At 33.4% G+C, this 72,089-nt stretch overlaps 2 long non-coding RNA genes across 2 annotated transcripts; one reads left to right on the top strand and one right to left on the bottom strand.

Moving 5' to 3' along the window:
• The first annotated feature begins 11,680 nt into the window (after positions 1-11,680).
• Positions 11,681-17,021, top strand: LOC138702693 (uncharacterized). Its single transcript, XR_011332862.1, has 5 exons — positions 11,681-11,826; positions 11,949-12,389; positions 12,516-12,668; positions 12,787-12,923; positions 16,942-17,021. It is a non-coding gene; the product is annotated as an uncharacterized lncRNA (long non-coding RNA).
• A 22,109-nt stretch (positions 17,022-39,130) lies between these two features.
• LOC138702692 (uncharacterized) lies at positions 39,131-43,074 on the bottom strand. The gene is made up of 3 exons (XR_011332861.1): positions 43,021-43,074; positions 40,943-41,101; positions 39,131-39,262 (listed from the first exon to the last, which is right to left on the bottom strand). It is a non-coding gene; the product is annotated as an uncharacterized lncRNA (long non-coding RNA).
• Positions 43,075-72,089: the final 29,015 nt, after the last annotated feature.

Here is a 72,089-nt window from a genome sequence, read left to right as displayed (position 1 = left end):
CACATGAATTTATTGTCGACTATAGCGAAATCGGAGAATTTTTTATATCCGAGGCACATGAATTTATTGTCGACTATTGCGAAATCGGAGATTTTTTTATATCCGAGGCACATGAATTTATTGTCGATTATTGCAAAATCGGAGATTTTCATGTTTCATACTTGTAGCGTGGAACTTTCAGAACGCTCAGTATTTTGATGGATATTGTTTCTTTGCTTAAATTTGATTGAGCTAAAATACCATTATTTAATTTGGCCATCTCTGATCTTGTTAATGAAAAGGAAAAGTGCTGATTTTATTATTAAGCATCATTTAACTACGGAAAAGACAAATTAAAAAAAAAAACATTATGCGTTATTTGTATAATACTTTTCTCTATTGATATAAAAATGAAAGTAGTAATTATTAAATACATTCGCGTTGTGTGGGAGTACTGGTCGCCTGAAAAATGTATTCATGTGTACAGGAAACTGAGATTTTAATGAATTTTTTGGACAAAAAAAAAACAGAAGAAAGTTGTCTTCAATACAAACGTAAACCAGTAGGCCTACATAATTATATCGGCAAATGTTAGGGAAAATATTCAATTTAAAATATTTTCTAGATGATAAAGTAATTTATATTCATTTTATTCTATTTCTAACAGTAAAGTAAACATATTTTAAGGAAATGTAATTGTGAAACACGATAAAATGACAAAAAATAGTTTGAGATAATTTTACATCTTGTTGTGAGCATCACGGCCTTCAAATTATATAGAGGAGGAAATATTCCATTTGGATTGTCTTAGTCCCCTGTAAAAAGCTAATTTGTACACCATTTGTACTTTATTTTTGGTCCAAGAGAAATCCTTTTCCTTTCAATGATTTGTAGTACAAAATTTTGGGCCAGAGAAAATACTAGTCTTTTGACAATATTAACTTTATATATAGTTAATTTTGCATAAACTGTATAAAGCGAGTTTGTGGGAAATGTTCGAAGAAATCCCAGAATATTGATAGGACCTATATTTGCGAAGGGTAGATTACCATTCGCATTACGTTTTATTACTGCCAGTATTTCATACATAAGTTCTGTAACAGTTTTAAAATACGGAATCCGATGGTGTTTTCGAAGCTTTGAAGGGTTATTGGTGTTTAGTCAACTGTTCGAATACAAGATGGAACCTTATAAATGACGCCAATATTTATTTATTTATTTATTTATTTATTTATTTATTTATTTATTTATTCATTTATTCATTCCTTGATTGATTAATTTATTTGTTTATTTGTGTGTTTTGTTGTTTTGTTTTATTTATTTATTTATTTATTCGGCCTGGGTAGCGATATCCATATAGCGCTACTTTCTGCATTCGAGGTTGCGGGTTCGATCCCGACCCAGGTCAATGGCATTTCAGATGTAGTAATGCCAAAGACTCATGTCAGTAGATGTACTGGAATGTAAACGAACTTTTGCTGGACAATATTCTGACACACCGGCGACGCTGATAGGCGGTAAACTCTGCAGTTGCGAGCGTTGTTAAATAAACCATAATTTAAAAAAATATTATTTATTTATTTATTATTCAATTTGTCGGCCTGGGTAGCGTAATCGGTATAGCGCTGACTTTCTGCATTCGAGGTTGCGGGTTCGATCTCGACTCAGGTCAATGGCATTTCAGTGTGTATAAATGCCAAAGACACACGTCAGTAGATTTACCGACACACCGGCGACGCTGATAGGCTATAACCTCTGCAGTTGCGAGCGTCGTAAAATGAACCCTACTTTAAAAAATTTATCTATCTGTCTGTCTGTCTATCTATCTATCTATCTATCTATCTATCTATCTATCTATCTATCTATCTATCTATCTATCTATCTATCTATCTATCTATCTATCTATCTATCTATCTATCTATCTGTCTGTCTGTCTGTCTGTCTGTCTGTCTGTCTGTCTGTCTGTCTGTCTGTCTGTCTGTCTGTCTGTCTGTCTGTCTGTCTGTCTGTCTGTCTGTCTGTCTGTCTGTCTGTCTGTCTGTCTGTCTGTCTGTCTGTCTGTCTGTCTACCTATCTACCTATCTACCTATCTACCTACCTACCTACCTACCTACCTACCTACCTACCTACCTACCTACCTACCTACCTACCTACCTACCTACCTATCTATCTATCTATCTATCTATCTATCTATCTATCTATCTATCTATCTATCTATCTATCTATCTATCTATCTATCTATCTATCTATCTATCTATCTATCTATCTATCTATCTATCTATCTATCTATCTATCTATCTATCTATCTATCTATCTATCTATCTATCTATCTATCTATCTATCTATCTATCTATCTATCTATCTATCTATCTATCTATCTATCTATCTCTCTGCCTGCCTGCCTGCCTGCCTGCCTGCCTGCCTGCCTGCCTGCCTGCCTGCCTGCCTGCCTGCCTGCCTGCCTGCCTGCCTGCCTGCCTGCCTACCTACCTACCTACCTACCTACCTACCTACCTACCTACCTACCTACCTACCTACCTACCTACCTACCTACCTACCTACCTACCTACCTATCTATCTATCTATCTATCTATCTATCTATCTATCTATCTATCTATCTATCTATCTATCTATCTATCTATCTATCTATCTATCTATCTATCTATCTACCTACCTACCTACCTATCTATCTACCTAACTACCTACCCACCCACCCACCCACCCACCCATCCATCCATCTATCTATCCGTCCATCCGTGCGTCCGTTCATCCATCCATCCATTATTTATTTATCTATTTGTTGATTTATTGTATTTTATAGATATATTCTACGAAATTATATTAATTTTTTTAATGTTGTGTCGTAATGAATTAACTTACTCTTAATTTTTTTTAATATCCATTCCCGTATGATCTTTTTTTTTAATCTCCATAATATTTCTCGACGTCCATGCTCTACCTGATAATTGCCGATTGCAGGGAACTTGTTCCGCGTGTTATTTATAAGTAGGTAAACATTGGCTTTGTCCTATATAGACGCAGCAATGTATTGTTAATTATTATATCCGAAGTATCCGAATTTCGCTATCATACAGCAAATTTGGAACTCATTAAATATAATTTTGGACCTGACTAAGTTCGATATATTTTATATAATGCCCCTAATATTTGTATATTAGCAAAAACAAACAATGAAGAAAAAGTTGAATTCCAAATTCATTGATCGAGGGCTGTCATTATGCGTCGTATTTGGAGATAATGTATAAACACGCAGTGACAATGTTTTTAAATACTTTTTAGCTTTAATATCTGACACATTCTTATTTTGTTAAGTATTAAGTGACGTTGAGATCTTAGAGCTGCTTAAATTCCTGCACATTATATTATATAACGACATACTGGTGCTATTGTGCACTTTATTCTCTGTTCGTTACGTCAGAGTATGAGTCACTGTGTCCACTCTGAGCGCATTTGCCTCGTGTCTGGCCGCGTACTGCTGTTGAGGTTGAAACATTCCTATGCCAGACGGAACGGAATCGAATGCAGAAATTTTCATTCTGGATAAATTATCATCATCAACAACAACAACCTTACTGGTTGGATCCTTTCCGTTCATCAGGCTTCAACGTCTTGTCACTTAATTTAAAATTGTGTTGATCTCTTATACAAATTGTTCGACTAAAACATCTGTTCTCTCAATTTCTTGCATGTGCGGCCTTCGTCTGTAATTTAATATTATTCTAGGGGATCTGTTCTTTTCTGTTCCGTTCTTTGTGTGTCTTGAAGTCTTTTAATTTAGTATTCCTTGATTTTTATATTTATGTCTATATCTTGTATCTGGAGTCCTTCGTATATTTCGTCATAATATGTTTTATTGCTGAAAATATGAAAATAGACGCAAAGAAATATCATATATTTATTACAAACGCCGTCCTATACTGTCGTCTACAGTATATGACTTATTAAGGTAAAGATACCCAATTATTTTATATTCCACGTAAATATATGTGCATAAATTTGAACTGAGTTCAATTGAATTTCGAGATGTGGGTACTGCGACCTTTCAACATTTATTTCGCTAATGATCAAACGACACGCATTCCCAAACCCTCACAGGCTGACTGAACTAAGTTTCGTTGCGTATCCAGGTTTCGAGCAGGCAACCCCCTCGTCCACATGGTAGCCCGATCTCATTATAATCTCTTCCTATTATCTAACATTATTTGAAATATATTAACATTCTATGTATATTAGTTTAATTTTGCTACACAGTTTGTATTTCATTATTTAATTAATAGTTCATAGTATTTTACTGTTTAATTCACAAGTAACTCTTGTATACACGTAAATTTTATCTAATCATTTTGTCGTGACCTTTGTAATTTGTAAATTTTTAGTTCATTTTTAATATGTATGCATACTTTTTGCTGCTTTTTTGATTGGACGAGAAGGTCTTACGGACTTAACTCTGTCAGCTAAAACAGATTATTATTATTATTATTATTATTATTATTATTATTATTATTATTATTATTATTATTATTATTATTATCTCTGCGACGTCAACCCGTATTCCAGAAAGCAATGGAATGGTGACGAAATGGAGAAATGTTGATGGAATGACGTAGTAGATGCCTAATACGTGGAAAGGGAGAACCCTGAGAAAAACCCTAATTGCATCAACGAAGCCGATCTGCCTACGTGACATATTAATAGAACAGAAGTATTAATATTTTGCTGTTAACTTGTGTAATTTCAATAACATTTCTCTTCTTGCTTTTAAACTGGAATTTTAAGATAGATTAATGTTGTACATTTTATTCCAATTGCTTGGTTTTGCAAGGTTTGGAAGACAGACGTATAAAGAATTAAACAAATATACCGAACCTCAATTGGACCTACAATTATGCAGGTGCACAATTGAAACGCATTTCTCCTGCTATATAATATAAAAAATTGTGTTCTTTTCCGTCTATTACTGTACGTCGTAAAATTTTTAAATTATTCTAGAACATTCTTCAGACGTTATTCTATTTGCATTCTCATCGGCTGACGTACTTCCTACACACAACTACTGCCCTCTGCATGTGGTGATTGGAACATGATATCTGTTTAGTCGAACGGCGACGGGAGACGAGTGCGGTTTGGTTTTAAGTTTCAAGCGGTAAGTCAAGGTACGAGATTTCTTTTCTTTCAAATAATACATCGTTCTTCAGAATTGTTTGAAAACTAATTCAAACTGAAATAGGATATAAATTTAAAGTAAAGTTAGGAACTAAATTACAATTGGATATTTTTAATAAACAAGAGTCTTTAAATTACAACGTGAAAAGTAACTTTTGCTTTTCCATGCGTCCTAACAGTCTTCCATAACTATTATAGTTTAGTAAATGCTAAAGATTATTGCAAGAGTAAAATGTAACATAGTTTTAGACAAATTCGATTAAAAAGGTTAATTTCTTCCCCACAACGTTTATAATAACCCTCATTATATAGAACACAATCTTTGCATTTGGAGGCGCCATTTAACTGGTTATCAAATAAAGCTGAGTCGGTTTTTAACATTCATTTCCTATCTTAAAGTTCATTTATTGAACATTACTGCTCAAGATTTGCATGGAGAAACAAAACTGCCTTTCCGTTCTTCAATTATGGATTCTAAAATATGGAGATACAAGTTTAAAAAATTTAGTTCGTCATTTGGAAAGGAAAAAAAAAAAAAGTCTTTGAGGGGGTAAATATAATATTCTCATGGACATATTTTGGAAACGTGTTTGAAGATAGTCTAATTGACTTTACTATAATATAGAACTTTTTTATATGATCTATATAATTGCACATTCTAGGAAACTTGGCAAGGAGATTACATTGAAAGAATTAGAATTAGACCGAAAGTGGTTGAAGGATTCAAGTTGTCTCTATTTTTAATGATAAAATTTATCGTAATGTGGCTAACATTGCATCTTCTGTCCAGGAATATCTGTGGAAGAGAGGAGTTCGCCGGGAACGTAGGAGCCATGCCAGGACACGATTTCAGTGCTTTTCTTCATTGATATACAGGTGAGCATATTTTTTATAGTTACGAAAATTGTCTTGCAGTATTTGCTACACATGACGTGCTACCTGACTAAAACAATAAAAACTGAAACCATAACTATAAGTTTTAGAATTGAAGAGTGTTCCCAAAACGAGTTGTCTATTTTTATGGAAGGATTGAGCTATTTTTTATATCCACCGGTCCATGGACTGAGTGTGTTTTCAAATGACATGCACAATGACACAAACTTTTAGACGTTATTTTTTGAAGAAAATAAGCTAAAAATATATGTTGGTGGGGGGGGGGGTGTCTAAAAATCATATATAGGCCTATGTATGGTTATAAATAATACAATTGGCAAATGCATTGGCAGAGTTTTGGAATCGCACTTCAGTAAAGTAGGCTTCGAAAATATGTATATAACTGTAATAAATGTATTTAAAGAAATATTTCAATTTCTCATGTTGTATTAACCAATTAAAAAATTCGGGGGTCGTACAGGGGCACCGGCATTTCTCTAAGGTTATAGACCAGTTTAGGGAAACGCTTCATCACTGCACAGTGAACTGCCACCATTTTGAAATAATAAAAAATTTAGCCTATAAATAATAGTCGCAGCTCATCTGTTCTTCACATGAAGTGCTCAAATGTTCTTTTTCCTATACAGACACATGAAGTATTTTGTGATTTGCCATTCATAGGCAGGAACTATTTCAAAATTCTCGAAGTGAAAATTTCCGGTTCCTGAGTGACGTTTCTTGAATTTATGTAGAATTAGCTTTTAATATAAATTGAACACGCACACTAAGAAATGAGTGTACGTATTATTGAAACTTATGTTTTCAGCTGACGTGTTAACCCTTGGCAGTCATTATGTGGAAGCAGCATCATCATCATCATCATCTAACTCCACTGGTCGTCCATGATGCAGCTGTTCATGATGGACGTGAAGGTGTAGCGTATTTGGGGGACTAGACAACGTGTGGAAACTGCTGGCTCAGGCCCATTTCCAAAGATGTACAGGTAAGGGGCAGGGATTCTTGATGCATTTACAATATTTTGCTTTCTTAATATACAAAATATGAAAGAGCTTAGACCAAGTAACATTAGTATTACATGAAATTTGTTATTAGAATTGTATATTATTATTATTATTATTATTATTATTATTATTATTATTACTATTATTATTATTATTACTATTATTATTATTATTATTATTATTATTATTATTATTATTATTATTATTATAATACGTAGATGAAATTATTGGGGATCATCAGTGCGGTTTTAGGCGTAATAGATCGACTATTGATCAGATTTTTTGTATTCGACAGATAATGGAGAAAAAATGGGAGTATAAGGGTACAGCACATTAGTTATTCATGGATTTCAAAAAGGCATATGACTCGGTTAAGAGAGAATTATTATATGATATTCTTATAGAATTTGGTATTCCCAAGAAATTAGTTCGATTAATTAAAATGTGTCTCAGTGAAACATACATCAGAGTCCGTATAGGTCAGTTTCTATCTGATGCTTTCCCAATTCACTGCGGGCTAAAGCAGGGAGATGCACTATCACCTTTACTTTTTAACTTTGCTCTAGAATATGCCATTAGGAAAGTTCAGGATAATAGACAGGGTTTGGAATTGAACGGGTTACATCAGCTTCTTGTCTCTGCGGATGACGTGAATATGTTAGGAGAAAATCCACAAACGATTAGGGAAAACACGGGAATTTTACTGGAAGCAAGTAAAGCGATCGGTTTGAAAGTAAATCCCGAAAAGACAAAGTATATGATTGTCTTGTGACCAGAATATTGTACGAAATGGAAATAAAAAATAGGAGATTTAACCTTCGAAGGAGTGGAAAAATTCAAGTATCTCGGAGCAACAGTAACAAATATAAATGACACTCGGGAGGAAATTAAACGCAGAATAAATATGGAAAATGCGTGTTATTATTCGGTTGAGAAGCTTTTATCATCTAGTCTGCTGTCAAAAAATCTGAAAGTTAGAATTTATAAAACAGTTATATTACCGGTTGTTCTGTATGGTTGTGAAACTTGGACTCTCACTCTGAGAGAGGAACATAGGTTAAGAGTGTTTGAGAATAAGGTGCTTCGGAAAATATTTGGGGCTAAGCGGGATGAAGTTACAGGAGAATGAAGAAAGTTACACAACGCAGAACTGCACGCATTGTATTCTTCACCTGACATAATAAGGAACATTAAGTCCAGACGTTTGAGATGGGCAGGGCATGTAGCACGTATGGGCGAATCCAGAAATGCATATAGAGTGTTAGTTGGGAGACCGGAGGGAAAAAGACCTTTGGGGAGGCCGAGACGTAGATGGGAGGATAATATTAAAATGGATTTGAAAGAGGTGGGATATGATGATAGAGACTGGATTAATCTTGCACAGGATAGGGACCGATGGCGGGCTTATGTGAGGGCGGCAATAAACCTTCGGGTTCCTTAAAAGCCATTTGTAAGTAAGTATTATTATTATAGAAAGCATGATGAAAAAGATATTCAGATAGTCAATATAATATAACATAATACTGTTTTATTTGAAGTTCAGTCTAATTGACATATCACAAGTTTAAAATCAATTCATAATAAAACCCAGTCCCACAAAATAGTTTTAATGTAAATGTCAACACATAACCCAGTGCAGCACACACGTTATGAAGTAATGATTTCACCATAAAATCGAGTGATGAATCACTGAGACCAAGGCTGACAATAAAACATCCAACTAATGAAGCTATTATGAAGTTTAAAGAGGAATCAAATGGTTTTTATCATGTTTGCAATTTTATAATGTTATAATTTAAACATAAGACCAACAGTTCAGCCACAATTTTATTATGTATTAAATTTTATACCCGTATTTTTATATTTTAGATCGTTAATCAACATTAGTCAATCATAAAATAGTTTCATTATTATATAAAGGTTGTCATCAATCAGTTTGTACACATTCCACAACAAAGACTTAAAAAATGTACAAGATATTGTATGTAAAATGCCTGATGATGCCCGAAGGGCGAAAACGTTTGCTTTAATTTTCATAATACACAATGATTATTTACATATGTAAATGTCATTGATTTTAAACTGGTGATGTCAATTAGACTGAACTTCAAATAAAACAATATTATGTTATATTATATTATTATTATTATTATTATTATTATTGTTATTTTTATTATTATTATCGTTGTAAAAAATACAAGATACTGTATAAAGAAAACTATTCATGTTACACAAAAATCTATTCAGAGATTTTAACGGAAACCTATGTTTTCAGGTAATGTGACGTCACATGGCAGCCACTAAGTACCTGCAGCACCATCTAACCCCCCTTGGCGCCCATAATGCAGCTGCTGGTGGTGCTGTGCTTGGACGACTAGGCCTCGTGTGGATTCTTCTGTTTCAGGCCGCATTATCCAGGATGTACTGGTGAGAGACCGGATTATTCTTGTTGAATATGAATATGATTTGTCACCCAATCTATTCTGTCCTGCTGGTCCTTCACATTCCTGTATTCGGGCCTGCAGTTCCGTTCTTACAGTAGTTACATCATTCATAGGCCATATTAAGTGATCAACGCATGCCCTTCACTATCTTTATTCATGGACTGTGTCTTTACATGTCCATCCATTTCATTTATCACTCACTGTACTTCGCAATTTATTATCTTTCACTCACTATCGTACTACTGCGTGTTCATTTCAAAGTGTGTCATGACGTCACTGTAGTTGGGTCACCGATTTGAAGCGAGTTTCAGCTTATATGTCAGAGAAGTTGCCTATTATTTAAGGCGTTCTTCAATCTGAACTTGAGAACGTGTACGGTATAGCTTGAACGTCGTAGCAATAGATGGCGGTCTGTACGGTTTGTGTGCTACCATAACCTCTTTCGAACTGTGTTTTGCGCCGGCAAGTCGTACGCAGGGTATTTTGTATCATCGGTTGCGTACGGTAACATTCCACAACACAAATCAAATGCTCCGTGTCCATGTTGACCGTCGAAGTTATTGTCAACAAATACGTAAGTAGCCTAATCGTCTTAACCCTCTCCCCATATCTCGACAGTACGTATTTCCAAACAGTTCACATTCCTGCCACTACCGGCGTTACCGTACGTATCGGTACGTACTCTTCAGAATGAACGCCGTACTTGCTAGGCAACTTTTCTGCCTCACAGGTTATACACCTCTGCGGAAGTGTAGGAAGATTGAATTCTCTAGGCTCATCGGCTAGCCACATGACGGCATACAGCGAGCCATGACACACTTTGAACTGAACACCCAGTACTCTTATCTCATTGTATATCCCCTACTCCTAATAATTTAATTTACTATTTAATTCTGACCCTACTTCCTCTGCATTACCTATTCTTGTGCCATTGCTAACTATTCCTTGTATTGGTCTTATGATAAAAATTAATTTCATGTTTTTTTTTATTCAAAATTGACTTCTTTCTTCATTACTTATTAGTCCCTACTGACATATAACTTATCTTGGGTAATCCCTATTCCTATCTCACTTTGCTCCTTAATGATATATGTACCTGAATATTAAAAAAATATATATATATATATATATATATATATATTTCGTTTTCGTTTTTGCATTAAAACATTACACAGTGTTTTTGAATTCTATGACGTATAATTTTTATATAGCTTATTTATTTGTGCTATGTAAGTGGACATGTTCTAATATAAAATATATCAGCTGAGACATTCACTTTAAACTTTAAATAAACTAAATTTTCCAAAAGTTGTAATTTTCCACACTGATTTCACAACCATTTATGCAAAAAGTAGACTCCAATAACGCCCAGCTGTTTGAAAATAAAATGAATTAGGTCACAAGACTTGATGTAAATTATAATGTAAAATATATATAGGACATACCAAAAATCCTGTTACAATTAACAGCTCTACATGGGTGAGCGTAGTCCACTTTTTATAAAGAAATGTTTATTACATGCAGTAAAAAATTAAATATGTTCGAGAAACCATGACAATGATATGGTAACCAAATAACTGCATAATTGTTTTTCCATGCTCTAGTAAAACTGGCTTTAAAAAAATTATTAGTAACGTTTCATACTTTTGTCAGTTATTAAGTTCTAATAAACCTTGTTATTGTAGGTCTACATTGTAACTTTTGTCCACTTGTGAGTTACTTGACTTGTAAAAGTTCAGAAATTTAGATCCTGCGTTTTCTAATATATTTTGGTATCGTTTATGTACATATACATTACTATCTATTCCTTACTTTCTTACTACATATATAGATCATGATATTCTACAATTATTCAATCATTACACTCAGTCATTTCTCTGTACAGATTTCTCTTCTATTTTTCCCCCACTGACATACTATTTTCTTAAATTATGTATTGGCTTTCTTTCCTTATTACCTGTTTGTTTCTCACTAACCGATCGAATCATATTATCTATACTTCCCCTTATTTTCACCGCTTCTCCTTTTTTCCCCATTATCTTCTTTCCCGGAAATTATTCTTGTTTTATTTACATTATCTTACTTTCTCAATTTTGAAAATATAAAGAAAACTACTGATTCTACCAAAAAATCGATTTGGAGATTTTGACGGAAGCCTATGTTTTCAGCTAACGTGATGGCATCTGGAAACTACAATGTGCAAGCAGAACCATCTCACACCCTAGGTGCCCATGACGCAGCCGTTGACGAAAATATTGGTGCTGTGCTTCAACCACCAACCTCGTGTGGATGCTGTTGTAGGCCACAAACTATAGGATGCACTGGTAAGAGAGAGAGATTATCATAAATTTGTATTATTTTAATTATACAATTTACAAAATACGATGAAAACTATTGATGGTATAAAAATTCCACCTGAAGATTTTATGGAAATTTATATTTTTAGTTGATGTGGTGACACCTGGAGGCCACTATCTTCATACAGCACAATCCAACCCCCCTGAGCTTCCATGATGAAGCTGCTAGCAGCAAGAATATTGATGGTGCTGTGCTGTGCTAGCCTGGTGTGGATGCTGGTGCAGGCATCTATAGGATGCAGTGGTAAGAGGTAGAGATTATTCATAAATTTCATTTATTTCAATTATTAAATTTACAAATACAAAGAAAACTACTGATATAAAATTCCATTTGGAGAGTCTTAACGGAAATTTATATTTTTATTTTATGTGACGACACCTGGAAGCCACTAACTTCATACAGCACCATCTAACCTCCAGGGTGTCCATGATGCAACTGCTAGTGGCGAGAATTGTGGCGGAGCAGTGCTTGGACGACTAGGCCTCTTGTGGATTTTTCTGGGTCAGGACAAATTCTCCAGGATGTACTGGTGAGAGATATGAATTATTATATTTATATTTATATTATTTTATTTTCTTAATTTACAAAATAAAAACAAAATTACTGATTCATAAAAAATTGTTTCGGAGATTTTGACGGAAACCTATGTTTTCAGCTGGCGTGATGGCATATCTCAGTCATTATGTGTAAGCATCATTATCCAACCGCCTGTGCCCCCACGATGACGAGAATACTGATGATATGTGCTTGGACGACTACTCCTCGTGTGGATGCTGCTGTTGTTGGTCACAATCTCTAGCATGCACTGGTAAGAGAGGGGGACTCTTCATAAATTTGTGTTTAATTTGTTTAATTAGCAAATTACAGACAACTACTGATATTAAAAAGATCGATTTTGAGATTTTTACGAAAACGTATGTTTTTAGCTTGCAGTACCATCTAACTCCCTGGATGCCCATGATGCAGTTGTTGGTGAAGGACGCGTATGTGGTGCTGTGCTTGGGCAACAACTCCTCCACGAGTGGATGCTGCTGGTGCAGGGCACAATCTCAAGAATGCTCAGGTGAGATACAGCGATTCTTCCGACATTTGTAGCATTTTACTTCCTCAGTTTACAAAAAACATCGCAGTTGTTCCTGCAATAAATCTTATGTGACATATTTATCGATTTTAAAATTTTTTACTCTATTAAATAACTTAAACAATGATACAGCAAATAATAAAATCTGCTATATGTTTAAATTTCTTTGTTTCGAAAATGTAAGAATTCAGTCTCCTATGTACGGCTGCCATAGGGTGATTAAATGTGGGTTTCCTTCGTACTGAAACCTTTTATATTTTGCACATAGGAGTTATTGCAGGAACAACGACGATAAATAGAAAAGTATCTAATCCACAAAAATGGCTCTGTAGATTTTAGAAAGATATCTCCCTTCTCAAGATCCGCCATGTCTTGTCAGTGTACAACGTTATTTCGTACACTATTGGCCGGAATATTTTTCGTAATGAACAGTGACAAGTATTGAATTCGGGAATGGTGCCCAGGAATTATAAGTTTTACAGGTTAATTTCTTGAGTAGAGTCAAAAACGCATAGTGTTGCTTCAGTAGAATATTCCACACGATTTTATTTGTGCGAGTATTATAAACGATAAACCTGACATTAAATCGCAAGTGAACCTGAGCGGTTCGTACAGTTAAGAAGGCGGGGTACTCAGCCCCTTTGTTCTCATTTTCGAAAAGAAAGTCTTTTCTGAAAATCCAAATTTCACGGCTTATTTGTAAATACATCGGGCTGTACCGTACTTACGTTTGGAGGCACATGGTTGTATTTTACACAACAGTTAGGTCTTTGCTACTTCTGTCTTACACATATTGGGTGGTATTAATAAAAACGAAGACCTTACTATGCTCATCTTCCTCATGAGCAAAACGAGCTTGCTTTTTCTATGAGGAAGCTCTGAAATGTCGTATTAATAAAAACTATCGGAGCTTGCTCTTACGTGCCAAAGCTTGCTCACAGAGTTTGCTTCACTTAGCGTGGGAATTCGTATCAGTAGAGTCGTCAGACGGGTTCAGGCCAGCCACAACAAGCGATACCGCCACGTGTATTTCGATCGAAAGGATTAGTGATTGAGCTATGAGTGATACAGAGGAAGACGTTGGGGAAAAAGTGAGAAGATTTATCTTTATTTATGGATATCATTAAAAAATTTCCAGTTATATTTAAGAAGTCAATGTTACCGGAATCGAGGAAAACGAAATCTGCAGCATTTGCAAATATCAGAGAGAAGTATGAAAAAGGGTTTGGGGTGCCAATAACCGAGGCACAATTAATTAAAAAAGTGTCCAATATGAAAACCAGATTAAAAAAATATGGGAAACAAGCACATAAAGATGAATGACTGTCCGGGTTCATATGGGATCTTTAATTGAAAAATCCGTAGTGACACTTGTGGCGGACGAGGTTGCAGTTGGGTTTTTCTCGGGGTTCTCCCATTTCCCCTAATGAGGAATTTACATCATTCTGTCAACATTTCTCCATTCAGTCATTATTTCATAGCATTCCTCGAATGCCGGCTAGCGACGTAAGGACGGGGCTGGCCTAGGGATTAGTGGAGTTGCTTGCTCGAAACCTGGATACATACCAAACCTTAGTGTAGTCAGCCGGTGTGAGTTTGGGAATGTGCCTAGCTTGAGGGTTAGTGCAATGTATCTTGATAGGTCGCAGTGCTGAGTCATAGTGCCCCTCTCCCAAATTCTATTTCATTCCAGTGCATAATATTTGAACTGATAATTTCATGTAAGTTACATTTGTGTGTAAGTTGTAAATAAAGAGGTATTCGACATTCCGTGTATTATCAGCTGTGATTTGATGACAGTTTTCAAAGAGTCTTGCACGCTTTTCCTTATAATACTCTCTGTGTTCCTTCAATGCCTCCAATTGTTCCAACAGTACTAGCCTCTGCAAATCTGTTAAGGAATTATTTAAATGCACTGCATCTGGTTTGGTTTGTGTCACCTAAGAAATAGTCGGTTAAACAATCCACATTTTCTTGATTAAATCGGTAAGAAGTTTTGTAATCTCTCGAAAGTGAATCTCTGTGCTTCTTATACAACTTTTGAGGCCATTGAATATCCGTGAACTCAACCATTTCGATACAACAGCTTCACTCTACAAGCTTGAGTTACCTATTTAGGTACCTCAGGTTTTTTGAAGCAAATGCTTCAGAGCAAGAAGCAAAACTCCGTTTTATTAATAAGTAATGCGAGGAAACTATTACGTGCTGACTCCTTGCTCAAAGGTGGAGGAAATTCTTGATGAGCAAGCTCATTTTCCTCAACTTTATTAATAGGAAAAGGAGGAAGCTCACAGAATTTGAAGCAAACTCATCTTCCTCATCTTTATTAATACCACCCATTGTCTCTTCTTGCTCCATATTCGGTGGAATTTTAGTGGCGAGAATATTCCTTTTTAAAAGGGTGGTTGTTTAAACTTTGGGCTTATTTTGTTGAAATTAATTTTGTTCGGATTACAGATTTCGTGGCCATTTTTGATACGCTGGAAAATGTTATCCATTAGCTGTTAGAGGCAACGGAGGAGCTCGATTTCTTTGCTGATTGCTACTAGTTCTGTAGGATTCCTACACTAAAGTGAGCGGTACTCTGAGCCCATTCGTTTCCATTTCGAAAAAGTGTCTCGTCTTGGAAAATTTACTTTTGTTCGTGTCCAACGTGGGTAAATCCACGACCGCGCCCTTTATTCGATTGCGCCATTATAACCCGTTTATTTGTGATTCATGCTCCGTAATTTTTTTATAGAATCAAAAATTATCCCACGTAAATTCTGAAATAGGCAAAGAATTATTTAGGATTCTTTGCTGGTTACCAGTACCCTGCAGTGTTCCCGCAGTTTGGTCTTTTAGCCTCATTCTCATTTGAAAAAAAAAAAAAACTCTTGCACATTCGCTCACATTTTCGAGAAAAGTCTAATCCCAACATCCGATTATGAGAGTTTATTTAAATTTTCCGGACTCTACTGGAGAAATTTTGGGAAAGGGTGGTTCACAGCCTTGTTTTTTTTTTTTTTCGAAAATAAACTTGTTCGGGATCTAGATTTGATGCTACTGAGTCGGACGTGGGTCGCGATTGAATCTAGGACTGCAACCCGTTACCCGAGCGGGCTATGTTATCCCGCTCATTTGTGACTAACATGTTTCCTGTCATTTTTCTTGTTAGATATTATAGGTATTTAATCCTACCGAAATGCTGTGAGTGGAAACAGCATATGCTTGATTTTTCTGATGCTTATTGTCAGTACATCTGCGGGATTCCTGTAGTTAAAGTTTCTCATTTTCCAAACAAATTTTCTCCGGAAAGCCAATTTTAATTGATCTTTCATAATATGCCGTGCTCTACAAGGTGTTTCAAAAGTGATGGTCAATAATTTACGGATGAAAATTACAAACTAACCAAGCAAAAACTCCAATATACAATTGTCCGCAAATTAACTGTTGCCGAGATAATGCACATTTCTGTTAATTTCCTCGCTGACTAAGAGCAGACGTGTATACATCCCTATTTGAATTCTACATCCCTATTTGAGGAGGTTTTCAAAATGCTCTCCATGCATCTGAACGCAATATTGTCCTTTTTTCTGTAGTGAGCTGAGAATCCTCTGGGGCAATCCTCGATCATTATTTATTTGCTGAAAGGAACGTTCAACCCAAAAAACCAATTCATAAAGTTTGTTGACCTCAGAAGTGTAAACCAGGCTTTCCACATGGCCCCAAACACAAAAAAATAATCGTATTTAAATCCGGTGACCTGGGGGACCACGGTGTAGATCCTACTCTGCCTAACGGAATATTGCATGAACGGTTAATTTCGAACCAATATTTATTAGAGCTTTTTGCTTTTTTTAATTTGTGCTTTTTATATGTAAATCATTACCGTCACTATTGAAACATTCTGTATACAGCATTATATTTTTAGACTCCTGTTGCTTTTTTTAGTGTTGAGATTGCATCGTATACGTTGTTTCTCTGACTCTGGTGTAATGGAAAACGTTTATTTTTACAGGCAGAAGAAGAGGGATCTTAAGCTGGTGTCAGCTGGGCGAGCTTCAGCAGTGGAGGCTTCGCGCATTGCAGGCGGCAAGGCAAGTAATCATATTCTTATATTATCGCGGAGATACACTTCAAAACTTCCTGTTGCATCTGTTAGTGTGCAGCAATTTCTCCTCAACTTATTAGTCCAGTTATATTTATAATCATAATCTATCATACGAAATATGAGAATGCAAAAAGTAATGGATCTATACACAGTATTTTGCAATCAGAAACTCCTATTCGCAATCCACTTGAAACATCGCGCGATATGCTTTGAAATGTTTCGTTTTATGTAGAATAAATTGGCGAGTCTTTTCCTTATTAGAAAAAAGTGGTATTTTGGATATCTTTATTTATAGAAGAATTATTTCTATCTTTACGGTTTTACTGCAAGTTTTTATTACCTACAGCGAATAGACAAAAATTGAATAGAAAGGAAAAAAGAGGATTGATCTCCCATGAGGTTTTCATCTCATTCAGACGCTAGATAACCATACCAGTTGATAAAGCGTCGTAAAGTAACCAATTAAAAAAGCACTGGATCTTATTCATCAGAGAAATCTAGTTTTTGTTTTAATTTCTGATAATGCAACGTAAATATTTTCAGCTGGAAAGCGATCGGTCGGATTTGCATCTCAGATTTTACACTCCACGTTTTGTGCCCACATGTTTTTAAATTCTTGTACCGAAGAGATGACATTTTCACTGAAAATTTCTGACCTGTTTTTAACACAGCTTTAATTAAAACTTCTGGCAGAAGAGAGAGAATGTTTGAAAGATGCAGGAGCTTTTATTCTACTTCCGTTCCTGTAATAACACGTTGACACACATGGCTAAAGGTCACATCACGGTATAAATCTAAATACAGTGATATGTTCGTTCAACCTACTGTGACAAAGTTAAAACAATTAATTGTAAATGAAATCATTCAAATTCACATTGCACCTGTAGTTGAAGTGTCTGGTGACATTAACAGACAAATACAGGCCTCAGACTCTGATAAATATTGTCCAGATTTTTATGATTTTACATATATTTGCAGAATGGAACATGGCTGAAATATCGTATTGAAATTTATTATATATTTAATAACGTAATTTCTAAATTTTATTTCACAGAAAAATGCTTAGTAGGGCGTTGTAACAGCTGTACAAGCTCTTATCTGGCAGGAAAAAATCTTGAGGCTCACCTAAAACTCGGAATTAACCTTTCGAGATGAGACTCAATGGAAGTGATACAGAATACTTGAATGAGTAACTTTTATCTAAAATACTGCTTTGAAATTCAAGAGACACTGACGATGACACTACACCAGTGTTGAAACGGTATCGTCTGTCAATAAATTTATATTGCCTTTTTAATAGTTTCAACACTTTTAAAGTTTGAAAGTTTTTATTTTAAAACAGCATAATGTGGACTGCTGTAATGATACTCTATTGCACCTGTTGCCAGTTTCATAATCCACTTTGTACATGTATTTCTACTTTCATTGCACAGGAATATTCTGAAGATACTTAGGGAGAAATTGCTGTACAGTGTTTGCATGCCTGAAAACATTATTATTGTCAGGGACGTAATTCTTCAATTCAATTTTATAATTCATCACAATTACTTCTCTTTACATTATGTCATACCAATGGTGTTTAGGTAAAATGACTTAACCCTAATTTTTAATGTGACTTTTGCTGTAATTAGTTAAAATTTAATTACAAAATGCGAAGAAATATTTCTTTACAATTATGTTTACATTCCTTCATATAAAGGTAACTAATAATAATGTGTTAAATTTTAATTGTTTTTGTTGCTGAAAGAATGTTCTTTTGTGGGTTAAACCATTTTACTTCAACACCATAGTAGGGAAGGGTATACATGTGACTTGTCATAAGTGAAATAAGTTAACTATGTACCACTGAGAAGGAAAACTGAAGTTGATATGTTAGTAAATATGGGCTATTGCATTTAAGGGGATGTTGTAAGCCCTATCCTCACCGTGTTAAATTTAGCAACTTCCGGTACACTTATCTCAGAAACTATTCAATCTACATCTATGAAAATTTGCACACCTGTAGTTGTGATCTTCCTTAACCTACCGACTTTTTCTTAATTTATTAGTTCAGCTAAAAACAAAAAAAAAAAAATGTTAATTTTGATCCAAATCAGCTTACAACCTTCCCTTAAACTCGCTCTAGGTGACTATTTTTTTCCATAAATGCATAATTTTCATGTAATGTAAGGACTGAGACAAGAAATTAACAAAGTTTTAACATTGAAATACATTATATTGTGTGCTTCAGCCATTATGACTTTAGGAATTATTTCTATGGTTAATTTTGAGCAAATAATGTCATATTAACTTAGATACGATGATCACTGCTTAAGGAGGTATAATAGTTTTTCGTATCCTCAGAAAATAGAGTTTGTCAGCAGAATAAAATTTAAGGAAAACAATAATAAGCAGAAAAATGATAAAAATTGCTATATTAGAGAAAGATCTTACTTCTAGTATCCTTTTCTGTGTGTGGATATTGCGAGTGCCTCAAAAGAGAATATAAAAAATTAGACACTCAATTCACAGCGAGAGTCTTGAAATAATCGCAGAATATAAAGAATATCCATTAAGAAAAGTTAACTGGAATATTGGAGTACTGTAGCCTATCCTATTGACCATGCTACGAAACGACACTACTGCTACTGAAAAGTATGACCCCACGATTTGTAAAATATGAAGAGTCGAAATTAGCAAATATTGATGACAAAAACTGATCTCCAGGAAAATTATCTTTTAAGAGGACTGTGAAAACCTGGAATTCGATTTGCAATATGAGAGATTCGGTGAACCATTCAGAATTATGGAGTAAAAATGATCCCTGTATTAAAAAATTTTGTTGCAAAAGAAGAAACAAGAGAACATCTCCAAACAGTGAATCTTTCTCTTGTTTTTAATTAGTAGCTAATACGTGGACAACAGCTGTATCCATTGAAACAGAATATAAGACCATCTTTGAGGGTTGTAGCTTGCCGATGTGAATATCGCTTTAAACTGATTGACAGCAGCACTAATTCTTTCGATATTTTTCGTTGTCCGCGAAATTCGATCTCTGCCCGGCGATGTCTTATCTCTTGCAGAAGCTGTAGTTCGAAATTTCTGGACCTAGTTGATAGTGTTACAGTCTGATACTTTTCCATGTCTTGGAATGTTGAAATACCTCCTGGTTATTCGCTGTGTTGATATTGAGACTGTTAAAAAAAAAAAACTTTTAACAGTGAACCCTCGAATGTGTTGCGTCCAATGAGACATGTTTACTAAACGCATAACTAGACTGTTATTCCGTGTCTAGCTCCAACCCATCCCTACTATCGAAAAAATACTCCGTAAGTCAAATTCATGAGTTCATTCTGCCACACCTTGCACATACGACGTCTGGACTCTAAAGGGATTTATTCAAGAATGTTGCCATACTTCATTTCGTTTCTACTTCCTAGGAAAATGCCATATGAAATGTCCAATGCGCATTAATAGACAATGCTTGCCTTTGCTTTGAAATAATCAAATGTAGGTAAAGAAAACGGGGATGCTCGACGTCATAATACAATTACGTACTTCCATCTCACAGCTGTTCCATATGTAAAATACGGAAATCATTGATTGCTGGCAGTATTTCGTTTCAAAACTCATATTTTCAAAAACGGCCAATTGAATGGAAGAAATCAAAGATAAAGATGTAAGTCTACATCAAATAACTTGATTACAAATGTGAAGACGTGGTGAAAAATGAGGAATTATTACACATAATTTTTCGGCAAAGAAGAAAAAAGGCATCAAATTTAAGTTTAAAAAAAGTATAATACTGTATTAATAACAATAAAATTGAAATATAATTTTAACCCTATGTTGAATAAAAAATGTTAATATCAGGTTATAATTAATTTAACTTTTACTGTAAGATAAAAAAACGCAGTATGTCATAGATTTTACAAATTACATTACGATATATAAACATTAAAAATCAATTTTAAAAGTAAAATCTTCCACCTCGAATGATTTTCAGACGAAGATAATGATAGTAATGATAATGACAATGTTAATAATAAAAATAGTAATAATGATAATAATAATAATAATAATAATAATAATAATAACAAATAACATTGATAATGAGAAAATTGTATTAGAATTTTAACCTTATGTATAATAAAGAATATTAGTATAAGATATGTAATTTTCATTCTAAGATAAAAGAAACCGTAGCATAATATAGGTTAGGCTTTCCAACTTTCATTACGATACATAAATATTACATTAAGTTAATTTTTAAAAGCAAAATCTTCCCTCTTGACTGATTTTCCGATAATAATAATAATAATAATAATAATAATAATAATAATAATAATAATAATAATAATAATAATAATAAATAGTATTTTGATATTTAAAATACACTTTACAGGTACATAAGTTCTGAATACAGTAAATTACTAAAAATGGAGTTAAGATTGAGATTATGATTACATAGGCATAAATTGAAAATAAAGAAGTAAATAACGACACAGAACACATTATTCATGATATCTTTGAAATTGTTGTCTAAATTCTTTTCAGCCCTGGAATTTAATTCCGTCGTAGTAAACAAATGTCTTGTGGTTCAGGAAAATTTTCATACCCTTGAGGTATAAACTTGATCTTCAGCTGTTCGCCAAGTTACGACTTGGATAAAAGTTCAATTGTGACTCTGAATAGAAATTCTGCGTTTTATATCTATTGAAGTCAGATGTAAGTGAAAGTGAAGTTGAAGTGACATTCCTGAGAACATTCTAAATCTGCAAAATGTGGATATTAGTGCGCCTATTCGACAGCTGTTACCAGACCTGATCTGTCTTACTCCTCCCTTCATATTCGTCATAGGGTACCCCCAATACAGTTCGAGCAAGTCTCATTGTTAGTGTTAGAAGCAAACAAGTTGTAGATTGGGTTCACAGTACGGTGTAAGGAATTTTGCAAATAAAAGATAATGAAAACAATTGCATCCTCGTTCATATGACATTTTTGCTCAAAATGACTTACAAATCTCATTTCCAAATCGCGGATAGAATTAAGGTGAAGAACATGACAAAAAAACGATAAGCACTATTACTAAAACAGGAACCACGATGTGGAACATGACAAAAACAAGAATCACAATAAGGAACGTGACACATAAATCGAAAACGGCAACCACAATAATAGAAAAGAGTGACTGTAAAGGCCATTACAAAAAACAACAAACGATAAGCACAATGACAAAAACATGAACCACGATATGGAATATGACGAGAACAAGAACCATGTTAAGGAACATGAAAAAATAAGAACCACGATAAAGAATATGGCAAACAAATAAGAAACGGTAAGCACAATATCAAAAACAAGAATCACAGTAAAGAATATGACAAAAAACGAACGATAAGGACAATGACGAGAACTAGAACCACGAGAAGGAACATGACAAAACTAAGAACCAGGATAAGAAACACGAGAAAAGAAGAACCACGATAAGGAACATGACAAAAATGAGAACCAGGATAACAAACACGACAAAAACTGAGATATAGGATAAGAAACACGACAAAAACGAGAATCATGATAAGGAACATGACGAAAACTAAGAACCAGGATAATAAACAAGACAAAAAGAAGAACCACTATAAGGAACATGACAAAAATGAGAACCAGGGTAACAAACACGACAAAAACTGAGATATAGGATAAGAAACACGACAAAAACGAGAATCACGATAAGGAACGTGACAAAAAGGAGAACCAGGATAAAAAACACGACAAAAACTGAGAAATAGGATAACAAACACGACAAAACCTGAGAAATAGGATAACAAACACGACAAAACATGAGAAATAGGATAAGAAACACGACAAGAAAGAGATTCACGATAAGGGACACGACGAAAAGGAGAACCAGGATAACAAACACAACAAAAACTGAGAAATAGTATAAGAAACACGACAAAACCTGAGAAATATGATAAGAAACACGACGAGAACGAGAATCACGATAAGGAACATGACAAAAAGGAGAACCAGGATAACAAACACGACAAAAACCTGAGAAAAAGGATAAGAAACACGACGAGAAGGAGAATTACGATAAGGAACATGACAAAAAGGAGAACCAGGATAACAAACACGACAAAAACTGAGAAATAGGATAACAAACACGACAAGAACGAGAATCACGATAAGGAACATGACAAAACTGAGAACCAGGATAACAAACACGACAAAAACTGAGGAATAGGATAAGAAACACGAAAAGAACGAGAATCACGATAAGGAACATGACAAAAATGAGAACCAGGATAACAAACACGACAAAAACCGAGAAATAGGACAAGAACGAGAATCACGATAAGGAACATGACGAAAATGAGAACCAGGATAACAAACACGACAAAAACTGAGAAATAGGATAAGAAACACGACAAGAACTAGAATCACGATAAGGAACATGACGAAAATGAGAACCAGGATAACAAACACGACAAAAACTGAGAAATAGGATAAGAAACACGACGAGAACGAGAATCACGATAAGGAACATGACGAAAATGAGAACCAGGATAACCAACACGACAAAAAGTGAGAAATAGGATAAGAAACACGACAAGAACGAGAATCACCACAAGGAACATTACAAAAATGAGAACCAGGATAACAAACACGACAAAAACTGAGAAATAGGATAAGAAACACGACAAGAACGAGAATCACGATAAGGAACATCACAAAAATGAGAACCAGGATAACAAACACGACAAAAACTGAGAAATAGGATAAGAAACACGACAAGAACGAGAATCACGATAAGGAACATGACAAAAATGAGAACCAGGATAACAAACACGACAAAAACTGAGAAATAGGATAAGAAACACGACAAGAACGAGAATCACGATAAGGAACATGACAAAAATGAAAACCAGGATAACAAACACGACAAAAACTGAGAAATAGGATAAGAAACACGACAAGAACGAGAATCACGATAAGGAACATGACAAAACTGAGAACCAGGATAACAAACACGACAAAAACTGAGAAATAGGATAACAAACACGACAAGAACGAGAATCACGATAAGGAATATGACAAAAATGAGAACCAGGATAACAAACACGACAAAAACTGAGAAATAGGATAAGAAACACGACAAGAACGAGAATCACGATAAGGAACATGGCAAAAATGAGAACCAGGATAACAAACACGACAAAAACTGAGAAATAGGATAAGAAACACGACAAGAACGAGAATCACGATAAGGAACATGACGAAAATGAGAACCAGGATAACAAACACGACAAAAACTGAGAAATAGGATAAGAAACACGACAAAAACGAGATTCACGATAAGGAACATGACGAAAATGAGAACCAGGATAACAAACACGACAAAAACTGAGAAATAGGATAAGAAAAACGACAAGAACGAGATTCACGATAAGGAACATGACGAAAATGAGAACCAGGATAACAAACACGACAAAAACCGAGAAATAGAATAAGAAACACGACAAGAACGAGATTCACGATAAGAAACATGACGAAAATGAGAACCAGGATAACAAACACGACAAAAACTGAGAAATAGGATAAGAAACACGACAAGAACGAGATTCACGATAAGGAACATGACGAAAATGAGAACCAGGATAACAAACACGACAAAAACTGAGAAATAGGATAAGAAACACGACAAGAACGAGATTCACGATAATGAACATGACGAAAATGAGAACCAGGATAACATACACGACAAAAACTGAGAAATTGGATAAGAAACACGACAAGAACGAGATTCACGATAAGGAACATGACGAAAATGAGAACCAGGATAACAAACACGACAAAAACTGAGAAATAGGATAAGAAACACGACAAGAACGAGATTCACTATAAGGAACATGACGAAAATGAAAACCAGGATAACAAACACGACAAAAACTGAGAAATAGGAAAAGAAACACGACAAGAACGAGATTCACGATAAGGAACATTACGAAAATGAGAACCAGGATAACAAACACGACAAAAACTGAGAAATAGGATAAGAAACACGACAAGAACGAGATTCACGATGAGGAACATGAAAAAACTGAGAACCAGGTTAACAAACACGACGAAAACTGAGAAATGGGATAACAGAACGAGAATTACGATAAGGAAGATGACAAAACTGAGAACAAGGTTAACAAACACGACAAAAACTGAGAAATAGGATAACAAACACGACAAAAACTGAGAAATAGGATAAGAAACACGACAAGAACGAGAATCACAATGAGGAACATGACAAAAATGAGAACCAGGATAACAAACACGACAAAAACTGAGAAATAGGATAAGAAACACGACGAGAACGAGTATCACGATAAGGAACATGACAAAAATGAGAACCAGGATAACAAACACGACAAAAACTGAGAAATAGGATAAGAAACACGACGAGAACGAGTATCACGATAAGGAATATGACAAAAATGAGAACCAGGATAACAAACACGACAAAACTGAGAAATAGGATAACAAACACGACGAGAACGAGAATCACGATAAGGAACATGACGAAAATGAGAACCAGGATAAAAAACACGACAAAAACTGAGAAATAGGATAAGAAACACGACGAGAACGAGTATCACGATAAGGAACATGACAAAAATGAGAACCAGGATAACAAACACGACCATACTGAGAAATAGGATAAACACGACGAGAAAGAGAATCACGATAAGGAACATGACAAAAATGAGAACCAGGATAACAAACACGACAAAACTGAGAAATAGGATAAGAAACACGACGAGAACGAGAATCACGATAAGGAACATGACGAAAATGAGAACCAGGATAACAAACACGACAAAACTGAGAAGTAGGATAACAAACACGACAAAACTGTGAAATAGGATAACAAACACGAGAACGAGAATCACGATAAGGAACATGACGAAAATGAGAACCAGGATAACAAACACGACAAAAACTGAGAAATAGGATAAGAAACACGACGAGAATGAGAATCACGATAAGGAAGACGACAAAACTGAGAAATAGGATAACACGACGAGAACGAGAATCACGATAAGGAAGATGACAAAACTGAGAACAAGGTTAACAAACAGGACAAAAACTGAGAAATGGGTTAAAAAACATGACAAGAACGAGAATCACGATAAGGAACATGACAAAACTGAGAACCAGGATAAGAAACACGACAGAAAAAGGGAACCACGACAAAAACAGAAGCAGGATGTAAGAAATTGCTTTTATTACTTTGCCCTACATTCTCACTCGTTCGACTTCAATGCGTTTCGTTTCTGGCTTGATAGACTTGTTTATTAACACGCTTTCTTTAGTTGCCATAATTCTTTCTCCCTGGTTTTATATATTTTCTAGCGAAAACGTTAACAGTGTAATTTCAATGACTGATTTTCACTATATATTTGCCATAATAATAGACGCACTCCGCAGCAAGTTCCAAGCACACTGTCTCACTAACTTGTGTAAATATGTGCAAAATTGCAGTTACCAATAAATTTACTTACACCGACACTAAATGTCGGAAATTTTTCTCAATGTTAAACGCTTACCATTCACAGATGTTTCACTTGAGAAATCTTCAGCTTTGCTTCTCAGTGGAATGTGTAGAAGTGAAATTTACATTTCATTTTTGACAGATTCTGTAATCTTTATTTTGCAGGTCTTTGTCCACTACAGGATATTTGCAGTCTACAAGTCGAGAACAAGAGTATCTACATTGAAGAATACTTCAGAAACGTTGCGTGTGAAGTGTTATACTGTGATTTTGTTAGTTGGTAATATGTGGACAATAGTCGGAGATATGTTGTGAAAGAGTGTAATAAGTCTAAGTTTAACTTCATTTAATGAATAATAAATTTTATTGTGATGGATAGTATTTGTTTGTGGAGTCCTATATCTTTCCTTACACCCTCCCTCTAAAAAATTTTTAATTTTCCCGCCAAAAAACTTATAATATATACGCTATATGTGCCTTTTATAGTGGTGCGTGAGGGACTGGTCGCTCTACGCCCTTGCTTGTTGGTTTTTATATGCTACACTAGCGACTTCAAGTGTAGAAAGTATGCATTATAGATGCCACAATGGCGATTTGAACTTAGAGTTTTCAAGCTGAGTTGTAAATGTGGCTATCGTACTTTGGACTAACTTTTCAAGTTCGTTGTGTATAAGTATAGACTACACTGGAGAACTCTACAATAGTTCTCTAGTGTAGTCTATACTTATACACAACAAACAACTTGAAAAGTTAAAGTCCAAAATATGATAGCTTGAAAACTAAGTTCAAATCGCCATTGTGGCAGCTATAATGCATACTTTCTACACTTGAAGTCGCTAGTGTCGCATATAAAAACCAAGTGCAAGGACGGAGAGCGACCATTCCCTCTCAGACCAGTATAAAAGGCACATAAACGTATATATTATAAGTTTTTTGGCGGGAAAATTGTTTCAAACAAAAAGGGGTCCCTTTAGGAAAGGTGACTTATAGGCCAAGCAAAGAACATACACATATATACTCTTCAAACATTTTAATGATATTGCACAATTATTACAAAGTCATACACCAAATATAACATCACTGATTGCAAAAATTTGAAACACTTAACATTCATACACTATTAATGATTTTCTACTCTTCAACTTAAAACATGTAAACACTCAATGAAATTTTCCGAAAACTGAACTTAAAAGCTTCATTTTGCGAAGAAAAATCTAAGTTTAAACAGTATGTACAACATAGAATTTTCAGCTAGTACATTTCTATACTAAGGAATTAAGAATTTCTTGCAGTAAGCTAACATACTGTACACAAAATTTGCAAATATTACTCGTCACAAAAGAGCGAAGATTATTTGTACTTAATTTCATATTTCTCAATTTTTCTGCACTATACCATGATATTAAGGGTAGTTGTTCGTTAAGAGGTTCAAAAATTATTTCTCTTATATTAAACGTTCTCGTCTGAATTTATATACATTATACTAGTGAATATTTTTGTATTCAATGAATAGGTTTACTCCAAACGTGACACCATAATGACCAATAATTTAATTTTAAATGCGACATCTTTGAACCTACATTTTGCAACTTACTGTATTGCGACACTTGATAGAACTACTTCAGCTAGACTTATGTATTTCGTTACTTGACAAAAAAAAGAACTTCATTTACAAGATTCAAGTATGTCCCTAAACAGTAATATTTAGCGGAACCTAACATATTACATTTAATTAAAATTTCTTTGAAATCTGAAACTAAGGAAGAGTACATACAACCAACTACCCTTAAAATACGGTGATAATTATATTCACGAGAGACTATGTGAAATAGCTATTGCGATACACACTTTCTCCATGCATTTCAACTGCATTATGCACATATTAGAATAAAATTCTTAGTTTAAAAGACTTACTGAATACTAATGGCCAGTTTCATCAATCTCTGATAATATTAACAATTATTAAATCTTCCTTTAATTTTACATTCCATTTTTGCTGTTATTAGGGGTAACGGGTTGTTAAATTCTTACATAACAGGTAGATATTTTATTGTCCAAAACTTCTGTAGCAAAACTACTGAAAAGGTGAATTTGAATTAATTGTGCCCGTAAGAAAATGCGTTAATTCATGAGAAAATAAATTTCTTTTTAAATTCAGGCCGTCAAATATTGTCTTTGCTAAAATATTAGAAGAAATCAAGTTAGAATGTTTCGCAAATAGTTATTTTGATGTTTCGGAATTTAAGAGTATGAAGTACCCAGATTAAATATCGTGTAGTGTTTAGGCCGAATAGAAAATGTTAATTTGAATTTTGTAAGGCGTAAAAGAGGAGTAGTAACCTCAGTACTTTTAAAGTCTTGTATTTGTGCATTACACATTCAAATAAATCACATTTTTTATATAAATAAATAAATTTAAAAATAAATATTTCGGTTCTAGTTATACAGATTAAACCTGGATATAACATTTTCTGAATGGCAAGGGATTATTTTTACGCTTTTAATATGCTTCTAAAGACAGGCGCAATTGGATATGACCTACTGATACTTAATCAACACCACTCGTTTTAAAAACTAAATACTTATAGATTACTACTAAACAAGTGAGATGGACTCCTGGAATCTTTTGTTCCAAATAATGGAATGAGATTGATTAATTGCATATCATTTGAACCTACGAGTCTCGTATTTTATTCACCGCAAGTGAATCGTAAAAGAAAATTGAATTTCAGAATTTTATTGACGATAGACTATGGGCGGAGAATATGTTCGAACTCAGCGCAGCATCAGTTTCGTCCGTTTGTTAACAAGATACTAGCAGACAATGGACAAACACAATATTAGTCACAAGGAGACGATGTTGAAACTGGCCATCGTTATGAGATTTAACATTTTTCCAGGGACAATAATGTAACCAGTCATTCGCTAAATAAACTATATATATAATTATGTATATATAATTTATTTCCTGTACTTTATCAGCATTAATTACTATATCGAACCCTAAATAATAAGTATTTCAATATATGGCGAAAGAGAAACTCGCCGACAATCTTTGAGGAATTATAGATCAAACAGAGAGAAACAATTGTTACAGAAAATGTGTTCGATGACATATTCGTCGTGAACTATGCTACCTTCTTAAATACTCATTTCACAACGCTTATGTTCAGTTAGTATGCACATCCCTGTCACACTGCAGAATGTATTTAGTTCTTTTGTTTTTTAAGTGCTCTTCAGTCCCATTTCTCATTCCTGTAACTATGCAGTACGTACGCAGATTTGCTCTGTGTAGTGCGCCTCTCAATTTGTCTTATCACCCATCACTCTGTAGTACATAGGTTTGTTCTTTGTACCACGCCTCTCAGTCATATTCCTGTCACTGTGCAGTACGTACCTAGCTTTATTGTTCAGTGTAGTGCGTCCCTCAATTCGTCCTACCAGCCCTGTCACTCTACAGCACATACTTATTTTTATTGTTCTTTGTACCACGCCTCTCAGTCATATGCCTGTCACTGTGCAGTACGTACTTAGTTTTATTGTTCAGTGTAGTGCGTCCCTCAATTCGTCTCATAATTTCTGTCACTCTACAGCACGTACTTAGTTTTGTTGTTCAGTGTAGGACGTTCCTCAATTCGTCTTACCATCCTGTCACTCTACAGCACGTGCTTAGTTTTATTGTTCAGTGTAGCGCGTCCCTCAATCCGTCCTATCATCCCTGTCACTCTGCAGCAAGTACGTAGGTTTGTTCTCTGCGCCTTCGTTCACTATTATCATCCCTGTCACCTACGTAGGGTTGTGCTGTGTATTGAGCCCTCAGTCAGCCTTATCATACAACAATTCCGAACAACTCTGCCAGAGAACAAATATTAATGATAAAATTTTATTTGTGAGTATATTTACTGGGGATTTGACTTCACGGATTAGTAGTGTCATCGGGTCTATGCTTCTTAACAAAGAATGATTTCCTCTTTGTGAATGATAATTCCTCAATATTTGTCTGAGATATCATGTTACACCTTGTACACCTATATTCGTAACTTATTTCTCATTTAAACTATTTCAATACATTGTGTATTCTATTCTAATACAATAAATTTTGCACTTCAATTCATTAGAGTTAATACATTCGAACCTCAAGCTGATAACACGCCAGTCTTAGTCCTTCTTCACGCCAGTTCTGCTCTTCGGTCTCGTCGAAACTTGTTGTCGTCCTCTGGATCAGGAAGGAACAATCTGAAAGAGAATTTCGAAACAATGTCAATGTTAAGGGAAAAGTACGTTCTATATTTTAGAATTCTCTTTTTCCACTTTCTCGTTATTTGAAGCGCAAAGTATTGCGATTCTGCAAAATTTGTATTTCGAGATACAGTATTCACCAAGTCCAGTTCTTCAACAATCGTGATATCGAGCTAGAAAGCTATTTTGGATCTACTGTTTGTATAGCAATCATGGCGATATTTTTTTCTTCTTTCAATTAATTACCGAAAATGTACCCAAAAATGATTAATAGGAAATTTAATGATGTTAGTAAAAGAATTTTGTGCGAGATCGTGCGTATTTGCTTGTTTTCCGCACAGAACCAATACGCGGTAAGTGTGAAATACCACATTCAGTATTCCCAACGTAACACACACAACAATTTCCCTCTTCTTACCGCTTAAGCGCGACATTCATTTTACTGCTTTAGGCTTTTAACATATTATTTTTAGAGACGTTTAACATAGTAATAATTATAAATTGGAAACTTACCACTGCAATTTCACCTAAATTGCAATGTTAATTATTGTTTTTAAATATTTGCAAAAATTAAGTTAAGTCTACTACTCCACGAAACTTATTGCATTCCTGATACAAGTACCATTAAGGAAGACGTGAAAAAATCAACAAGATTCCAGATGCCGATGTTATTACTGCAATATGTTATATAAATAATATTGTTAAAATATTAAAATGAAAAATAAATCATGACATAATCTTACCGTTTGTTTTAAGTTCGCATTTATAGACTGGGGGAAAAAAAGACAGACGTATATCATGGCCTGCTGGAGTATAGTAAACACAGAAAACATTTTATAGTAACAATGTTGAAGAAAGATATTTTTGTTTTCCGAATTTGCCGTCATTAAACAGAAACCAACATGGAGATTTCATTGCAACTAATTAGAAATTCGTCTTTCAGGTATGTAATAAACGATCTTCGCACAAAATAATGTACGATACACGAGCGGTGTGTTTGTTTTCATGTTCTCGGAAATTAAAAAAGCTCAACTACGTTTTGTTTTTTCAATCTTTTCCTCGAAGTTGAAAACGTCAACATACCGCTCTTGTAACATATATTACTATTGTGTCACTACATGCAATCACACTCAACGGAAATGTTTACAGAGTACATATTTTAGTGATTTTTTTAAATTACAACTACTAGCGGGCAAAATTTAGAATAAATTCTAGTGGTATTTTGGATGCATAATAAATAATTATATATGTCTCATAAGTAGGCCTACATTGAATTGTGAAAATGGTAAAAGAGAAATTACAGCTTGTATCAACTTCGTAAAAATCATTTTCAATAATGTGACACAGGTGTGAACTAATAGCTTTTACTGAATATTTTTATCATTTTTTCAGGATAAAGCAAAATACTGGGGAAGTGGTACACAGAAGCTGAGGAACAGATAAATCATTTATAGTCAAAGTAATTGTGATTCAGAGGGAGACAACCTTGCGCCACTTCCAAATTATCAGCTTGTTTTAAGCATTGCACGTTAATAGTACTTCCTATGATGATAAGGTGGGAGGATTAAGTTTTGTTCGGCTTTTGATAATACAGTACAAATCTACAGAACTTTACCTGAAATGGATTTTCAATAAAATATTTTCTGAGCAGAAGTATTGATGCTACTTTTCAAATACTATTTCCAAGTTTATCCTAAAACTTTCACCGGTGAAACTAATGTAAATTTACTTTCAAATTCTGTATATCACTCGCTACAGTTTATTAATATTTTTAAAATTTAGAATAAATCTGAATCCCACAACTTATCCGTCTCTTATTCTAGGAACATTTGAGGCTTTAGTTTCTGCTTTTATTCTTTTTGTAATCTTATTTTCACTTTGATCTGTATCGCCCCTGTTCTCCTTATATTGTACTTTTCATGTTCTCCTTGTTTTCTGTAAGTTATATTCTTATTTATATCGCCTGTTTTCCTTGTACCCATCTTTTTGTATTCCCTTTGTTCTCCTTGCATTTCCATCGTCTACCTTGTATTCCCTTTTTTCTCTTTTCTCCCTCATTCTCCTTGTATCCCTTCCCGTGTTCTCCTTATATACCCTTGTTTCCCGTTAGTTTTCCTTTATTCCCCTCGTTCTCCTTGACAATTTTAAAGATTGTTTATGGTATTTTGAATCGTAAAGATTGTTTAACAGAGGTGCATCTATGTAAGTGAAGTACGACTCAACGGGTTACACAACGGTTTCATTTAACATCTCACTCACCACCTTTTTTTCGTCACTCAAATAGTGACAATTCATAATACCGATCTCGTGATTTTTCTGTTATAGCTCTTTTTCTTAATTGTTCTGCTTCTACCAACATTTCGTTAGGAATTTCAATGCACTCCATTTCTACAAATTAATCTCAGACAAATCCATTGGTAGTAAACACTTTTGTTTTACTTCCCTAACATAGTAACCGATTATGACGTTTTCCCTATCATAGTAACTGATTAAGACGTTACTCAATTGTTATTTTACCTACAAATTCTCAATAATTTCTTTTTCAACAACATTCAAAATACAATTATTAATTTATTTTCTCTTAAGATATAAGATTCAAAATACCATAAAATGTTATACAATACACGACCGTTGTAAGAACACAACATTTTCACTAGATAACTAAACTCGCTGTCGATCGTTCAGATAATTCCATGTTCTGCATATCATTCTTGTAACTTAAATAATTATCAAATAATTGCATTGCCATTTCTAGCAGTAATTTTGAAAATATCTGTTGGGCATGAATCTCCCATGTCCTATTTTTAAACAAGACCAGTAATAATTGAAATTATATAAAATTAGTCCAAGATTAATAATTTTAAAATCGTCCATATTTTTTTACTGGCGCTCTCGGTAAAAGGGTGCCTGTTATACAGGGCGGAATTCTGTGGAATGGGAAATTGCGGGGATAAATGATTTGTTGTTTTCAAAACCTGGTATTTCGCTCAAAAACCGATTTTGACGAAATAACATAATGAACATATTTATTACATTTTGAATCAAATGCTAAATTTATTTTTTGCCAATTCCTACTATTTGTCACTGGAAAATGATATTTAAATGTATGATTTATTTTCTAAGACCTATTTTTTGTTTTTCAGACAAAATCTATTATCTGATATTTCAACCCATTTATGCCCAAGATTTTTTTTTGTTATTTTTCATCATTTTTCCACCGCCATATGAAATTGAAATGGAAGTTAATTATTATGCTGCAGGCTCCTTTGATTTTTCTAGTACACACAGCAATTAAATAAAAGTTAATTTTGTAACTCATTCCTTTGCATTTTTGCAGAAAAAAATGCTAATGCAGACTGTTGCGAAAACGCAACACTAGGCAGATAATTTAGAAATTGTTGGTAAACTTGAATTATTCCAACACATTTCGCATATAGAATGGTATAAAATACTATATCTGCAAAATTATAATAAACACGCATTTTTTAAATTGGTTCGTATCTTAAAGCCGGCAATTTTTCTCATTACTGTTAAAATAAAGTGAAATAGCAAGTTGTGGAAACAAAACCCTCAAATTTTGGTCTGCAAACTTACCATGCATGTTCGCTGCCAGGAGATGTCCGGAGTTGCATCACGTCCTTGTCTGGGCGCCATTTGACTACGCAGGAGATGGTCCACATCTTCCATAAGAGTTCCGCCGGAGACTCAACAGCTACTCCATGAATGTCCTCGGGTTTCTGAAACAAGACAGATGACAACATTCGTTAAGTTTCTTTATAAGTTATGTAACAGCAAGCTACTGAAACTATATTGGCGGCAGCAGATATATTAGAGTTTCAAAAATAAAAATAGTCTACTCATGTTGAAGCCTTATTTTGTCCTACTGTATTGCCCTGATTATAAATTACATTGGTAATTTTATATAAGACGTGCACCTGGTTGAATGTAGTAAGTCTTAACAACTTTTTTATCTTAGAGTCAAATGTTAATGATTTTTAGTGACTTTTATATGTTAGTTCTAGGTTTTTATACTAGGTGTCGCCATGATTTTCTTTCGATTTGATTGGTTATAGTTATCAATTGTTCTAGAATTTTCGTTAATTTTGAATGGGCAATCACGTAAGTTCTTGGTTGTTTGACGTGACGTGGTGTTTTATTGTTTCTGATGGATAAAGCCATTGAAAGTTTGCCATTTTAAGATATTTTTGTGAAAGATGTGTGAAAATAGAACAGAGTATTATATTCTGTGTCGATTTTGATTTAGTTCTTTCGCTAGAGAATAAGAATTGTATCGAAAACTGTGGTTTTAAAATAATTATTTACATGATATTCCGTATAAGTTAAGGTGTAATGAGTATTCGAAAAGAATTTCATTTTGTGTAAATACATGGTTTAATTATGCGAAGTTGAACTGTACGACAAAGTGCCGGTTTAGTTCTTTGCTGCCTACGTGGTTTAAGTTTAGATTGCCTTGAAGCCTGTGTCATATACTGGAAGTGAAGTGGTCTTTGAAGACATCAATGAGGATTGAATTTTGTTTGATAAGGTGATGAAATTATTATGTTTTGTTATGTATTTGAGTGATTTTTTTGGGTAAAGTGTGGATCAAAACTGCCAGAGAATGCTGCCAACTATAAGAAGTTCGAATGCTACAAACACAAAAAAATAATAATAATAAAAGATAGAAAATTGAAAATGTTCATTTTCTTGAAGTATTTGTTCTTTCCTAAAAATGTGAATGTATGTTTGATTTTCCATCTTTGATTTTCTGAGGTTTAGTGGCATTTGAACTTCATAGTTGGCAGGTCGTTTTTGGTAGTTTTCGTCAGCCATGTTGGATTTCGCCCGTCTTCTAGGAAATTACCATTAAATTACTCCTATTGTTTTATTATTGGTAATTCTACTACCATTAAGCTGCTGTCAAGAAGTGAAAATCTAATCTAATGTAAAATATCTAAAGAGATGTAAAAAATCTAGATTGATATATTGTTGTAATGTTTAATCAAAGCGCCCTGCTCTAATGAAAATGATGTTCTCAACAAATTTGATATATTTGTATGTACAAAAACATACTCTATTGTAACATGATCAAATAAAATTTAATTTGTTCTATTCAATGCATTGTATTTTAATTAATTACATCATAATATACACCAACCTTAAACTGATGACGTTCTTTCCGAAGTCCTTCACTTCATACTAGGCCTATCTCTGCTCCTCGGTGTCAGGAAAATCTGCGATCATCTTCGCGCGCATGTTGAAGCTCTCTGGAACAGCAATTATAACAGAATGTAAGTATAATTTTAAGTTCTTCTAATTGGTTACTTCACAACGTTTAACCAACTCGTGGTTATCTAGCGTCTGACTGGGACGAAGGTGAAAATGCTATCAAAATGAGTCCAGAGTCCAGCACCGGAAGTTACTGAGCATCTGATCTTAAAGGGTTGAGGGAAAACCCCGGAAGAATCTCAACTAGGTAACTTGTTCCAAACAGTATTTGAAGCCAGGCCCGCTCGTTTCACGGTCAGACGTGTTAACTTCATAGAGATGGGCATAATTTTGAGTGAAATATAGGTTGCATCCGCCAAATTACTCAAGGAACGACCACTCTTATAAATTGAGGGAAAGAAGACAGAGGACGGACACTGGAAAGTTTTCTTTTCTCAATCGTACTATCAGGGACTGGAATGCTTTACCTGCAGACTTAATAAAGGCTTTACCAACAACCAAAAATGTATTTAAAAATAGGCTCAAGGACTTTATTAATAGAAGATAATTATACACAGTATTTAAAGGGTGTAATTGATATTTTGTTATTGAAGTGTTCTATCAGTGAAGAATTATGTTGTGTCACTGAAGTGTGTTGTGTCAGTGAAGTGTGTTGAGTAGGGGAAACGTGTTCCTGTCAATGAAGCTTTATAGTTTATAGTGGCAGTGCAAAGTATTTGAACAGTGAAATGTTTTTGAAGTGTTAGTGAAATCAGGATAGAATCAGTGAAATGTGTCGTAGTTCCAGTGCAGTGAGTGAGTTGACAGCGAAATGAGTGTAGTGTTGAAAGGTACTTGTGCAGATATGAACATATCATACTCGTGGGTTTTAGTTCGAACATAGTTTTAAGGTACAAATTAGATTTACTTTAAATGTTATCTTAAGTGATCGTGCTTCATTTAATTTAGGATGTTCCCTGTTGTTATTATTATTATTATTATTACTATTATTATTATTAATTATTCTTAGTATTAATTATTAGTATTATTATTAATTGTATTTTTTATTAATTGTGTTTATTATTGTCTTTATTGAGTGTAATTCGTTACCACTGCCACCGGGTATATACTCATTGCAGTGTGAATAAATACATACATATATTCTCTGTTTTAGAATTCAGAAGTTCCCCGAGAAAACCTGCTCCACACAGTTCGTTCTCCACAGACTTGTTTCAGACAATTTTTCACCCCATCTAGAATCTTGACTGTTCATGTGTTCTCTGATATCTTTCATGTTCTTTCATCAGTCCCTATTAGGCCTACGATTTACCAATGAAGTCAATATGACAAGCTAGTTTCTACAATCAATCCTTTTACAATTTAAGTCTAATGCAAAATGTTTGAATAATAATCGATAATACTTATACTTGAATGAACATGTGCACGTTCTCTTTACAATTACTGTTTTCTTTCTTCTAAATTTACCTTCAAACTTTTCATACAACAGCAATGAGCGGATAGGCCGACATATTATAGTGTAATGAGTTCTTAGCATATGGAATTCCTAGCCAATATAAGACTCTTGAAATTAAACTTCGAGCAAGGAAAGACGCTGGTATGCCATGAAGAAACTTTACTTATTTGATGTAAATTTTAAAATACAGACCTACAGCTTTCCCCAACACTACACTTAATTTATGAAATAGACTATTTTTCTTGAGATAAAAGGGTTGAAAAAGAATTTGAAAATAATAGTTAATTTACATTAGACATAACTTAATAAGAATAATTTCTGATATTGCAGTAAGGATAAAGGAACAACTATTTTCAGATAAAAAATATTAAGTCTGTTGTTTCCGACAACTATATGAAAATATTCCACTTTTTTAAATAATTTATTGGAAATTCAATGAGCTAATTTATACTAACTAATCAAAACAAAATTTCAATTAGATACATTGAAATGACTCGACATTAATTACGAATAAATGTAAGTAGATCGCAAAGTATCAAGGAAACTATGATAAGTTTTGAAAGACAGCCACCTCGGTCTCCATACTTACCAGTTCATACATGTTTCCTTACGGAGCAGTAGTCCGAAGTCGCCCGTCTGGATGCCAGTCGACCGCCCAGGTGGTTAAACCCAACGAGAATCGCCCATCTTCTGACCGAGTAGCTCCAGATAACCACTCCAGAGATGTCCCTGAATTCCTGAAACAAAACAGATGACAAATTCAGTTCAAGTTTCCACACAAGTGGTTTAAATTCTTGTAAACTTTGCAATATGAACGTATGGAAACTGAATTGGTTATGACCTATAAATTTTGGTATTGCGTTGCAAATTACATATTAAATTACTACGGAGAGATCCACAATATGCTCATGAAAATCTGCCATGATTCAAGGCAACTGTTTCCAGTGTATTTTTTTAATTTCAAAATAAAAATAATTATTATTTCTTAGTTGCTTATATAACGATGCGGTAATTTGCTAGGAGACGCCGTTGCATATGGACCACTTTTACACCAAACTAAAATTTGTTTTTGCAAGATATACTAAAACCCTAAACTGACCTAACCTAACCTTTTCCTTAATCTGTGACAGGTTAGGCTAGTGTTTTAGTATCCGTTTATACACTAAGGTAGGACGCTAGTATGCCATGATGGAATTTTACTTTGTTGTAAATTTTAAAATATAGGCCTATAGCTTTCCCCAACACTTCAGTTATGAAATAGACTATTTTTCTTGATATCAAAGAGTTGAAAAAATTTGAAAACATAAGTTAATAATTTAGGTTAGGCATAACTTAAGTACCATTTCTGATATTGCAGAAAGGATAAACGAACAACTATTTTCAGATAAAAAATATTAAGTCTGTTTCCGAAAATTATATGAAAATATTCCACTTTTTGTAAATAATTTATCTGAAATTCAATGAGCTAATTTACAGTAACTAATCAAAACAGAATTTCAATTAGATACATTCAAATGACTCGACATTAATTACGAATAAATGTAAGTAGATCGCAAAGTATCAAGGACACTATTAATAGGTTTTAAAAGACATTAGCCACCTCGGTCCCCATACTTACCAGTTCATGCTCGTTTCCTTGTGGAGGTGTGGTCTGAAGTTGCCTGTCATTTCCCATCTGGATGCCAGTCGACTGCTCAGGTGATTGTGCCTCCTTCTGTATCCTATCTTCTCTTCTGATCGATGTCTCTCTAGAGTACTACTCTAGAATTGTCCCGAGGTTCCTGAAACAAGAGAGATGAAAATACTGATATGTTTCCAAACAAATGTTCTAAATTCTAGTTCAACTTTGAAATATGAACGTAACTTATATAAACTACATCGATGTAGGCCTAATTGTAGACCTATTTCGAACACCTTATTCCTTTATCACGTAAGCCTAAAGATTTAATATAACTGGAAGAATGTAAATTCGCATGTTACAAGGAAATTTTACCCTTTCCTTTTTTTATTTTTAGTAGATTATTAGGCAGTTACTTGCGATTTTGTACGTAGGCTATGTCAGACAAAAATTTGAAACTACGAACTCTAATTAAGGTCCAATCCTTGAAGAGTTTAAATTAATGTAATGTTTTCCGTAACTCAAGTATCGAAGGTAATAGAAAAATACGGTTTACGGATACGAAAGCAGCATAGCCTAAAAAGTATAAATTAGGAATTTTCTATAGCTCGCGACGCTGAAGGTTTTTTGACGAAACAGTGCAAAAAGTGTAATTTTCAGACATTATAATTTGGAATGTGCAAAATTCGTATAGAACATCAAATGATTTGGAAACATATTAGAAAATAGGTAAACATTGGAAAGAATTGATCGGTGTTTGTAACCTAATAGTGATTATTTAACACTTGAAATAAGAAGGTAGAACATTTCAAAATATAACACGAAACGCACATTTTACTTCAATTAATATCATATGCAAAGCATACAATAAGCCTAAACTAACCTGTCACAGATTCATGTATGTAAATCATACCAAAAACCATAACTAACCTAACCTGTCATATTCATATATACAAGGCATATGAAAAGCTTAAAGTAACCTGACCTAATCTGTCACAGATTCTCGCACTGGAGAACTTAGAAAAATTCAGGTTGGATGTTTCAGTGTCACGTGTTATGGAAAAGCCTAAATTATATATTTCGTAATTATTTACTTCGGCGACACAGTTTGTATCCACTATTTCTCCTCTTCGTACTTCGTGACTTCCATCCAGTTATGCTTTCGAATACTCCCTATTCTCCAGAAGTTTGGTTAGGTTGTGTTGGGCTAGTCTGGGCTGGTTAGATTGAGCTAGGTTAGGTTACTTACATTATTCACTGTGTGAATCATTCAACACTTATATCACTCTCGTAGAGATGTCTCAAGTGACAAAGGTAATAGAAAAAATACGGTTTTAAAACCATTGAAATATTTTTACATATTGCTCAGCCCCCCGTCAGATATCCCCTCAACTAACCCACTAACCTTGTCACATAACTTGTAAAAGACCGGTATCACCTCAAATTATCATATATTGAGAAACTAAGTGAATTAGATTGAATGCAGGCTTAATAAGAACCAATATTGAAAAATATCACATCAAAAATTAGTAGGCAGACAGTCTAGTAATAATCTGTACAACAGAATTATGGAAATGATACTCCATATTATGAATATAATTTGTTTCAATTTTAATTGGGAATTTAACAAACTTAATACGATTGTGATTAGAACCGAATTTGGATAAACTAGGGTGAGGTAGTTCCTTCATACTCAGCTTACACACCTAGCATAAAAGTATGAATCTGTGACAGGTTAGGTTTGCCTAGTTTAGCTTTTATTATGCCTTGCGCGCACACACACACACACTTCACATTAATCACGAATGTCAATAGATATCATAATCTCAGTCTCCATACTTACCAGGTTATGTACGTTTGCTGGCAGGGGCTGTGGTCCGAATTTGCCTGCCATCTCCCGTCTGAATGCCAGTCGACTGCCCAGGTGGTTGAACCCAACGAGAATCGTCCATCTTCTGACCGAGTAGCTCCAGATAACCACTCCAGAGTTGTCCCTGAATTCCTGAAACAAAACAGATGACAAATTCAGTTCAAGTTTCCACACAAGTGGTTTAAATTCTTGTAAACTTTGCCATATGACGTATGGAAACTGCACTGGTTATGACCTATAAATTTTGGTATTGCGTTGCAAATTATATATTAAATTACTACGGAGAGATCTACAGTATGTTCAAGAAAATCTGCCATGATTCAAGGCAACTTTTTCTAGTGTATTTTGTAATTTTAAAATAAAAATAATAATTATTATTACTATTATTAATTTTTTTTTATTTAACGACGCTGTATCAACTACTAGGTTATTTAGCGTCCATGAGATTGGTGATAGCGAGATGGTATTTGGCGAGATGAGGCCGAGGATTCACCATAGAAAAAAAAACCTCGGAAAAAACCCAAGCGGGATCGAACCCGCGCCCGAGCGCAACTTCAGTTCGGCAGGCAAGCGACTTAACCGACTGAGCCACGCCGGTGGCTATATTATTATTATTATTATTATTATTATTATTATTATTATTATTATTATTAATAATTACTCCATTACTGCTAATTTGCTACGTGTAGGAGTTACAGTCGAGATAAAAAGATTGAAATGGCGAAACAGTGGTAATATAATTCTGTAAAAGCTCCAGTAAACTATAAGGAAAAAAACTGTCCACCATGTGCACCGTTTCATAACAAAATCTGGAGAATGTCGAAGAGATCAATTTTTATTATTATTATTATTATTATTATTATTATTATTATTATTATTATGGTTAAACGAGCGTGGAGCTGATTCTGCCGATTTTGGAATAGATACCGACGCACTTAGGTTAGGTTAGTTTAGGCTTTTATTATCCCGTCAAGATGAAGGTGAAAGCGACTGAGTAATTTTTTGTTTTCTACGTTGGCAGTTGAAGTACGTCGGTGTCTATTCCAAAATCGGCGGAATCCGCTCAACGCTCGTTTCACCTGATTACTATTATTATTATTATTATTATTATTATTATTATTATTATTATTATTATTATTATTATTATTATTAATCCTCGTAATGAACAAAATGTTGCATTAGGAATAATTTTGGTATCAAGAATTATAAAAACTATATCACGTAAATTATTTTCTAATAACTACCTAGTAACCATTCTTGAATTCGATAAATGAAACCGTTCCATATCGTATTACAGTGGCATCGAAATATATTTTTAATGTATTTAAGTACAATATTTACGAATGTATTAGGTTGGAAACTCAATTTCATCCCGTGAATTGTGAAGTAAAAATGCGAATTAACAATTATTGATATGCATTATGTCTGTGAATGAATTGAAAATATTTGATAGATTCTTACGCTAACAGGGAATATTCCTTTTCAATTTCGACTTAGATTGCGTTCAATTTTAATTGATAAATTACTGTAAGTCTAAAGGCATTTAAAACATGGTTATAGAAAATGTGATCCAGCATTTTGATTATAGTTGAGAAACGATTTGAGCCTCAGAAAAAAATTATTATTATGAGTCACATAAATCATACGGCTTTCCTAAACGGAAATACAATATTACGTCGCTAATACAACCGCCATGATCGCTGATAGAGATTTCTGGGCTAACTCAATATGTCTTTACTTATACGGTTTCCTTTACGAGTTTATTTAATTTTCCTATACGAATATACTTAAACTTACATTAACGAGTAATTCGAGATGAAAATTCAATATTATTAAACGCTTTAGATGTAAAGTACAAGTAATATTTTATCTCAAGTCAAGCCTCAAATATAAAAACTACATTTCCGTGTCTATTACTTTGTCAAGTTATCATAAATTGCGTTATTGCCTTGAAATAAATTATTATTTTATTGAAACACAGTGCCCTAACAGGGTTACAAAACAATTATTTTAAAGTTTTGACGCTCAGAAAAGGGAAATGCTGTAGTTACCTCATGGAATGCACAGCCAGTCCGTCCACATTACTAGTTGTCGCTCGACTAAACAGAGATCATTTCAAAATCACCTCAGGCAGATGGCGTTTGTGTGCTGCTTACAATTCAGCCAATCACAATGCAAATATTCAATACTTCTAGAAACTTCTTTAGCGTTGTTTACTAGAATCGTACCAAGTACAGTATAACACAAAAGTGAGAGCATTTTAATATAATACAGAGGAACAAATGTATATTACTTGAGTATTTTTTCCGATGTAATTAACTTTAAATACATTTATTAAATTGTGTATACGACTCTCTTTGAAAACCTGACTTTTAATAAGACATTGTAAAACAAAATGAAACTGCAGTCTATCTAAATCAATAAATCTACCATTCCACATTCGATTCCTGTCTGTGAGCTATAGAAAATTTTCAGCCCTATCATGCATACGCGAACAGAAATAAAATAAATGTGTTTACTAAGATGGAGCGCATTAACTCACGCTGTAGACTGATATAATAAATCACTAATAAAACGAGTAATTGTGCCAATGTAGAATATTAGATTGTAAATAAAAATTAATGGAAATTCAACACAATTGGAACAGTGACTAGTAAATAATAATTAACAAAATTAAATACAGTTAAATAAAACTAACTAAATGTCACTCAATTACTGTAATAACTATATCATAACAGTCATATAGTAATTAATAATTAATAATTGAAGAAGAAGCATGCACTACATGTTTAGATATCTGGACAGATTACAAACGAACATGAGAAAAGCTACCAGAATAGTTTTCTGTTATGCTTTCCGAATTCTAGCGAAAATATCACCCATTTTCAAAATCAGTCTATTTTGGCTATGTTCATTTTGTAGTATCATACGACATTATTAAATGGAGATTTTCGTAAAAATAAATACAAGTATTGAAATTGCAGAAAAGAATATTAGGTAGGCCTTGCTTACTTACTGACTTTTAAGGAACCCGGAGGTTCATTGCCGCCCTCACATAAGCCCGCCATTAGTCCCTATCCTGAGCAAGATTAATCCAGTCTCTACCATCATATCCTACCTCCCTCAAATCCATTTCAATATTATCTTCCCATCTACGTCTCGGCCTCCCCAAAGGTCTTTTGCCCTCCGGCCTCCCAACTAACACTCTATATGCGTTTCTGGATTCGCCCATACGTGCTACATGTTCTGCCTACTTAAAATAATTGAGCAAGTCCCTATTCGGACTGAAAGTATCCTGTAAGTTATACAAGTTTTCAGAATACTTCAAGTCTAGCTATACCCTGCTTATACAAGTTATTAAGGGGTTAGGTACAGCTTACAGCAGTAAAATGTTGGAAATATTCATTCCCCCCCCCATTATTATATCTTGTACATTAATGAAAATTAGTATGTGTAAAACACTGTCCTTCTGCTAAACTTATATGAAAAAAAAATATTTTTACGATTTAAAAAAAAAATATTTACATTTTTTTCCAAATTCAGTTCACTTTGTAGTAATGAAGCGTTTCCCACGCAACTCAAAAAACTACCCCTAATTCTGTGATGAAATTTTCTTTGTGAATTTGTGCCTGCCATATCTACAATATGATGGAAGATCACTTCTCTGCCTTTGATAGATTGTCTGATGGAAATAAATTCATTTAAAAATGGTGAAATATTAGTATTTTCTTCTAATACAAAATAAAAATATATTATTTATTAAGGAATGTAGTTAAAAGAGCATGATATTGCAAACATGAGTTTCAGCAATAAAATAAAAGAGAGAGAACATGAATAAGTTAACAAGTTTATGAGTTACGAGGGAAACGCTTCATCACTGCACAGTAAACTGCAACCATTCTGAATTTAAAAAAAAGAATTGTTTTAAAATTGCAAACATATTTTTTTCATGTAGCAGAAGGACAGTGTTTTACACATACTAATTTTCATTATTGTACAAGATACAGTAATAGAGGAAAAAAATGTTGAATATTTCCAAAAATTTTACTGCTGTAAGCTGTACCTAACCCCTTAAAAAATTTAGTATTTTGAGAAGTGGTAACGTTCGCCAAAGGAAGAAAAAAGTCTGATAAATAAAGTTTCTTAAATTAATATCATCCGAGATATTGGTACCTGTTCGTCGACATCATAGATATGCTCAATGTGATATCTAATTTAAAAACGAACAATCAATATTCTTAGAGGTGACAGTATTCATAAAAAATCTAGTCATCATGATTCCTAAAATTGTTACCTCGGAGATGTATTGTAAATGCTTGTTCAGAGACATCATAGGAGTTCCTCAATCTAATTTCCATTCATTATTACATAGAACTATCCTTCAGCCCTATGTCTTAGGATGTCACATCTTGTTACCCTTTTGTTTATGGTAATTAATGTATTTCCGACATGGTATGTAGTCTAAGCTTACCAATAGGAAAAAACGAAGAGCTTCCATTACAAGATAGTATGCTGTTCTTATAATACCAATTTCAAAGATATTGTATGATTATTCTCATATAGGCTATTTCTATTTATTGATGAGGAAGATAATATAATTTATCTAATATAATTAGTATATTTGACTTCCAATCAAAAATTTTGTATAAAACAAGATAAATAATTATAGTAACAAGTTATTGTTATAAAATTTAGTTTTAAGACCCATGTTTATTAAACTTCTTTTTTTTATTTGTTCGATGAATACTAAAATCTCTCACAATATTGAATTGTTTATTGGAAATCAAAACGGGCTCCTCCTAGGACGTTGTGGAACATGTATCTTTATTTCGGAAAATATTAATGCTCATTACACTTTTCTTCTTGTTTTGATAACTACTAGGCCTACCACCTCTCAGAATACTGATGATGATGATTATTATTGTTATCACTATTATTATTATTATTATTATTATTATTATTTTAGGTAAATCACATTGAGCATCTCCTATGTTGTTGATGAACAAGTGCTAATAATACGGAAGGTAGCCTATTAATTTTAGAAGTCATGTTTATTAGAATTTTTTTCTTCTTTTGATGAATAAGTCTACTACCATCTCTCATACCTAATGCCTTTTTTAACATCACGAAAATTTAGAAATAGTGTTCATTCATCATAATATAGATTTCCTTTAAAACAGAATATTTTATAATATTATAATATTCCGAAAAATAAATTAAAGTATTAACTTACTACAGGGGTACCAAAAGTCTTAATAGTATATAGGCCTAATATAAAAGAAGAAATTGTTTTATACAATAAACTTCCACAAAGAACTTAACATGGAGAAATTGAACAAAAAAAGTTGAAAAGAATATTATATTGACACATATGCACAAATGAATATCTAAATTTAATGTTTTAGTAATTAACATTCTATTTTTCTCACTGCTCTTGCTCGTTTTATGTTCCAGGTAGCCAGAGATGAGGTCAAAGATGGGGAAAGGATACAGAGGGTTTGTATGGGACAATGCCACACCCTCGTCGAAGAATGGAAGAATTGCGTGTATTACCACACGTCCAAGAGGGCGATTGGGTTGATGTCAAATGCTCCCGGAAGGGCTTTGTAGCCCACTTCGCTTCTGGCCTCATTTTACAGATTGACTCATTTCTAATGTATAATTAAGAACAAATTTTTGCATTATTCTTTGTATTAAATTTGTATTGTTTTAAATATTACCTTATGTATTCCATCCTTGATACTGTATTTGTCTTTTAATAAATAAATCATAATTTTGTATGCTAAGTTTACTGAGAATTAAGGTGTATATCCTCTCATGTTTCATATTACATATTTTTTCTTGTGTACTGACGTTACCATGAATGTCTGCAATTCTAACGGTGAATAAAGAAGAAAAAAATGATATAACTTAAACTCACCTATTGCGATATCTTAAATGTTGTGGCTAATATAAGTGCGTCGTTGTAGATTCTATTTAGGTAGTTAAGTTTGAATTCTTGGTATATGAATATTTTTGTGATAATTTGATGAATGCAGAATATTAGTTGACGTTTCAGAGTATGAAGAGACATGGGAGTCGTTTGCACCGATTTAATACCAGAAAAGTCTAAAAAGAGAGTAAGGGAAGGTGAATAGGACATTCTTATAATATAATATAATGTGGCATTTATTTGTCCTCAAGCATTATACATAAAATTGACAAAGTTAAAATTTGAAGAAAGCAGGATATAGTAGGCCTACATTGTTTAAATTGAATTAGAATTATTATTAACATTGCATGAATAAAAACTGAAGAATATGTCGATTGAATGAAAATAATACTGTAGTTCACCAGATCGAAGAACTCATATACTTTTAAAATATTTATTATTTAATTGTTTTACATTTTCAGGCAACTTATTATAAAATGTAGATCCTATGTACAGGAAAATATTATGTTTTTCTAATCTAAAATAAGGTTGGCATGTATGCCACATATAAATATATTTTGCTGGAGAATTATGTACAGAAAGTAAAAGACCTAATATCACCTAATATGTTATAATTCTTATTTTTACAGTAATAATAATAATAATAATAATAATAATAATAATAATAATAATAATAATAAATGGAAATAAGGTACACGTACCAAATAACATCATCTTAACACTTAAGTCACGTTGTTTTGGAAATAAGTTATGTACAAACACAAAAATTGTAACAAAGAAAGTTTAATTTTATCTTTAGAAAATAACACAATGAAAATGGTGATATTATATACTGGAGAACAATTACAGTACAACTCAAATAAAATAAACTTTGTATACTGGCGTTATTAGGAATAGCTTGTCCAATTAACGCCACCTATTTTCTAGCAACCTATACGCTTATAATTGAGCCGTTCATAGCAAAAGTGGTGTAAGTCAAAATTGGGTAATGAGGTTTAAAGTAAAAATTCTGTAAAATACAGCGCAAAGTAGCAATTAGTATGTCCTTCTTGCTATCCAGGTTTACTACTAATACTAATAGTTTAAATAAATTGAATATTAATTGCTACTTTGCGCTGTATTTTACAGAATGTATACTTTAACCTTCATTACCCATTTTTTACTTACACCACTTCTACTCTGAACGACTCAATTATTAATGAATTATTTTTCCTAAGCAACATAAATTTAACTATGCAACTAAATTTGAGTTTCTGCTAATAAAAGATACAAAATCACTCAATACTAATGAAATATTCTTGATATGAAGCTAAAACACCAGATGGATTATGAAAATATATTTTCCGGTAAATTCTTACTTTCAAAAAAAGAGACGAAACACAGTAGAAAGTTATAAAAGCAAAAGCATTAACCTTAGTTAAATATGAATGTTTTCCCAAAAGTAAAACAAAAAATTAAAAGTTTGATAAGCTATTGAATCAGTAACATCACTGTGCACATTCTGGACTTTTGTAAGTTGAAAGGTTTGTGTTTTTCCTGAAGTTTTCACACTAATCATGTAAATACCTCATGCAATATGAATATAACAGCAATGAAAATACTATTAAAAACTGAGGACTATCGCTAAACAAATGAGTATCGTACTAACATAACCTAAAATTTTATCTATAGACCTTTAATGCCACGTTGCGTTAGAGCGCTACTGAATACTTGATAATATTACACGCCTGTTTCTTCAACATTTTCAAATGTTATAGATATCAAATATTTTCTTTGAATAAAAGAATGTTTATGGATCACGAAAATATACAGTTTATTCAGTTATTATTTCCTCAAAACACAAAATAAAATATTGCCTCTTACCTTGATATAAGAACAGCCTTTCATTATCATCACCAAATGATGGAATATCATGTCACTCGTAAATGTCAGCGGACAGCTAGTAACTCATTTCATCACTACATGGCAAGCGAATGCAGGCTACAGTAGTGCACTACCAAAATCTGGTGTTTTTAACAAGAATTAATACAGTGGCGTTAAAGATATACATGGCGTTATTTTTTATTCTTCTTGTCACTGGTTGGTTTCTTTGTCTTTTTTATATCTGAAGGCATTTACGACCATAAAGAAAAGAGAGGAGAAATAATTGCACCAAAAATTTCCATTCTTAGTTGCCATAAAAAGTTTGAATAGTTTCATATTTATCACGGCCACATGTTATTATTAGACGAAGTGTAGATAAAGCTACGTTGTTCACAAGTGGATTTGAAACTGGTACTTCAACAATAATGCACTATTATACTGTGAGAATAGCCATTAAATGCTAATGGACATATCTCGCGTTATTGCTACAGTTATTCTCTTACTTTAGCTCGTAAATACCGGACTAAGTAATTGGATAAGCTAAGCGATACCACATGAAATCTAGGTAATAAAAACGAACGTGGTCTTTGCGTACTACAAATTTTATCTAATTTTCATGTTAATACAATTGAAGGGTTTGGTCAGATATCTCTTGATAGGCGTTCTCTAAAGGTGAAACTTTCAGGATCTTTTGTGTACTGCAAAAGAGGATTACATTCATTCAATTCACAAATGTTCTGACATCTTTTATACAGTTAATATTGAAATTAGTATTTTAATTCATTTCGCCTCTCACATTGAAATCCTCGATTGATTGGAAAGTGTCATTCAAGATTGAAGGAAGAATTTCAATTTAGAGAATTGTCAATCAAAGGGAAAGCAAAGCCAGCAAACTGTTCCAGACGGCTTGGAATTACAAAGAAATAGACCAAGCGGTAAAAATTCTTCATGATTCTTTCGATGCATAAGCAAAGTCCGTGGATGTAGCAGAGTAGCGCAGTCAGCTATTCGGCCGCCATTGTTATTCCATTTCAACACGCTTGGGACAGAAATATTTAAAGTAAAATTGAAATATGTTTAATTGCAAGGGCGAAACTTCAAAAGGATCTTCATGTACTTTAGAGCAGCGTTTCTCAAACTTTTTTGAAGTGGGGACCACTTTTTCAAAGTCAGTACAGTTCCGCGGACCACCTTACTCTTGTTCCCTTCGAAAGCAAATTTATTCATTTTTTGTAGCATATTTTAATACCAGTATACTTATATTTTAAAATAGAATTAATTAATTCATCAAATTAAATTAAATTAAAAGAAGAAAAATTCATTTTTGTTTCTTTAATAATTCAAGGCTATTAGAGTTTGGATAATCTTTAACTTATTAACTAAAAATAAAACAAATGTTTGTACTCAAATTAATGAGATGGATGAGTCTGCCGATTCTTGCACAGTTCTATATTTGGACTATGGTGGTAAGCTTAAGTCGGAGATCGTCACATACATCGAATCGATTTCGGTAGCCTATTTTGTTGATGAAAACCCTTTCTCATACAGATACGTAGAAACAAACTGATTTATAGTCTCTAAAGCACCATTGTATAGTTCACTGTATTCTCTTTTCACTTGTGATGCAGTCCAGAAATTAACCATACCTTCCGCTTGGAATTTCATTTTAAGTCCGGTCTCATTCGATAGCTCAACTGTTCTCTTTCACTTAATGAAAGTTTGTCAGTTTCAATAACGCAAAGAAAGTGATCACGAACCCATGAACATTCGTCATATTTACTTGGAAAATAAGTTTCAAATTGTGACCTCAGAGTTGTATTATTGGTGTACGATGTACAGTACGTGACCATTTCAATGTGCAGACTGGGTGTCGACAAAACCGTTAAAAAAGTCATAATACATGAAAAGTTTTGGTCCTGTGTTATGAATTCGGGTGGTCACTGGCTGAGTTACAGACGCGGCGCCAGATGTGCAGGGAAAAGATGGCGAGAAATACCACGTTCATAGTGCTTTAAATCCCTCTTTGTTGTTGAGAGTAGAGTGGGAAGTCGGTAGACTGCTAGGGTAATAAATTTCATAAAATGTCAGTACTGGGAGAAAAAGTGAAAGGCGATTGCCATGTGTCTGAGATTTTCAGCTGTAGAGTGATACGCAATTCGTTTGAATTTTATTTTTCTTCTGTCTTTTTTGAAGGACCACAAGGGCAGACCTCGAGGACCACAGGTGGTCCGCGGACCATAGTTTGAGAAACGCTGTTTTAGAGCATTATTGTCAGTCAATATACTAATACAGTGATGTCAAAGCAAGCGCATTTTTCTGACCTTGACGTAGTGCGCGGGCATCAAGCACTACTTATGGAAGGAGATATAAGCAGCCTATTGGATTAAGAAAACAGTGGTGCACAAACTTCAAACGGAACGTGAAATTTTATGTCGTTATTTTTATATGGCTTCGTTCTATTTGATATTATCTATATTTTCCGTAAAATAAAATTATTTACACCAATTTCTTAATATTGTAATTGTGTTTTAAACGTTAATAACATAATAAAGAGTTAAGAAGAAGTATTCACATAAATTCCATAGTAGGCCTACCTACAACTATACTGTACTAAGTGAATGAAATATATAATTCATAAAAAAAATAATATCCCAAAAAAAGAGATTGAGTGTGCCATGATAAGTTATTCGGAATGGATAAATCGCAATATAGCGAACGCCAGTAGGGGAAGTTATCCCCACCCACATGAAATGTGCATTCGACACAACACTCGCCTATCACGTAGAGTGTCTGGTGAGCTAGTAGGGGAAAAGTGGAAGGGGTCGTGGGCGGAGCTTCTACGTTCGCTATATTGCGATTTGTCCTTTGGTGGTATCTTTAGCCCTACAAAAGTAATCAATGAACTAATCAAAACAATATTAAAGTACAAAGCAAAGTTACCTAGGTACTGTATAGGCTATGGTTTAAGTGTAACTAATATTCCATAACAAAACTATATTGATCTTGGTGGTATCTTTAGCCTTACAAAAGTAATCAATGAACTAATCAAAACAATATTATAGTACAAAGCAAAGTTACCAAGGTACAGTAGGCCTATATGTTTTAAGTGTAACTAATATTCCATAACAAAAATCTATTGATCTTGGTGGTATCTTTAGCCTTACAAAAGTAATCAATAAACTAATCTAAACAATATTATAGTACAAAGCAAAGTTACCTAGGTACTGTATATGTTTTAAGTGTAACTAATATTCCATAACAAAAATCTATTGATCTTGGTGGTATCTTTAGCCTTACAAAAGTAATCAATAAACTAATCAAAACAATATTATAGTACAAAGCAAAGTTACCTAGGTACTGTATATGTTTTAAGTGTAACTAATATTCCATAATAAAACTCTTATTACATTATGCTTTTAAGGTGATATTGGTGAGCAGCTTCCTATCATCAGAATATTAAATTATTTTCTCGAAATCTGCTGAAGCTATAGAGCTCACGTTTTACCAACACATGGGCACATATCTTTTGCTTATGATGTAACAGCAGTTGGTTTGTTAATTCATTTCCTTAAAAACATTAATTTTCCATGCGAATATCTTCAAAAATTGTAATACACTATCTTCAGTAATACGTATATACGGTAGGCCTATATTAGTTTTACAAAACATTGTTTCAGTACCTGTAAGGCTACTAAATAAATAGGCCTATATCTGACAATTTCACTTTTGTGTAAAAAAATGAAAAAATATTCCTTTTGAATAAAAAAAACAAACTTGTGAAAAATAAGCATTAAAATTAAAATTTACATTCTTATAATGCACTTATACTTCTCAGACAAATCTAAAAATTAACGTGGATACAGTTTTAATAAGTTCTCTTCACTTTATCCATTGAATCAGTGCTGGCCATCCCTGTATATAGCTCGACCAAGCGGCATATACTACCTCACTCGTCTGTCTCTATCCTTTCCGTTGTAAACAGCTCAGGCTCTCCTGAGCTCTAAAGAGCGCGCTTGCGCCTATGGGCATCAATTGACATGACTGTACTAATATACAAAAACTTCGTCTAATAATTTATTACAGCATAAAATTTAATATACATTAAAGTGTTCAATATATTCCTTCCTATTCATCACAATTATAGGTATTACAGCAACATAAAGTTAATAAATTACAAGTAACAAATGGAAACAACAATGTTGCAAATAAAAAAAATAATAAATATAAACATTTCCAACTGCATTCCTCGTGCCAACGCTTCGATTTCCGAACGTAGGCTAACAGGATTTCTACGGGCTTTGTGTTTCCAATTGAAGCAATACAGTCTTGCTCTGAAGTATGAATTCAGAATTTTAACAACTATATTATGGCATTCTGGCAAATAGCAATTAATTTAAAAATGTTGATGTTAAAGGGAGAAGATAGTGAAATTTGACATTTTTCCTAATTTGTTTTAGTAGAAATATCACTGTTGCAACAACTGAATTTCGAGACTAGTTTTAGAAAAACATTTTGGGATCCAAATTTTAAAAAATACCAGGATGCAATAATTCATTAATCTTACAATTAATGTATTTTTGCTTAGGTAGTGGATCGTTCCTTTTTATATTTATAATTACTTCTTTATTTTTTCTTTATTACTTTCACCTTGTAACTGTTCATAAATAGTCCCACCAAATTTGTGCGCCCAATTACTAGGTTTAATTTCAAGCTGACATTATAAAATAAAAAATATACAGATTGTAACAAATTATACAGGGTGTGTGACTTAAGTCATTTATTTTTGTTCAGGCATCCCAAATAACAATTGAGACATGTGAGAGGTATTTAATATTTCATAGGCGGAATCACGGGTGGGTATAACGTTCACTGTCATAATCACATGAATGTTATTAATTTTTCTCTTGGTATGATAATTTTATGTTAAACACGCGCTGTCAGTCTGTTATGTTCATTATTTATTTTCTTTCTTCTCTCCAACATTTATTGCAGTCTTGGATAATGATTTATCGAATTATTTGCACTTCTTATATTCCTGCAGTTGTTGGGAAAAGTGACATAAGTCAGTTTCCACAAACCTTTTTTGATAACTTACTGACAACTTATGCTGGTTTATATCGATTTGATTTTTTTCTGTATGAATTATTGTAATGGGAGAAATACCTATGTATTTTTTTTTCCAAGCGAACAGATGTTCCGTAAGTTTTCAATAAATTATCAAAAAAGTTTGTGGAAACTGACTTGTGTCACTTTTTCCGAGCACTGCAGATTTCCTATAATCTTTTTCTTACTACGAAAGTTATATTCGATCCTTCCAATAAATTTATTTGTTTTATTCCATTCGGAATAAGCAAGTATCTTTAAAGAACAAACGACTCAGAATTTTAACACATTTATTTTTATTTATTTCAATACATTTTGTACATGACACGGCTAGTGACACTACCATGAGAATGTCAAAACCTGGGTAGCCCAAGAAAAAAAGCTGGAATCAAACTGTGACAAACCATATGAAGACATTATTACAAAAACTACCCTTGTCAAAATTGTTATTTTTCATGAGAATAATAAAAATAAATAGAACAACACATGTCAGCTGTTTCCGTACAACTGGTGTTTATCCTTGCACCTGACATGTGTTATTTTTGGAGTCTATATACATTTTAAATAGTAGCAACTGTGCCCTTAACTCAATTTCATTAAAATGACTAGTGTTGTTTTTGTAATAATGTCTTCATATGGTCTAAGACATATGAGATCGTTAACAACCCGCATGTAGTTCCACGATGTCGACGCAGTTTACTTGTTGGAAAATTTTATATTTAATTCTACTCTCATTATCTTTCATTTTTGCTATTACGAGCTTCAGAGATTCGAGCCGTGAATGGTTACCAAAGGCTGATTTGTAGCTTTTATAACTACTGTTGTGGAACATTCTGGTTTATACTGTATGATGTTGCGATGGATTGCGTATTTCAATTCTGAAGTAGCCTGGTATGAATTAGAATATTACAGAATCACCTGGAATCGAAGTCCGAAATTAAAAAGTACGGAAGAAAGGGTCGAGTATCGAACCCTCTCAGGCAGTCAAAACATTCATACGAACACATCACTCTAGCTAAGAGCTATGAACTATCTTAGAGAAATCCGCGTATTATACAGTGCGTTCGCTTCCCCCTGCGGCCGTCCAGCAAGCGCGGAGCATTAGTTAGCGACGTGTATCAATCCTCAAGCTTATCCTACTCATTTATTGTTATCAATTAAGTACTAACCTTGTTACAAAAGATGCTGAAAGCGGTGTCCATCTGCATTGATGCATTCTTGACATCTTCTGATAAAATTTCCATTCACACGCTGAAGTTCTTCTTCTGTAAATTGTCAAAATGTCTGTTCGGTTCTTTTAAAGCGCTTCAGTAAAGCAAACTGATTGTTGAAACAGAACGCAATTAGGTCAGCTGACTGCAAAATGATGGACAGCTGTTGAGTGATTCTCAAGCACGGGTGGCAGCACGTTGGTAGGCTATATTATTGCTGCTCCGCGTGCTTGCTGTTCATCGCCCGGCAGCAGGGGGAAGCGAACGCACTGTAGTTTATTTCTTCACTCAGACTCATTGTATCATCTTAATGTATCAATCAATCCACTGAACCTAGGCCTATTATATCCATTTATTATTTCAGCTGTTTTCAGTCATTACTTAAGCTAAAATATTAACGCTATTAGTTCAATGACGAAAAGTATTTTGTGTCCATCCTTAGCCCTGTTGTGCGTGATGCCTAAAACAATTAATGAACTGCTTGAGTGACACATCCTGTATAAAATTATACCAAAAAATTAACTGTACGTAGCATTGTACACACAATTTAAAATCGTACCAAATTCGTATAATTGTATCAAAAGTGGCAACATTGTCTGTCAGTCTGAGGCAGTAGCGGCCGGTGATCGAAATCCTCGGTGAGGCCAGATGCAACTAGTTTAAGTGCCTCCGATAGGAAATGTTTATTTACGATATTAATTATTATTGTTATTATATTGTTAATATAATTATTACTGTATTATTATTGTTATTATTAGTCTATTATTATTACTATTAATGAAAAATAATAATTTCACTCACCAAATAAGCTGTTATGCTGCGAGTTTCAGTGATTGCTTCAATGTGATGAAACATCCCATATTATGTGTTGAAATTTCCCTTTCTTTCTTTTCTTTTTATTTTTTTCCTTTGACAGCAACAAACAAGGCCAACAGAGAAGTTTATTTTGCACCACATTACCACTTAACCATTTATGTTGCCCATACCAGGATGCAATAGAAACTCGCGTTTTAAGATTATCTGTCAGAAAAATTGTCAGCGATGTCGTAGGTATCTCGGTAGGCTCTCTCTTTATTTAAAACTTCCTTTCTTTCAATATTATTTCTTCTCGAAAAAGGACACTCTAACAATGAATTAACTACACCAGCATTATTTCTTGCATTTGTTTCTGTTTATATTTTCTCGAAATACATAACAACATTGGCCTAGATTAACTGCTGTACTACGAAGTACAATAGTACAACACCCTCGCTTAAGTCATAAACTAAGACATAAGGGGAGAGAATAACGTGGGTCTCTGCCTGCCAAAGAGCTGGAATTTTTGTCATTTATGGCCTATTTAGGAAGACAAGTCACCATTGCTATTCCCATCCCACTCTACCCTTGAGGCCGGACCATGGATGGAAAGAATGAAACCTGACCAGGCTACGAGGCCGGACGAATTGTGCCTCAGCTGCAGGGTTTTAAGTGCAATCTGAAAAGCCCGCGAAGACACACGAAATGCAGAAACCAGACCCGGCACGAGCGATTCTGTCCTCAGGAACAAATTTTACTGGAAAACAGGTCTATATACATCACAAGCCAGACCCGGCACTAGCGATCCTGGCCTCAGGAACAAATTTTACTGCAAAACAGGTATATCTACATCACAAAGTTTTCAAATGCTTCTACAGCGATATATGCTTCATTCAAATAACTAATACATTACATAAAAACACAAAAATTGATTTCAGTTAAGCCAAGTGACTGAGGCCCGGCCTCACTTGCCTCAGTCAATCAGCCGTCACTGGTATGAGGAGAACTAGCCAGAAGTGTCGATTGTATTGAGAACCACCCCACCAAAACTAGGTTTGTTTTTACATCGCCTTCTTACAAGTCCTGCGTCCAATCATATAAACTTCCCAGTTTTCGGCTATCTGTGAGGCTGTAGATAAAGAGCCAAATAACACCCTAAAAGGCGTGGTTCGTTCTCGTGGTCCAATGTCGGCGTGTACTTCACTGCTGACTTCACTGCCCCTGATGCAATTGTTTGTAAACGAACCGTTGTCGATGACCAATGAGGAAACAAGTTATGGCAATAAATGGTCCCAATATAAGGGATTTTTTGTCGGCGAATGCTTGAAGAACCGTCCCACTACAGCTGCTAGGTTTGTTTTTATATAGTTTTCATTTACCAGTCCCCTGTCCAATCATAGGCCTTTAAACTCTCCCCACTTTTCCACTATCCGCTTCGGTATTAAGAACCAACCAACAAACCAACCAACCAACCAACCAACCAACCACAACTATGTTTGTTTTTACATAGCTTTCCTTTACCACTTCCTTGTCCAGCCATATAAACTTTCTCCACTTTTTCACTTTGAAACACCTTAAAAACGCCCCCTCCTCTAGTTTTCGGCTATCCGTGTGGGTGGAGACAAAGTGTCACAGAAGCCGTTATTTGCTCAAGTGGTGTTATGTCGGCGTGTACTGTCCTGCAAGCTTCTTCAAGTGGTCGACCAATGAGAAATCAAGTTAAGGGGAGAGGATGATATTTTTTAAAACTTTTTCCTACTTGGTGTAAAATAATAATTTTTTGTATGTAGAGAGCTCATAGCTGTGGAAACTCAACCAAATAAAAATATTTGACAAAAAAAATTATTTGGGGGCCCAAATTTGAAAAAAATATACCCAATGCAGGATTATACTAAAACCGATATATCTAAACCACTTTTAAAGATAGATTCAAACAGTTTTTTGCAATGTATTTGCAAACGTATGTTCTACAAACTGTCTGTAACAGAATTTTGATATTAGTCCCTACGTTTGTAAAATAAAGAATTAAAATTTAATAACAAGTTTCTGATTTCCTTTCTTGCAAACAAACGGACGTACTTTTTAAATTACATCAATTAACAAAATTCTGTTACAGAGAAAAGTTTCCTAATAGTCTAAAAAATGTGTGTTCTAAATTTCATGCATGTATCTTTAATAGTTCAGAAATTATATCCATTTTTGTCTGGCAATGTAGCAAAAAAAAAAAATTAAGTTACTGGAAACCGATAAAAGCGGGCGTGTGATTTAAAAATCCATAACGCAGGAAGTTCAAAAATGGCGACTCAGCATCCGATAAGGGTACAAATACCCACAAAATGTTATGCTATGCATTCCACATTTATCACAGTGTATTTTAAAGATTTTTTTTAATTTACTAATTTTCACCAAAAAATACCATCTCCTCCCCTTAAGGCAGCAACACGAGGAGGAGTAAAGCCTTAGGCTTTCTGAACTGACACATGCGAGTTGCGAGGTGCGAGGCCCGCCTCGCACAAATCCGGACTATACGAGAGATAGCGGGTGGTTTCTATGACTGCGAGATGGGAGATCTGCGTACCAGTGTACAGTAGTAGCAAAAAAAACCGGACCGATCCTTGTAGCTGATTTCTGAGCCTTGTTCACTCCAGAGCACGATAGACTGGTAACTAAGACTTTCGTGGTTCGAATCCTGCCTGGGAAGGAAACTTTTTTTGTTCCTTATTCAAATTTATTCCCAATACATTTCGATTGCAACGATATTTTACTACTTAATTAATTTATTATTCCCAGAACATGAATTTTACCAGCTATCGAAAAGTATTGGGAATAAATTTGAATACGGAAAAAAAAAAAAAGTTTCCTTCCCACGCAGGATTCGAACCACGAAAGTCTTAGTTACCAGTCTATCGTGCTCTGGAGTGAACAATGCTCTGAAATCAGCTACAAGGATCGGTCCGGTTTTTTTGCCACTACTGTACATTCATTGCTTGCTTGTAACAGAAAACACATAAAGTACTGTCTGGACTAGAGTAGACACTGTACGAATAGAAAAGTAACATAATTTCCGGATAGTTCTCGTTTTTAAACCTATATTTATTCCATACCTCAGGTAAGAGATAATATAAAGAACTTTATAAAATTTTTGTACGCTAATATGAAATATGAAAAGCTGAAATCCCATAAGGGCAACGGTCTCCTACAGGAGAGTAGAGAGTGTATTGTGAGCTGAAGGTCTACCACATTAGGGTACCAGTCTAAGAGAGCTTACCTGTACATTTACAAACTAAATACAAGAACAAACTAGGTATACAAACTAACACGAAAAACTATACAGACTAAACACATAAATTAAACAAACTAAACACCCATAAAAACTATACAAACTGAACACATAAATTATACAGTCTAAACGCACACACAAACTATCCAAACTAAACACACAACAAATTTTACAAACTGAACACATAAATTAAACACTCTAAACGCACACACAAACTATCCAAACTGAACACACAACAAATTTTACAAACTGAACACATAAATAAAATTATACACTCTAAACGCACACACAAACTATCTAAACTAAACACACAACAAATTTTATAAACTGAACACATAAATTATACACTCTAAACGCACACACAAACTATACAAACTAAACACACAACAAATTTTATAAACTGAACACATAAATTATACACTCTAAACGCACACACAAACTATACAAACTAAACACACAACAAATTTTATAAACTGAACACATAAATTATACACTCTAAACGCACACACAAACTATACAAACTAAACACACAACAAATTTTATAAACTGAACACATAAATTATACATTCTAAACGCACATACAAACTATCCAAACTAAACACACAACAAATTTTACAAACTGAACACATAAATTATACACTCTAAACGAACACAAAAACTATTCCAACTAAACATACAACAAATTCTACAAACTGAACACATAAATTATACAGTCCTTACACACACAATCTATTAATTATACAGTCTTAACACACAAAAACTATACAAACTGATCACATTAATTATACAGTCTAAACACACAAACAAACTATCCAAACTAAACACACAACAAATTTTACAAACTGAACACATAAATTATACACTCTAAACGAACACACAAACTATTCCAACTAAACGTACAACAAATTTTACAAACTGAACACATAAATTATAGGCCTACACTCTAAATGAACACACAAACTATCCAAACTAAACACACAACAAATTTTACAAACTGAACACATAAATTATACAGTCCTTACACACACAATCTATTAATTATACAGTCTTAACACACAAAAACTATACAAACTGATCACATTAATTATACAGTCTAAACACACAAACAAACTATCCAAACTAAACACACAACAAATTTTACAAACTGAACACATAAATTATACACACTAAACGAACACACAAAGTATTCCAACTAAACATACAACAAATTTTACAAACTGAACACATAAATTATAGGCCTACACTCTAAACGAACACACAAACTATCCAAACTAAACACACAACAAATTTTACAAACTGAACACATAAATTATACACTATAAGCGAACACAAAAACTAACCAAACTAAACACACAACAAATTTTACAAACTGAATACATAAATTATACACTCTAAACGAACACACAAACTATCCAAACTAAACACACAACAAATTTTTCAAACTGAACACATAAATTGTAGACTATAAACGAACATAAAAACTATCCAAACGAAACACACAACAAATTTTACAAACTGAACACATAAATTATACACTATAAGCGAACACAAAAACTAACCAAACTAAACACACAACAAATTTTATAAACTGAACACATAAATTATACACTCTAAACGAATACACAAACTATCCAAATTAAACACACAACAAATTTTACAAACTGAACACATAAATTATACACTCTAAACGAACACACAAACTATCCAAACTAAACACACAACAAATTTTACAAACTGAACACATAAATTATACTCTCTAAACGAACACACAAACAATTCCAACTAAACATACAACAGATTTTACAAACTGAACACATAAATTATAGGCCTACACTCTAAACGAACACACAAACTATACAAACTAAACACACTACAAATTTTACGAAGTGAACACATATATTATGCACTATAAACGAACACAAAAACTATCCAAACTAAACACACAACAAATTTTACAAACTGAACACATAAATTTTACACTATAAACGAACACAAAAACTATCCAAACTGAACACACAACAAATTTTACAAACTGAACACATAAATTATATACTCTAAAGGAACACACAAACTATCCAAACTAAACACACAACAAATTTTACAAACTGAACACATAAATTATACACTATAAACGAACACAAAAACTATCCAAACTAAATACACAACAAATTTAAAAAATTGAACACATAAATTATACACTCTAAACGGACACACAAACTATTCCAACTAAACATACAACAAATTTTACAAACTGAACACATAAATTATAGGCCTACACTCTAAACGAACACACAAACTATACAAACTAAACACACAATAAATTTTACAAAGTGAACACATAAATTATTCACTCTAAACGCACACACAAACTATTCCAACTAAACATACAACAAATTTTACAAACTGAACACATAAATTATAGGCCTACACTCTAAACGAACACACAAACTATACAAACTAAACACACAATACATTTTACAAAGTGAACACATAAATTATACACTATAAACGAACACAAAAAACTATCCAAACTAAATATGCAACAAATATTACAAACTGAACACATAAATTATACACTATAAACGAACACAAAAACTATCCAAACTAAATATACAACAAATTTTACAAACTGAACACATAAATTATACAGTCCTTACACACACAATCTATTAATTATACAGTCTTAACACACAAAAACTATACAAACTGATCACATTAATTATATAGTCTAAACACACAAACAAACTATCCAAACTAAACACACAAAAAGCTATAGGCTTACCAAGTAAACACATACATTGTTCAAACTAAGAATAGGCCTACAAAACAAACTATCCAGACTAAATACACAAAAACTATACAATTAAACACATAAATTATACCAACTAAATAACTAAATTATACCAACTAAACAGGGAAACAAACTATCCAATAACATTATACCAACTAAACAGGGAAACAAACTATGCAGACTAACACACACAAAATATATATAAACTTAAAATCACACTGGAACGAATGTCACGAAATTGAAAAAAAAAAAAAAAGCTATAATTATGAAATTTAAAACACGTTCTGTACGAATAACATTCTGATTAACTGTAGCTAAAAATCCGTAACATCTCATTCATAAATAATGGTCATTTTAAGCAACTTGTAAGAGAAATAGGCCTAAATATTTACTTCATGCACAAGTGAATGTTTTAAACTATGACTTGTCGTATTTATTGAATTCAATACAGTAATTCATATAGTAAGCCTATTTCAATTTCATAATTTGTGGTAACTTATAAGAAAAAATAATGCGTTTAGAATTATTGATTGAAATAAGTTAGAAAATAAAAACACAGGATAGAACATAATATAATATTTTGTAAATAAAATATCTGAATACGAGAGTTCGAGAGATAAGCAATGAAAGACAAGTAATTGGACCGGAATAAAATACAAGATGTACACAAATAAAAATAAGGGATCATGAAAAACTGATTTCAGACTTGGCGTCTCGAACCATTGTCCTATGATATCATTTTTCAGAACTCATACATCCCTTTTATACGAAGAGTGTGACAGAATTAAAAGGAAAGGTATGAAGCGAAAATATTTATGAATTGCGGAGTGCAACAAGAATCACAAGGAGGAGCAGCTGAATGGTGGCCAGAGAAATGATCTGAAATGGTGTGAAAACAAATGACGGATGTATTTTACCGTCTCATCGTGTAACGAGGGGTTTTATTTTGGCGGCGCCGCGGCGCGGCGACAATAAAGCCGACGCCCCCGGATTAAACTGCCAAACAATTCCGGAGATAGATTGACAGACCAGCCAACATAACTCCGGGCAGTGGTTGACTGTCAACAGGACCCAGGGTGACAACTCATGGGTCAGACAACGAGTTCGACCCACTCACACTCACAAGCTCTCGCTGCTACAGTGTTTCATTGCGCAAGTCAATACAAAACTGCAGAATTCAGATACATCTTTCCTTTAAAAGGTAGTTAGCTTATAGGTAGATTCGAACTGTTCTCCAAATAAAGCATGGACCGACACTTGGTGGTGGAAAATCTATCTACGATCTATAGCGCGGTTCACACCATAACATTTTTTGTAGAGCTGTCGATATAATCGATTAAGAGATTGATTTTAAAATTCGACTGATTAATCAAATATTTTAATCGAATAATCGAAGAGATTAAAAATTATTTACTTATTTATTTATTTATTTATTTATTTATTTATTTATTTATTTATTTATTTATTTATTTATTTATTTCTAGCGCTGGCCTTCTATGCCCAAGGTTGCGGGTTCGATCCCAGGCAAGGATGATGGCATTTAAGTGCGCTTAAATGCGACAGGCGTATGCCAGTAGATTTACTGGCATGTAAAAGAACTCCTGCGGGACAAAATTCCGGAACATTCGACGACGCTGATATAACCTCTGCAGTTGCGAGCATCGTTAAATAAAACATATCATTAAACATTATTTATTTATTTATTTATTTACATACATGTATTTATTTATTTATTTATTTATTTATTTATTTATTCTTCTATAGTTAAGGCCATCAGGCCTTCTCTTCCACACCACCAGAAATACAAATACAATAATAGAAATAAAAAGGAAGTTATTTATTTATTTATTTATTTATTTATTTATTTATTTATTTATTTATTTATTTATTTATTTATTTATTTATTTATTTATTTATTTATTTATTCTGGTGTAGTTAAGGCCATCAGGCCTTCTTTTCCACACCACCAGAAATACAAATACAATAATAGAAATAAAAAGGAAGTTATTTATTTATTTATTTATTTATTTATTTATTTATTTATTTATTTATTTATTTATTTATTTATTTATAGCGCTGGGCTTCTATGCCCAAGGCTGCGGGTTCGATCCCGGGCCAGGTCGATGGCATTTAAGTGCGCTTAAATGTGACAGGCTCATGTCAATAGATTTACTGGCATGTAAAAACTCCTGCGGGACAAAATTCCGGAACATCCGACGACACTGATATAACCTCTGCAGTTGCGAGCGTCGTTAAATAAAACATACCATTAAATATTATTTATTTATTTATTTACATATATTTATTTATTTATTTATTTATTTATTCTTGTATAGTTAAGGCCATCAGGCCTTCTCTTCCACACCACCAGAAATACAAATACAATAATAGAAATAAAAAGGAAAAAAAAACACTATAAACAAAGTAAAGCCACACAAAAATATACACAGGTTGCAGTCACACAAACTTTAAACGAGTGATTAAGTATCATAATTAATTGTATCCTAACTAATTAACGAACATAAACAAAGAACTTGCAATTTTAATCTAGAGTAAAGAAAAAACACAAATAAACACTTATAGCAATACCTAAAAAGCATTTAATAAGACAAAATTTTCCAATTTAATTTCGAATTGCGATGAAGTCCAGCAGTCCCTGACGTCATTAGGTAACAAATTCCAGAGGCGAGATATTTCTACAGTATAGGAGGATGAGTATAAAGACGTTCTGTGATGAGGGATAGAAAGAAGTGCTTGATGTCGGTTTATCGTGTGGTTAAGGAAACACAACTGTCTTATGAAATTTGTGTAATACAAAATATATAAAGGATGAACCGTTAGTGATATCATTAATTCCAGGATGTTTGTCTTTGAGATATTTCAAACAAAAAGGTTTAATACAATTTTGCTCGTTTATGCTTCCTTCTCGAGAAGAAATTGTTTGATATGAAATATTTCTTAGCGTGTTTCGGAAAAGCCATTGCTTGAATTTCCAATATTTTCAGTCAGCTTAAGGGAGCAATGTATAATGATAATAAATTATTTAAATAATTTTAGCTTTGTCCTTTAAATGTGCAGAAACCTGATCGGATCAAATGTAACTTTTAGTTTTGGACAATAATTTTATAATATTACATTTGTTCGGATTAAATTTCTGCACATTTAAAGGACGAAACTAAATATTTTAGACTAAGTTTATATATATTATCATAATATATTGCTCTCTTAAGTTGACTGAACATAGTGCCTTTCCCAAAATGTTTAATATAAAACCATTTTTTTCTCGAAAAAGGAAACAAAAATGAGCAAAATTACATTACACTTTATTGTTTGAAATATCTCAAATAATGACTCCCTAAATTATCCATAGTTTTCAAAAAGGCATATGACTCGATTAAGAGAGAAGTTTTATATGATATTCTTATTGAATTTGGTATTCCCCAAAAAACTAGTTCGATTAATTAAAATGTGTCTCAGTGAAACGTACAGCAGAGTCCGTATAGGTCAGTTTCTGTAAGATGCGTTTCCAATTCACTGTGGGCTAAAGCAAGAAGATGCATTATATCACAAACGATTAGGGAAAACACGGGAATTTTACTTCAAGCAAGTAAAGCGATCGGTTTGGAAGTAAATTCCGAAAAGACAAAGTATATGATTATGTCTCGTGACGAGAATATTGCACGAAATGGAAATATAAAAATTGGAAATTTATCCTTTGAAGAGGTGGAAAAATTAAAATACCTGGGAGCAACAGTAACAAATATAAATTATACTCGGGAGGAAATTAAACACAGAATAAATATGGGAAATGCCTGTTATTATTCGGTTGAGAAGCTTCTATCATCCAGTCTGTTGTCAAAAAATCTGAAAGTTAGAATTTATAAAACAATTATATTACCGATTGTTCTGTATGGTTGTGAAACTTGGACTCTCACTTCGAGAAAGGAATATAGGTTCAGGGTGTTTGAGAATAAGGTGCTTAGGAAAATATTTGGGGCCAAGAGGGATGAAGTTACAGGAGAATGGAGGAAGTTACACAACACAGAACTGCATGCATTTTATTCTTCACCTGACATAATTAGGAACATTAAATCCCGATGTTTGAGATGGGCAGGGCATGTAGCACATATGGGCGAATCTAGAAATTCATATAGAGTGTTAGTTGGGAGGCCGGAGGGAAAAAGACCTTTGGGGAGGCCGAGACGTAGATGGAAAGATAATATTAAAATGGATTTGAGGGAGGTGGGATAACTTATGATGATAATGATAGAGAGTGGATTAATCTTGCACAGGATAGGGACCGATGGCGGGCTTATGTGGGGGCGGCAATGAACCTCTGGGTTCCTTAAAAGCCAGTAAGTAAGTAAGTAAGTAAGTAAGTAAGTAAGTAAGTAAGTAAGTAAGTAAGTAATAACTTCCTAAAATTAATGACATTACTTACGGCTTACTCTGTATATCATAGATGCGATAGATTCATAAGCTATGATTGGCAGGTGATTAGTGTAACCTGGTATTCTTGTCTTCCTGCTTACAAACTATAACATTGTACGTACAATTACGCACAAATCCTTCTTTAACAGCTTTTTTCGTTCACATGCATCTGACTTTGTCCATTAGTTCTTTACGATACAGTCAAAACTCAGCTTTTATTGGAAATAGATTAACAGTTCACTTTGAATGATCGTGTGTGATTTCTGGTTATTCAAAGGTCAGTGTATTCAGTGCTACATATTTTCTGAACTTAAGTTACAAATATAACTTATGAATCGTCGCGTGAAAAATTTGGTGAAAATTTCAGATTTAAACAAAACGATTGTGGAAAGGTGACGGACAGAAAAAGTGTTTTGAGGGGAGTGGTTAGTGATGTCTGTGCAATTAAGGATTTTTAGTTCAAAAGTTTAATTCAATATATCTAGGTTTTTATTGTTCAGAGCGGAATACAAATTTCAATGGCCATAGGCCTACAATAAATCATTCTGAATTCAGTGGTACAAGAGACAATTGATTAGTTTCTTATCCAAGTGAAAAAGAAGGGCCCTAACTGATAATATGTTTTCCCACTTTACTAATTTTAGTACCACAAATTTCAGGTGCACATTACTTATCAGTTATTACCATCTTCACTCACATAGCTCATATTTTTTTAAGTTATCAAGTAATGTATATTGTAAATTATAAAGCCAAATTTAGGCAATCACAAGGGTAGCTGCCCTTCAGTAAGGGTTGGCAAAGGACACAGCATACTAAACAAATAAAAATCAACATTTGTGTTATGATTATTATTTTAAAATGGAAGCTACCCTTGGGAAAGTACGTTTATTGAATAATTATTAGGAATCAGATAGAATATAATAAAATTTCAGCTTTTCTGAGAGCAGACTGGTGTAAGTGCCAATATCGTTTAACATTATTTTTCCAAAAAAAAAAAAAAGAGTATATATCCGTGGCTTTATCCACTAAGGAATATGAGAAGTTCCATTGTAATTTTATTTAGGCCCTAGCTTCTTCCATAGATGTGGAAACAACGTTTTTAATGTCCAGTCTTCAGTTAGTATCTATTAGTATTAAATGAGGTTCTCGAGCGTAAAACATGGTAACTGTCATTTTGGTAAAAAAATGAGATATGTAGCATATAATATGGTATGTTACATTCTACGTCTAATGCAGTAGTTAGTTTTCCAACATCTCAACAGATGGCAGAAGTAAATAGATTTTACTCCTCTTGTAATTATACAAACTGTTCCAAGTACAGATTTTTACCTACCTAACAACTTCAAAACATTAAAATGTCACTTACCATATTTTACTTCCAAACTCCTCAAATATTACTTATGTTCAAGGCAGTGGCAATGAAATACAATCGAAAATGTCAATATTTATAAAAATCTGTCGAAGTTCTAGCCCATAAAATAAATATTATAAATTTTCTATAGCAAATAATTCATTGTAACAATCTATTACTGTGGAAAAGTTAGAGATATTTAATCATTAATTAAAGAATTTCATGTTGTATGATTTATCCGATAAGCAAGTTGTAATACAATGTTAAAATTGAAATATACCGTCTATACTTATCTAGTATTATATGATTAATTATAACATAAACGTTTTCGGCACTAATGTGCCGTTTTCAAATGTATGAAAATTTGCCTAATTACATGTTCAAATAGGTGCACATGAACTGTGTGATTGAAACATATAATGTGTACCCTGGTGATCTCATGTCACATATAAAACAATCTGTTTGTAGATAATTAATGATTAAAAATTAAAACACACACTTATTACTAACATTTAAAATTTGTTTTTCTACTGCAATTATCCATCAATTTGTGGAACGCTGGGGTTGTCTTGACGTATTGTGTGGTCAAATGCAGTTATTCATTTACTTGAAATGTTGTAACCTTACACTAAAATATTCACTATTAAAATTAAAATTCTTTATGTTGATTCGTTATTATTGCACCAAGGTTCCTTGTTATTTGTTCACTTTCACATATTGGCGCAATTTACCATAATCGAATGTGGTGCGTAATATAAGTTACATTGATACCTGGTTATTGTTTTCCTTTGCTTGCTGTGGTTGGATTATTACATATTCATGGTTGTCACCGTCCGATTATCAGTCAAGCCTTTACACTGCGAACACAAAATTTGTTGTTACGTATATGAATATGCTGATGGTTAAATATGTGACATGAGATCACCAGGATACACATTATATGTTTCATTCACACAGAACATGTAATTAGGCAAAGTTTCATACATTTGAAAATGGCACATTAATGCCGAAAACGTTTATGTTATAATTAATCATATAATACTAGATAAGTATAGACGGTATATTTCAATTTTAACATTGTATTAATTAAAGAATTAAGTGAACAGAGCTTACAAAATTCATTTTGTTGACTACAGTAAAACCATTTGCATAAATTCTGCTGTGGTGTCGGGGGAAATCGTTGTCTAGTTCATTTCCTCCATCGTACATTACCCTTTTAATTTGTTCATATGCTGCGTGTATTTATTATTTCACAGCACTTTATTTAATTTATATGGCGTAATGAAAAATGGCGCTTTCTCATTACTCCAGAATTCCTCATTCATTATAGATACTTTAAACTCAAACGTTGAAAAATACCGCACATTTCTGACGGACTCTGAACGACTCTAACCATGAAAGAGGGCTTACGGAGGAAGAGTTCCCTTTCAGAAAGAATATTTTACCGAAGTAAATGAGAGAAACCTGTACTATAACTTTACCGCTGAGACGTCCACAGTAAATGTCTTTAAGTGTTCGGTCCATATTTCTCCGTTAATGGCAAACGTGTGACATATTTGTTTCCCAAACACTCGCTTTATGTACTAACTTAATTGTAACATTTGCTTTTTATGCTAGATAACTCTTCTGAAGTAAGTTCATATTCACATTCATATTCTTTATTTGCTTGAAGGTACAAGAATACAAGAGGCCTCGTCAATGTGATAATATAAAAAACAATGTGTCAATATTTAAAATATTAAAAGATTAAAAAAATAATAAAATTTAACTAAAATACTACATCATTTTCAAAAAATTCATTCATATTATAAAAGGGATTATTTTGTAGCCATCTCTTAATCTGAAATTTAAATTGTGTTTCATTAAGTGCCTTTATATTTGTAGGTATCTTATTATATACTTTTATTGCAGTAATTACGTAGCTTGATTGTGTTTTTTGCAACCTGATATGTGGTACATTTAATTGATCATTATTTCTTGTTTCATACCGATGCAGATCTACTATACTTGTATAATTAGTAATATTATTGTTTACATACATTAAAAGTTCAAGAATATATAGATTGTAGACTGTCATAATCTTTTCATTTTTGAAAAGAGATCTACATGATAGTCTGGGTGGTGACACTGTTATAATACGAACTGCCTTTTTCTGCAGTAACAGAATGTTTGGAACGTCAGAACTATTTCCATATAAAAGTAATCCATATCTAATAACACTTTCAAATAGTGCATAGTAAACTTGTTTTAAATAATGTTTGGGAATCTTGTACATGATACTTCTCAAGAGATAAATTACTCTAGAAATTCTTTTACATTACATAACTGACATGGCTATTCCACCTTAGTTTAGGATCCAAATACATAGCCTTGCCAGCATCTTTACAGATTCATTTATCACAATGTATGTTAAATTTAACATACTTTTATCTTAAGGGGTTAGGTACAACTTACAGCAGTAAAATGTTGGAAATATTCGACATAAACTCAATTTGAGAACACACACTCTTTGACTCCACATTAAACTACACAAACACACCCCCACAAGAAACAAAACAACACTCGCTAAGACCAGTAACAACCAGTTCTGAAGAAGGCCAATAACAGGCCGAAACATGTTAACCAGGTACGATAGAATTTAACATGAGAAAGACATATAATACATATTCCGAAGTGATATAGTGTTAAAAGTTGTGTAATCAATATGTAGAATAATAAGGTTAATGAAGAGTTACTGCCTGGATACAGAAGAATTCCCGTACGCTAATTTATTAAGAAAGTTGTTTTATTACATGCTCTATGCCATATCTTAAAATTAGGAATAGTTTTTCTACAACTCTTGCTTATTGGAGAAGGGTTGAGTAAGTCATTGCTCTATTTATTTTAGAGCTCATCCAGAAATTTATCTCTGCATCTTTGTTTCCTTTGTGCGTACGTCGTTATGTAGGGCCTACTGGATAACCGGATGTTATAACAAGACTGTAAGCGTGAACTCTAATAGGATTATCAAATGATTTCAAAAGATAAAATCGGATCGTCTCGAGTGAAATGCTATGTAAAATAATCGAGTCACATTTTAATGTTGTAATTCTACAATTATTTTAGCACTCGGAAAGCAGCCATTTTCTGCCAGAATCCCGAGTAATAAGATGTCGCTACAAGGCGGAGAAGCCAAGCAGTGCCAAAAAGCGCTGTGATTCAATTACCTCCGGATGGAGCCCTTTCGACTGGACCAGGGCTTGTTACTTCACTCTTCTACAAAGTAACGAGTGACGTCATCCTGTTGGAACCACATGTTGCATTCGGAATGAGGACTCTCAGTTTCGCAAGCATGCCAACATTTACAATTCATTTCTGCTGTTTTATACAGCTGTTTCGGTGTCTGCTCAGATAAACATACTAGGGTTGCTACATTACGAGTTCCTGAAAATCGTCGAGACTAAATATGTCCCCGTTTTATAATGAATAGCACTTTATCTATAATAAAATAATTTGTTGTCGAAAGGAGTTCATAAATATGTTAAATTCAATGTTACATTTTACTACAGTATTTGGGTAGTTGAAAAATAACGTAAATTTACGTTATATACCAAATTATAGTGTAAAATATCGTAATTAATAAAATACAGGGCGCTCCATATTACCACGCTTCCATCAGACCGCAAGATCACAGGCATTGTCCGTTACACTTCCCGTACAGTTACCGTGAAATCGGTATTTATTTATTTATTTATTTATTTATTTATTTATTTATTTATTTATTTATTTATTTATTTATTTATTTATTTATTTGTTTCCTTGCTTCCTTATTTATTTATTTACTTACTTATTTACTTATTTATTTATTAATCTATTTATTTATTTACTTATTTATTTTTTATTTACTTAATTATCTATCTATCTATCTATCTATCTATCTATCTATCTATCTATCTATCTATCTATCTATCTATCTATCTATCTATCTATCTATCTATCTATCTATCTATCTATCTATCTATCTATCTATCTATCTATCTATCTATCTATCTATCTATCTATCTATCTATCTATCTATCTATCTACCTACCTACCTACCTACCTACCTACCTACCTACCTACCTACCTACCTACCTACCTACCTACCTACCTACCTACCTACCTACCTACCTACCTACCTACCTACCTACCTACCTACCTACCTATCTATCTATCTATCTATCTATCTATCTATCTATCTATCTATCTATCTATCTATCTATCTATCTATCTATCTATCTATCTATCTATCTATCTATCTATCTATCTATCTAATTATATATTTATTTGTTCATTTGTTTGTTTATTTATTTGGTTGTTTGTTTTTTTATTTGTTTGCTTGTTT

Source organism: Periplaneta americana, chromosome 7 (assembly GCF_040183065.1).
Source record: "Periplaneta americana isolate PAMFEO1 chromosome 7, P.americana_PAMFEO1_priV1, whole genome shotgun sequence".
Taxonomy (NCBI): Eukaryota; Metazoa; Arthropoda; class Insecta; order Blattodea; family Blattidae; genus Periplaneta; species Periplaneta americana.
This window is presented reverse-complemented; position numbering and strand designations above follow the sequence as displayed.